This window comes from Impatiens glandulifera, chromosome 2 (genome assembly GCF_907164915.1).
Source record: "Impatiens glandulifera chromosome 2, dImpGla2.1, whole genome shotgun sequence".
In the NCBI taxonomy this organism is placed as follows: Eukaryota; Viridiplantae; Streptophyta; class Magnoliopsida; order Ericales; family Balsaminaceae; genus Impatiens; species Impatiens glandulifera.
The window spans coordinates 62,554,521-62,619,253 of record NC_061863.1 but is presented as its reverse complement, the minus strand read 5'-3'; the positions used below and the strand labels follow the sequence as shown (position 1 = coordinate 62,619,253).

The following is a 64,733-nucleotide window of genomic DNA, read 5'->3' as shown; positions in this document are numbered from 1 at the left end:
CCGACTCTGTCTCCTCCGATTTTTCAGAAGAAGAAGCAGCAGCACATTCGGCTGATTTCAAGTATTCCGGATTGCTTTCGAGTTAATCTGAACCATGTATATATGCAGATCGCGACAGTGGCGGCCCAGTAGCTTTATATTTCTGATAAGCACGCAAACTTCCCTACGGCTCCCCCACATTCCCTGCCTTATACCGAAATTTGCAATCTCCCATGGAATTCCCATGTCTTCATGATGGAAAAGCACCACTTCGCATGCATGCCGGTAAGTTCTCCATTCCCTTTCTTCGATGCAGCTGATTTTCACAACATTTCAGCCATCAAGCCATCCTAATGGAAAACCATAAGTTGTTTGTTTCTTTCTTTCTTTTTCTAACCAGGCTTACAAGTTACAACATCACACTGCCATCACCCCCACTTAAACCAACGTTTTCTCTTTATTGAGAATTGATCATGAGGACCTCCCTCTTAGGTCAATATCTATTCCATGAACCTATAGTTGTGCCTAACAGACATTCAAGCCTCGTAAACTAGTCAGTCAATAACAACAAGAACAGTTTGAACAAGGAGAACTTCAAACGTCATAAACCGTCTATTCACTTATTGAAGTTTATTCTGCTTTATTAATTATAGCTCCCTCCACTCCAGAAATTACATTTTTATTAAGATTTTATTATTAAATCTAATAAATTTATATTTAATTGATTTGAAATAGAAATAAATTTGAGATTTGAGATAAAAATGAGAATACAATTTAATTTTTCAAGTGTTAACCGACTATATAATAACAAAAAAAAATAACAAAAAATAATAAATAAAACATTTAAAAATATTAAAACTAAATTTTAGATAATCATTTGTTTATAATGATTTTTGAAAATATAAATAAAATTTATAAAGGTTGGCAAAAACTTGTTTTTTTTATGATACCAAGATACAATACGGCAGGTAATTTAGTATGTGTAAATTTGTTTTCAATTTTAGAAATAAATCCAATCTAATTTAATTCGATTGATTTCAATATAAATTAAATTTGATTGATTAAAATGAATAAATTAAATTAAATTAGGTTTGATTTCTTTTCAAAATTAAAAACAAAAAATACACTATATATTGCATAATATTAGAGAATATTACTAAAGCAAAAATTTTGTTATTAAGGTTAAAGGTCGCAACACTAAAATCAAATTAAAATTGTTAGGGTGAAATTTTTCTAAACTTACATATTAATATATAGTGTTAGGTAAACCTCTCAATCTACAAATTTATAATTTAATATTTACAATCTTTTTATTTACAATAAAACTACAATTCAATTGTAATGAAAAATTAATTAAGGAGAAGTGAGTTGTGATTGAAAAAATCATAACTAGTGAAGTAAGGAGGTAAGGAAAAGAAACATATCAAATTGAATCAAAGGAAAAAAAAATATAACCTAACATCTAAATTATCCATTCAGGTCGGTTCTCCATTTCTCTAATTTGAGGCTTTCAGTTTTGGCATGCCATTTTTTTTTATAAAGCAATTAGTTAAGAAAATATTTCAGGGTGATGGAACATAAAATAAAAGAAAAAGATAGCAAAACAAAAAAAATTATACAGAGTTTTGCTACCCAATTTGTGGGTTCATTAATTAACAGTACTATTGAACTGAAGTTTAAATCTCTGACAAAACATAGTTTGTTTAATATCTCTCATATTCTTTGGAAAAGGTGGGCAGACAAACTTAAGAGAGCGCGTTACACTTTCTTATTTTCAGTTGATAAAATTAATTACTTTTCGGGTAGAATGAGGAGTCAAAAATAAGCTCTCCTAGGTGCGGTGATTAACCTACAAACAAGAACCCATCATGGGAGTATTAGACTTTGAGACTTGGGGGATGATGATGCTTTATGCCCGATCGGATGAAATGCGAGAAAAGTCAGTCCAAAACAGGAGCAATTGCGAAAGCGGATAGCAGGACGTCGTGTCATTGATTTTTCACACCACACGATGAATGAATTGATATGTAACAAATCTATTAATGAAAAAATCAGCATTTTATTGTTTGCTTTTATAATGACTCATTAGTCGAAATTATTTTAAATCAATGAATTTAAAATGAACTCTAATTGAATTACATTTTATTTATCATCCCACACGAGATTCGAGAATAATCTAAGTGATGAGATTTATATTACTGAGTTCAACCTAATTTGATTTAAACTTAATTTTTCAAAATCACGTCAAGTTGAATGACATATAAATAATAAATAAAAATGAAAAATTCAATGATCACATATCTTTTATTCTTATTCCCATTATAAAAAATTATTTCAAACTCAAACAATAATTATTATTGGCTCGACAGAATCTCACACTTTCAACCTTCAGCATACATGTTGTCTTGTTTGCCTAAACATTGAATTACTTTTCAATTGGATTAAGTGAAGATACACTAGAGCTATAGTCCAATTTGTGAAACTTATGTTGTACTTTGCATAAACAAGATCCACCTAGACAATATGCAAATAAATCTTGACAAAAACTCCAACAAAACCTATCACTTGTACATTGGTTGGGAATTCGATTCGGTAAGTTTACGGTGGATGCTTCTAATGCGGAAATACCTAACATATGTTAATATAAAAATAAATATTCAGAATATTTAAGATGTAATAAAAATTAAATAAATAATTTTTAAAAATTATATAGTAACTATTTATAGGGTGCGAAAGTTACCTAATATTATGATATAAAACATCAATGTAATAGTATAAACACCTTCTCCATTTGTCTTTTTTTTTTCCTTCTAAAGTACCTTTCAACTCAATAGCACAATAAACAATGAAGATTTATTTTCTCTATTCTTATACAATAAATATAGTGTCAATTTGTTTTTATTATTGGAAAGAAATATAATTAAATAAATAGGTAATTTGCTTTCATTATTAAAAAGAAATAAAATATAATTTATTTATTGATTTTAATTATTTCAATTTAATTAAAGTGAAAAGTAACCGATTAAAGATTAAGTCAATTTATTTTTATTATTGAAAAGAAATCAAATCTAATTTATTTATTTATTTTAATTACTCCAACTTAATTAAAGTGAAAAATAATCAATTAAATAATTAAATAATCAATTTGTTTTTATTATTAAAAAAGAAAAGAAATAAAATCTAATTTTTTATTGATTTTAATTACTCCAAGTTAGTTAAAGTGAAAAGTAACAAATTAATTATTAAAATAAAAATACAACAGACAAATAAAATAAATAAAAACCCTAAAAAACTTACTCTATTAGTTTATTTTTTCAAGTAGTTCGAGCCAATCAAAGATGAAGACCTAGCCTAATGTAAATTTGGTTTTCAAATTAAAATAAAACTAAGATTGGACTATTTATTGGTTTAGATCTAAAAGCACACGTATTTCATGACACAAACAAAAAGCACTAATTAAAATAAAGAGGTGAACCTTTTCATTTCTTCTCCTTTTTAGATAAATGAAAGGATTATCTTTCCTAGCCCACAAAGATAAATGTATATGAACAAGTTCAAGGTTTGATTGATGAGTGAAGTTTAGTTTATGTTAGGTTTCTTGACTATTATTTTGTCAATTATGTACTATTATTCTTGTATAATATGTCGATTAGTTTTGATTCATCCAACTGCAATGTTCTGACCAAACTTAGAGGAAACAATGCAAATGATTTTCAATGATTCTAAGATTATAATTATTTTTATTATTTTTTAAAGATGCAAAAATTTCATTTATTGGTTCATGTAGTATGGTTATTCTTATAATATTATTCAAAACATTTTACCAATATTTAATCAATCAATAAAAATAACCTAATATAAATAAACACGAACATTAATGTGGAAACTCTTTCAACAAGAGTAAAAATCACAACAGTTTAAATCATAATATATCACTTATAATGTGTTACACAATACTCTTACAAGTTGAGTTGTAAGCCTAATTTGTCCAACGAATTGCAAACCATTTTCGTTGATTCTATTATGGTTTGTATGTATGAGTGGAATTGGAATTAACATTAAAATTTTATTTCCAATTCTACAATAATTGATATTGAATTATAATTGAATTCTTATACTTTAAAACAATTTCTATGTTTGAAAACATAATGTTTGTGAATATATATTATTTATATTATTAAGATATTTGTTTGACACAACCTATTAGGATAGCTCAAATATCAAGAGTTTTTGTTTAAATGTTGATTCTCATAAAAAAGAAAATATTTGTTCAACGTGTTAATTTACTAAATTAAAAAAAAATATTGATTAAAAAAAACATTGGTTCAATATGTTAGTTTCCTAAATTACAAAAACAAAATATTGTTCGACATTTAACTTGTTAAATTCAAAAGAAAATATTAGATCGAAATACTTATAATTTAATATTTACAATCTTTTTATTTACAATAAAACTACAATTTAATTGTAATGGAAAATTAAGGAGAAGTGAGTTGTGATTGAAAAATCATAACTAGTGAAGTAGGGAGGTAAGGAAAAGAAACATATCAAATTGAAACAAAGGAAAAAAAATCTAACATAACATATAAATTATCCATTCAGGTTGGTTCTCCATTTCTCTAATTTGAGACTTTCAGTTTTGGCATGCCATTTTTTTATAAATCAATTAGTTAAGAAAATATATCAGGGTGATGGAACATAAAATAAAAGAAAAAGGATAGAAAAAAAATTATACACAGAGTTTTGCTACCCAATTTGCGGGTTCATTAATGAACCGTATGAATGTTGAATTGAAGTTTAAAGTGACGGTGACAAAACATAATTTGTTTAATGTCTCTCATATCCTTTGGGAAAGTAGGCAGACAAACTTAAGAGATCGCGTCACACTTCCTTCATTTCAGTTGATAAGATTAATTAGACGTATACGAGATACTTTTCAGATAGAATGAGGAGTCAAAATAAGCTCTCCTAGGTGCAGTGATTAACCTACAAACAAGAACCCATCATGGGGATGAGAATGCTTTATGCCCGATCAGATGAGATGCGAGAAAAGTCAGTCCGAAACAGGAGCAATTGCGAAAGCGGATAGCAGGACGTCGTGTCATTGATTTTTCACACCACACGCTTAATGAATTGATATGTAATAAATCTATTAATGAAAAAATCAGCCTTTTATTGTTTGCTTTTATAATGACGATTCATTAGTCGAAATTATTTTAAATCAATGAATTTAAAATGGGCTCTCATCGAATTACATTTTATTTATCATCCCACACGAGATTCGAGAGTAACGAGATTCGAGAGTAATGTAAATGATGAGATTTATATTACTAATTTAACTTAATTTTCCAAAACAACGTCAAGTTAAACGGTATATAAATAATAAATAAAAATGAAAAATTCAATGATTACATGTCTTTTATTCTTATTCCCATAATAAAAAATTATTTTAAACTCAAACAATAATTATTATTGGCATGACAGAATCTCACACTTTCAACCTTCAGCATACATGTTGTCTCGTTTGCCTAAATATTGAATTACTTTTCAATTGGATTAAGTGAAGATACACTAGAACTATAGTCCAATTTGTGAAACTTATGTTGTACTTTGCATAAACAAGATCCACCTAGACAATATGCAAATAAATCTTGACAAAAACTCCAACAAAACCTATCACTTGTACATTGGTTGGGAATTCGATTCGGTAAATTTACAGTGGATGCTTCTAATGCGGTAACACCTAACATATGTTAATATAAAAATAAATATTCAGAATATTTAAGATGTAATAAAAATTAAATAAATAATATTTAAAGATTATATAATAACTATTTATAGGGTGCAAAAATTACCTAACATCATGATATAAAACATCAATGTAATACGTATAAATACCTTCTCCATTTGTTTTTTTTTTCTTTTTAAAGTATCTTTCAACTCAATAGCACAATAAACAATGAAGATTTATTTATCTCTATTCTCATACAATATATATAGTGTCAATTTGTTTTTATTATTGGAAAGAAATCTAATTAAATAAATAGGTAATTTTCTTTCATTATTGAAAAGAAATAAAATATAATTTATTTATTGATTTTAATTATTTTAATTTAATTAAAGTGAAAAGTAACCAATTAAAAATTAAGTTAATTTGTTTTTATTATTGAAAAAAAATCAAATCAATCAAATCTATTTATTTATTTTAATTACTCCAACTTAATTAAAAGTAAAAAGTAATCAATTAAATAATCAATTTGTTTTTATTATTAAAAAGAAAAAGAAATAAAATCTAATTTTTTATTAATTTTAATTACTCCAAGTTAGTTAAATTGAAAAGTAACAAATTAATTATTAAAATAAAAATACAACAGACAAATTAAATAAAATTAATTTTTATAATAAAATAAATAAATAAAAACATTAAAAAACTTACTCTATTAGTTTATTTTTTCAAGTGGTCGAGCCAATCAAAGATGAAGACCTAGCCCAATGCAAGTTTGGTTTCCAAATTAAAATAAAACTAAGATTGGACTGTTTATTGGTTTAGATCTAAAAGTAAAAAAAAAATATTCTTTCATTCTCACCACACGTATTTCATGACACACACAAAAAGCACTAATTAAAATAAAGAGGTGAACCTCTTTATTTCTTCTCCTTTAGATAAATGAAAGGATCATCTTTCCTGTCCCACAAAGATAAATGAATACGAACAAGTTCAAGGTTTGATTGATGAGTGAAGTTTAGTTTAGGTTAGGTTTCTTGACTATTATTATTGTATAATCTGTCATATATGTACTATTATTCTTGTATAATATGTCGATTAGTTTTGATTCATCCAACTGCAATGTTCTAACCAAACTTAGAGTGAACATTACAAATGATTTTCAATGATTCCAAGATTATAATTATTTTTATTATTTTTTAAAGATGCAAAAATTTCATTTATTGGTTCATGAATAGTTATTATTATAATACTGTTCAAAACATTTTACCAATATTTAATTAATCAATGAAAATAAAATAATCTAATATAATAAACACGAACATTAGTGTGGAAACTCTTTCAACAAGAGTAAAAATCACGACAGTTTAAATCATAATATATCACTTATAATGTGTTACACAATATTCTTGTAACGAATTGCAAATCATTTCCGTTAATTCTATTATGGTGTGTATGTATGAGTGAAAATATAGAAAAAAGAAAACAAAATATGAAAATAAAAAAAAAAAATCAAAATCATAGTAAAAGCAAATTATTAAGATAGACACTCATCGAGAAGAGAGAAGAGAATGATAGAATATTAATGACTGTAATTGTTTTGGAAGGATAATAATATATCAATTTATTTAATTAAATATCGAACCAAATTAATATATCTGTTTTAATTTGTTTTGAATATTAATTTATATTTTTGCATAAAATTTTGAAATAATTTAAAATTTAAAAATATAAAAATAATTATTTTATCCTTATATTTATATAAAAGAAAGGTCCCAATCTAATTTAACTAGAAAGACAATTAGAAAAAACTATATTGGTTAAATATATATATAAATAAATAAAGTGTTTTAAAAATTTTACCCTCGGCTAGGATCACCCGACAAACACGAAAGGGCGCAAAGAGGAAAGTTTCAAATTGATTTTTTTGTTTTTGTTTTTAGAGGTTGGCTGCCTTAGGTGTTTAGGTTTGTTTGTCTTAGAAGACATTATCAAAATCCTTTTCATTTTCATTAATATATATAGTTGGTGAACTATCATTTTATAAAAGGAATCTGCAATGTCGCGATTTATTCATTCGTATTGATTATGATTGTTGTTAATTAATTCCTAGACTGTTTTGTGGGCTGTTAAGACAGGTTTCATCGTTTCGGGAAGAGTTCCTAAAACGGACAGATTTAGTTTGTTCTTGGTTTGCTGGACGACTAGCTTGAGTGAGTGTGCTCTAAACACCTCTTTTAGAGGTTGATGATACCACAGCCCATTTGAAGCTTCTTAGCAGTACCAATAAAAAAAATAGCTGTGAGGGCCTTGGTTGGGCAAAAACTCATTTTAATACCTTAAACTAATTTTAAAAATAAAATAAAATTTCTAAAAAAATCAAAAAAAATATGTGTAAATAAATATTTTTCAACCAAAAAAAAATAAAATTAACCTGTTTACCTCATACCCTTGTTTGAGTTTATTTTTTTTTTAATTTCTAACTTTGGTTTTTTTTAACCTTATTCGGGTATTTTTTCGAATTTATTTGGCACTTATCTCACCCTCGTTTATTCGTTTATAGATCTAAGAACAATAACCAAACATTCAAATTAAGCGATTACATTCTCAACAATTTCAAACTCTATACCTACACTAACCCGTAGTGGAGTCTACCGAAGAACTTGGTAAATCTCTGTTATTACATGTAGCTAGTCTAGAAAGAAAATGAAATACTTCTTGAGGATCTCTAAGGGAGTACAAAGCGAGGGTCTCCTTAGCCTTTGAAGTAACTACTATGGGAAACCCACAGTTCATGCTTATTAAAACCTGCGTACAAAACAAACTCATATATTAACAAATTATTTTTTATTTATTTAGACAAAAAATATTAATAATTACCTTGAAAGCATCTTCATCGGTTCGGTCATCTCCGATGTATATTGGGACAAGTTCTTCGTCGGAGTTGGAGATGACCTTAAAAGTCTCCAATAAGTATTTAAGGGCGTCGCCCTTATCCCACTTTATGGAGGGCCTAATCTCGGTTACTTTTTTTCCCTCCGTCTTCTGAAACTTTGGCCAATTTTTTAATATTAGTTGCACTCTTTCTTGTAGAGTGCTAAGGTCCTATGATATTAATTTAATTTTCAACCAAATTTTAGTTTTGAGTAATATTATTACACAAATATGTTTTAAAAAAAAACATAAATTTTACCTGTTCCTGCACGTGTCGATAGTGGATAGAAAGACAATATCTATTGTCTTCTATCAATGAACCGGGGATATCACTGATCCCCTCCTCCATTTCAGCTTTTATCTGAAAGTTTAAGTATTTTAAGTTTACTCAAAATCATTTGTAAAATTTAAATTTTTACATACAGCTTTAATGTCCGGAAGAAATTCTTCTGCTGGTCGAAAAATTATATATTGATTTCCCTACACAATTAAATAATGAAAAAAATAATAATTAAAAACATATTTATTCAAAATATTCATAAGCATATATTAAGCAATATTTAACGGAGGAAAAAACCTTATCATCAGCTATATCCGATATATATTTTTCATTGTAAGAATTATTACTCATGGGTGGACCTATAATGTCCATGCCATGACTTCCCGCATAATATATGCTATCTATCTTAACAAAGTTAGACACCTGCGTAATATATATAAATAACAAAATGTTAAAAATTACACAACTATATATTAAATTGTTAAATGAAAATGTCCTCACTTTATGTCGACTCCTCCCACTAATAATGGCAGTTGGGAACCGTTTAGCAACTTCTCTCACAGCCAAACGCATCTGAATTTGTATATAATAAAAGATGATATCAATATTATTTGTAAATAAGCAACAATTATTAAATATTTAGACTATATAAAATAAAAATAACTTACTTCCTCGGACATGAATGCCCGGTCAGGGTCATTTACAATAGGTGAAAGTGTTCTGTCGTAATCAAGAAATATAACAAATCGTTTCCCTTTTGACGACCTCAAGATATCAGGAAAATACTCTAGCGCTGAAGGGTGCTTATTCAGCCAAAACTCCATCTTGTGACTCCTCCTTAACAACTGGACTCTCAGAGATCGTGGCGTATTCATTAAACTTCTTCATCGATTATCTATTTAAAATAACTTTAATAAGAAAAACAAAAATATATATATATCCGAATTTGAACAAAGCAAAAGCAAGAGAAAAAAAAATTAGTCTAAATTTTGAATAAAAATGTTATTATCAACACAAAAATTGAAGATTAATCATAACTAATAATATATTATCAAAATATATATATATATATATATATATATATATATATAATTACACACTATTAATTATCTAATAACATTTATTTTAAATAATTTAGAGTCATATTTAAAATATATAATTATTATTATTATATAAAATTATATATTAGAAAGGTTTTGTGTTATATTTATTAATATAAAAATGTATAATATATAATTACATATTATATTAGGAATGATTTTTATATGATATTTATAATTATAAATCTAATAGATTTATGTAAATATATAATTAAAATTTTATTTTATATATAATAATAATTCAACTTTCTTACTTTAATATTCTATATACAGTGATATTATTAATTTATTATAAATTTAATTATTTAAAAGTGATTCTAATATTAAATAATTTAAAACAAAATTTAATACAGAGTGTATTAATTATTAATTTTTTTAACAAAATTTAATTAATTAATTATTGAATATTACAAGTTTAAAATAAAAATAAAAGTATATAATTATTTTTTTATTTGTAGAATCATATATTAGTATTGCAGCTTTTTATATTTATTTGAGTTCTCTATTGTGCTCACGGATTAGAATTTGTATATTTATGCATGGTTTGTTTTTTAGAGGGTAAGATGATATATTAATTAGAATTCAAATTTCTATAGAGTTCAAGCATATACATTTTCTTTCAAGTTCCATCTCTTTACCATTCTTCATTTAATTTGTAAAATTTGTTTGGTAGAAAGAACTTACTAACAAAAATGTGTGTTTGCTGAATCCCGAAAGTAAGAAAGATGTTGAGATCCGAGAGCGCGCCCGAGAGTCGAGATCGAGCCCTAGAGTTAGAGAAATGGAGAGACCGAGGGTGAGAAAGACCCCCGAGTGTGAGAGAGCTGCAATAAGTAATCAGGAGAGTATGTGTGTGAGGAGAGATGAGAGTATTGAGGAAGAGAGGGCTATTTATAGATGATGATTCATTCATCACCAAACCAATATCCAAAAGCCAATTTCTAAATAGAAACTTCCTTTTTCAAATTATTTAAACAAAAAAATATGATATATTATTTTTTAGTAAGAAAAATACTAAATCAAACCACCTCACATATATATAAATTTTTCAAATTTTGTTATTTCATAAAAAAAAAATTAAACTAAATTGGTTCCAAAAATTTATTAAATCAAATTATAAGAAGAGGAATGAAGTTAAATATAATTTATAAATTAGAGATAAGTTTGTAAATAAGGAATAATGGTTTTTATTTAGAAAGCAAGTTGTCTTTCATTTCATTGAATCAAAGATAAAAAGAGTTTGAAATTATTAAAATCGAATAACATTCTGTACATTATTAAGGAAATATCACTAATGAAATGAAAGACAACTTGCTTTCTAAATAAAAACCATTATTCCTCCTACTTTTTCTTTTCATAAATCAAAAACAGGTTAACTATATATATTTTATATATATATATATATGATGATAAGTAACAACAACACAATACACGCTCTGATTGATGATAGTCCGGTTAGAGACTAAAACTGTTCTCAACACTACGCAAACTGTTACAGACTCTTGAACCGGGTTAAAGGGCGGAAATGTTTGTTTCAACTTGAAGCAACACACACGACTTGAATGATGTTTATGAGGAATCGGTTTAAGGAGTATGAATAGACCGGTTTTGATTAAGGAGTAGAGTTATGTTTCGGTTAGTGTAATTCGGTTTTAGAGTAAATAAGTAGGAAATAAGTAAAAGACACAAGACAAGATTTTTTATGGATGCTCGGAGCAAACCCTCTTACGTCACCCCTTCTTCTCAGATTATGAGAAGGATCTCCACTAACTTTGAAAGTTACAACACTCACAATGTCGGTCAAGCCTATCTCTCTACTCGCCGGTTACACCAATTCACTCTTGATATAGTACAATAACACAATACAATAATACTTTCGGTAAATGAAACAATAGTTTAGGATCGCGCGTGAAATTTCTTTCTCTCTCTTAAGATATTTCAGAAAACCGTCATAAATGAAGTTGCTTCGTCTTCCTTTTATAGTAAATGAGATCCCAACGGTCATCTTCTTCTCTCACCGTGGGATTGGTCAGTTTGAAACCACGCCGGTTCAGAGATGTTGCGTGCACGTTTCATTTTTCTGACACTTGGCAAGCATGCATATACCGGTCAGGTATTGATGACGTAGTCGGCTTGCAGTTCTGGACACGTGTCAAACATGCACCTTCCGGCTGTCTGATTCGGATTTTCGGATAAGCAGATCATCATTGTTTTTATCGCATATTTCTGATCCGGATCTTATCTTCTTGCATTTTCCCAAGAAACATCTATTTCGTCATATTACGTCATCTTTGTAATTCTGAGTTTCCGGTTGATCCTTTCGTAATATGGTCCGGCTGGAGTATGAACTTTTCTTTGCTAGCCGGTCTGTTTGAAATGTTGAACCCGGTTCCTCTTGATCATGAATTGATCATCTGGAGCCGGGTTACTTTGATGTATTCTCTAACCGGTTTATGCGGTTTCCAGCCGGTTTATGCGACTTGGTCTATTCCTGCACATGAGAGTTAATAGTGGTTTAGTTTTCTGGCCGGTAAAAATTAACTTACTTAATTTTTCTATCAATTTCTCCCTTTTTGATTATTTAGAATAAATATTCAAAAAATTTAATGTGTGGCCGGTTAAAAATTAACTTACTTAATTTTTCTATCATAAATAGTATGAGCGACGTTCATGAAAGTTGCACCTTATAAAGACAAGTGTAAACATGAAAGAACACGGAAAAGAGAACCGAAGGAGCACCGACGTTAAAAGTCAGAGAAACTTTACTTACTCAACTCAAGAAGACAAGTGACTACATAAATTTGGGAATTCCTCCTATATTTTATTGAGCACTGTGTCAAGTGAGTTGATCAATGACAACATTTCTATCAACACTTCATCCAACAAGTTAATATGTATGATAACTGGTATTATGATGGTGCGATTGATGAATGGTTAAATTGATTAGATTTTATTCAAATTAAAGTTTGGCTAAAATTAGTAATTCAACCTAAATTAAAAAAAAAAATTAAATTAACTACCCAGTTTTAATTTGACAAGATCATGTTTTGAGCTCTTGTTCGATGACAAGGGCTTAAGAAAATATGTATGGTTGTATATTAAATAAATGAGGAGTTTACGGACCCTAAAAACATCATTTATATCTAATTAAAAAAAAATTATTTAAGTAAAATACATGATTTTATTTTATTTTAATTAATGATTGATGTTATGAATATGATTTTGATGATGGATTGTTGTTTACGTAATATAAACTAACATTAAAGTCTAAAAACATTTTGATTTTGGATTGTTTTGGGGCATTGTATGTTTTTGGTGTAGTGTGTTTTTGGCTTAAGTTGTCCGATTGGTCGTGACATAGTTTCTGACCGAGGGTTGGAACCTTTGGCATGATTTCCTATCGAGAAAATGATTAAGGAACACCCAAGGCCAGAAAAACAAGACAACGACCACTACAACAAAATTGACTTACGGCGACGCTTAAAAAGACTTCTGCCAACCCGTAAAAGCGTCGCCAAAAATATTACCGACGCTTATTCTTGCGTTGCCAGAAGCAGGGTGGGCGTAAGTTATAGCAAGGCTAAATTAAGCGTCGGTAAACTTAATTTAAGCGTTGCTAAAAGTATGTTTAATTTTTAACAACTTAATTTAAGCGTTGCTAAAAGTATGTTTAATTTTTAACAATTCTTTTATATTATAATATTGATTTTTTTTATAATTTTACCTGAACATTTTTATTTTTAAATTAAATAATTATTAAGAAAAATTATTTCATACAAAATTTTTAATTATAACAAAATTAACATAAATTCTCCCAACAAAATTATCTTATAAAATTATTTAATAAAATCATATCATAGTCACAAAAATCTCAAACAAACAAAGTAGTTTTGAACAACAAAAATGAAATAAAAATTTGGAATGGATGATTTTTATCTACTTGATCTTCTCTTCGGCCTCCACTGCAAATTATGTAAATGGATATTATTTTTAAGATAAGAAATAAAAAAAAGGTATATCGATGTGAATTAATTATAGATATGTAACTAGAACAAAAAGTGGAAACTATGATTCCGAAATGAAAAAACCCAGAAACTTTTAGAGTTTCGAAAAGCTAGGTTTAATCTTTGTATTTGTTTTAAATAAGCCTTGTAATGTAAAGATCCATTGCAGTCTTACCTTTGAACTCTGACAAATCTGAACAACGTCCTATGGAGCCTGGAAGATCTTTTAGTTGATTATTTGAGCATTTAAACCTACAAACCACAAAATTAAAATTCATGCAAACAAGAAATGATATGCACCTGTCTATATAGATGCATAACTAATATTTTTTCTCGTGACACTGTCCATATTTTATTCGAAGCTAATATCCTAACCGCATTGACACAAAGATGGATAAATCATTAAATTTTTAAGAAAATGAATCATATGATTGTTCATTGTACAATGAAAATATAATCTTATCCAGGTAAAGCAATTGGAGTATCATGTGTCCAACCTCAAATAATCAGGAAAAAAAATATGCACACATGGAGTTCCAACTACACCTCTTAACAAATGAAATAAAAGTCAAGGTAAAGAGCCTACTTGACCAAAGCAGTTGCCGATCCAATTTCTTCAGGTATGCTGGATATCATGTTAAATGAAACATCTAATGATTTTAGCATGTGAAGCCTGTGAAACAATGATACAGATCATCAATTGGACGATGCCATTTCCAAAGCACAAAATGATTAAGCAAAAAGAGGGACAATTAAAATACAAGACCTCTAAAAAAAACAAATACAAATTAAATAAATCTAAAGAAACCAGTTACTAGAAAGAAATGAACAATACATACTCGCCTATGGCAGCCGGCAGGAGGGATAGCTTGTTGTGTCTAACATTAAGTACAGACAATAAAGGCAAGTTTCTGAGATCTTCCCTCAACGATTCAATGTTATTATGCGCTAAAATAAGCTTCTGTAGCTCCACGGTCTACAAACATTAACTTTCTTTAGTAACATCTTATGTCAATTTATCTTAGCTGATTCAGAATGTTAAAAATGAAGGAATGCGAATATTACCTCCCACCATTTCTCACTGCCTCCAATAGCATCCATGCTTTTGTATACTTCATTTGGCACTTCACCGATACAAAATAAGAACAACTAAGACATAAAAAACATCTTTAACAAATTTCTCATCTAGGAACATATCTTTAACAACGAATGATTTCTCTTAGGCATACTAAGTGTTGTAAGGATATAGTAAGAAGGTAAGCATAAGTTGTAAGTACTTAAAGCAGAAGATTATTTCCTTCTGCAGATGGAAGAATACACATCTCTTTCCAAAAAATCTCAAAAAAACAGACAAATGCATCTGACTTTAAAAACATAAACAGTTTAGATCACCAGTGATCACTGTCACGGGCTCAGTCTTTCCACTGACGATCCGTGCGGCACTAGTTATGATCTTCGCAAGAACGAGTAACTAGTCAGCCTTTCTCGACGCAACACTCGACGTTTAATAGAATTGACACAAGAATTCTAGAGAGAGAGTAAACTCTTACAAAGAATATTAATATTATCTCACTTGAATACTTGGTACTTTACAAAGGAATACCTCAAAGGTATTTATAGGGCTATCCCCAACTATTGTATTAATTACATAACACCCAACTACCCCATTAATTGTGTGCTAACCAACTACTACATTGATGGCTTACTACCCAACCACCACCTTAATAGTTTACTAACCAACCACTACATTAAATGGCCCATTAATGTAGAGAATGACATATTTTCTTACAAGGCTTCTAGAAGGTTCCTTGGTTGGGCCTCCATGAATGATTAAGACTCTTGGGTTAGGAAGACAAGTGGGCCGTGACATTCTCCCCCACTCATTCCGGCGACGTCCTCGTCGCATCCTCTTTGTAGGTCTCAATGATGTCTCCAAATGCGACAAAAGTTTTGAGCGATATGTTAGCTTTCCAACCTGTTTCTTCTCTAAGAAAGGGCCTTCGTATTGCCTCACAGACCCCTTATGAACTTTGGAAAATCGTCTCTCTTGATAGAGGAGAAGTTTTACTACCACTCGGTTTCCTCCGAACTCCAAGTGTCTTCTCTTCTTGTTCTCCCATTTCTTCATTCTCTTGGCGGTCTTGTCAATTTCGCACTTCCCTTTCTTGAAGAGCAACTCCTCCGATTGTCTCTTCAATCCCTCCAATTTGGGAGATTCAATGCGATAAATGATTGTCGCCGATGGTTTAGTACCATTGACTAACTCTTCTCTATGGTCCACCTCTCTCTCATGGTGGAGTTTCTTTGGAAAATCGGCGGGCATTACATCCTAAACTTTCTCTAGGACAGTTGTAATTTTCGGAGGTGTCTTCTCTTGGACCACAGTTTTCTCATCTTCTTTCAAAGTAACAAAAGATGATGAATAGTCCTCATTTACACCTTTTGAGAGTTGCATGGCAGAGAGGTGCCTAGTTTCTCTCTTGCCTTCTCGTGTTAAATATATTGTGCAAGTATTGCCTTGCTCTAGAATGTACATAGCATTAGCAGAAGGGAGTATAAATGCATTTACCTTGTCTAGGAACTCTATTCCAAGAACCATTTTATAGTCGTCCATGTCAATAATGGAGAAATCCAGAAGGTCAGTCCACTCCCCCAAGTTGACTTTTACATTACGAGCAACTCCATAAGTTGCACTTGGTGCCGAGTTGACTGCTTTAAGCCACCCCTTTTCTTTGGTGTACCTAATCCCTAGTCTTTCTGCCTCTTTTACCTCTAGAAAGTTGTTGTTGGCTCCCGTATCCAACAAAGCTTTAACCATATGGCTTTTTACTTTTGTTTCCACGAATAATCGTCCTTTCTTCGCGGTCTTTGGCCCTTCAAACTTTGCTTTAACGGCACTAAGGAGATTTAACGACCCCAATCGAGCTTCATCGTGAAGGCCTTCTTGCTCCTCCATCAAAGCGGATAGTTTGTTCTTCATAGGGCACTCTCTTGCTTTATGCGGCCCTTCACAAAAGAAACACTTTATCCGGGGTCTCTCTCCACGTTTCTCGTCCCGATCTCCTCTACCATTGGGCTTCGTCCTCTTAGTTGGGTCTTCATTGCTGTAAAAATGGTCTCCACCATTTTCCCCCTCGTCATTCCTCTCATAAGTCGACTTTGGTTTCTCTTGTCTTCTCATTTCGACAAGAGATTCAGCAACAGCGATCGCGGTGTTTAGATCTTGGACACCACGCCGTTCCAACTCAAGCTTTGCCCACATTTGTAGACCATATGTGAAAGCAAACAAGGCTTCGTCGTCTGAGTAGTTAGGAATCTCAAGGAGAGTAGCGATGAACTCCTTGACATACTCCTTGATACTCCCCCTTTGTGAGAGTCGCCGCAACTTGGCTATTGCCTCTCGAATAGCATTTTCAGGGTAAAACTGCCTCTTGAGCTCTTCCTTGAATTCGGTCCAAGTGTTAATAGAACACGTACCTCTTTCTATGTCGCCACTCCTTCGCCTCCACCACAACATTGCGGTGTCTTCTAAGTATGTCGTGGCAGTATCTATCTTCCTCGCCTCTTCTACCAGGCCGAGTGCTTTGAAGTACTGGTCCAGACCCCATAAGAAGTTATCAATCTCCTTCGCATTCCTCTCGCTTAAATACGCTTTAGGCCTTGGAACATCTATCCTTGACGGATTTGGGATTCCTACAGGCGCACGTCCGCACTCTTGCGCAACCGCCTTCTTGAGTAACACCACATTCTCTTCAGTGGCTTGTAATTTAGATGACATTACCTCGAGTTTCTCGGTCAAGGTACTGATTTCGCCAAGTAGGGTCTGTTCCATGATCTGAGTTTGCTCTTGACATTTGGACAAGACCTCGTTCAAGGCACCTTGCATTCCTTCTCGGAGCTCGTCTCTCTCTCGAGCTCGGCAATGCGTTCCTCTAGGTCCCCGGCATTATCTTGTCTGTACGCCATAGTGAGTTCTACCTTCTCCAGTCTGGCGAGAATGTCAACGATAGCATCCCTTGATCTCTCTCTTTCTTTGGTAGCTTTGGATCCTCCCGTTTGAACTTTGCGAGAGATCCTACCATCTTCTCCGGTCTCGTGGGGAAGATTCTCTACTTCATCCACGACCTTTGAACTTTCATCCGATCTCTTCGTCATTTCAGCTCTGATACCAATTGTCACGGGCTCAGTCTTTCCACTGACGATCCGTGCGGCACTAGTTATGATCTTCGCAAGAACGAGTAACTAGTCAGTCTTTCTCGACGCAACACTCGACGTTTAATAGAATTGACACAAGAATTCTAGAGAGAGAGTAAACTCTTACAAAGAATATTAATATTATCTCACTTGAATACTTGGTACTTTACAAAGGAATACCTCAAAGGTATTTATAGGGCTATCCCCAACTACTGTATTAATTACATAACACCCAATTACCCCATTAATTGTGTGCTAACCAACTACTACATTGATGGCTTACTACCCAACCACCACCTTAATAGTTTACTAACCAACCACTACATTAAATGGCCCATTAATGTAGAGAATGGCATATTTTCTTACAAGGCTTCTAGAAGGTTCCTTGGTTGGGCCTCCATGAATGATTAAGACTCTTGGGTTAGGAAGACAAGTGGGTCGTGACATCACGCATAGAAGAATACAAGCTACAGTCTAGACATTAACAGTATATGAACAAACAAACAAACTACAGTCTAGACAATAGAACCAACAAATACACGCTAAGATAGTCCATCCGATTAGTCGCTTAATTAGGATTACAAGTGAAGAAAATGAGATAAAGCTTGAGTAATCATGAACTGTAAAGAGAGATGAATCACCTTAGTGAACGGTTGGAGAGGTTGAGGGAACCGAAAGCTCTTGCATCTTTCAAGAAACGATCCATAGACGGAAATCGGAAGGTCTTGCTCTTATTTAAAAACAAGTCAACCACACATAGCCAGAAAAGTTGCCAATGTTTTTCTTTCCTGTCATAAAAAAATAGAAAGGACTATTATAATGCTCATAAATGAATACACTATACCAAAGTCAACCTTCAACCCTGTTAACAGCAACCACATTCATTATTCTAACTCCCCGTTAATTTACTCTATTAACCTCGCTCCATTAATCATACTTGTGACCCTATTTGATTAGCCATCAAAATAATACTAATAGATGTCAGAAATGGGCATTTCTGCCATTTCAGCATAAATAAAACCTGACCCATTGATGAACAAACCAATTGATGCCATTTAATAATGAATGATAAATAATGAATAATAAAAAAAAAGGGATTTCCAGACCTGATTTCTCCCATTAAACACAGCTCCTCTTCTTATACCATTTTCCAGTCACCATTGCTCACTACTTAACCAACCAACCAGATCCATTCAAGAATCAGGAAACAGACAACAACTTCTTCTTCTCCTTCTCTCTTATTATTATTATTATTCAAAAATTAATAAGAAGAAGAAGAAGAAAAATTACAGATTTTTATGATTGCTTTCACTTTCAGCCTCCTCTCTTCTCTTTAGTAGTATTATCTTCTATTTCAAGAGCTGCACAACACTAAAGCTTAATTATCAATATATTAGAAAAAATGGGAATCCACCTGATTATAAATAAAAACAAGCTAACCTCATCAGGTAATAAATGAAGAAACAGCAACCCCATGACAGGCATATATCTATATGAGAATGTTATATTACACATCTGACCAATGATCTGAACAGCTTAGAATAGAATAGAAACTAACCTTTATACATAATTTCTTTACCCACATGATCCAAAAAAATGAACAGAAAGAACTCTTTGGATGATGGGTTGCAGTTTAGAACTCCAAATCTGTTTTTTTGCTCTTCTTCACAGTAACTCTGCTGACACCAGGAATGAACTTCATTCCAAGCTTAAGCATTGCCTTCCTGCTCTTTTTCTCGCTTCTGCTTTGCTTTAATCTGCTAGTTGCATCAACTTGACCTGCCATCTTCTCAAAATGTTCTCACATTTAGTCAAACATAATCTTCTTCATTACATGTACTTGAAAAACAAATTAGTTAATTGAGTATTCTTTAAATTTTGTGAGGAAATCATTTCTTTTGAATGTCTGACATCTCTCAAACACAGTTCACAGAATATGATAGCATGAAAGCTAATTAACATCAATATTGATTTCATATAGAACCCTAGAGAGCTCAGTCTTAAACAAATGTGTATTTGAACAATAGAGACCGGAATTTGAATCAATCTGTACAATTTATCTTCAACGTCATCTTCATCTTTGTCATCAACATCCTCATCATCGTCATCCTTGTCATCATCATCTTCAATAATAAGTTTCCCAGACTGCATATTACAGAACCATAAGTTCAACACAATGATTATTTTAGCTTGAAATGTGTGACCGAGTTAAGAAATCAAACAACTAGAGTTATGCAGGTACAAGTTTAAAAGGAACTGCAAACATTTGAAAAAAAAAGGTTAAAAACATTAAACTCTGTTTCAATCAAGCAATAATAGATTAAGAAATCAAAAAGATGATGATATTGATACGTACCTGAATTTAAAGGAATTCAACAGTAACATTATCAGAAATCAGAATTAACAATTTCATTAACAGATTCAATACTAACCCCAAATCTAATTGCTAAAGATTCAATACTATCACTCTCTCCCATCACGTAACCCATCGGGTAGTTCCGCAACTCACTCGAACATCCACAAAACAGATTTAACGAAACAATTGATCCAGCTCTAGCCGCCCTAGTATAATTAGGAAGAAAAGCTAAACCCTTGTATGCATCGATCTTAATATCGTGAAGAGATCCTCTGTTTTCCCTAATTGTAAACGTCATATTCGTCAAATAATTATTTAATAACGGAGAACAGGAACAATTCTTACGGATGAAGACGCAATCTCGACCGTTTCATTCGACTGTGATATCGTGTGGAAGCACGTCAAACATGGATTGGAGCAGTTGAAGTGTCTCGTTTGCGTTTGGCTTGAAGGCGAGGAAGAATGAGGCAATGAGCATACTCGAGATGAATCGGAACACAGATAACACAAATCTAGAATTGTAGAATTTGATTGAGATGAATATTTTACATACATAGAAATAGAGATGAGATGAATGGAGAGACTACTCACGAATTGGCTGCTGCAGAGAAGAAAGAACTGATTAGGTTAAAAAATAACAAAAATGAATTTGGGATTGAATTTGGGCTTTTCTACGTATAGAATAATTCTTAATTTTAAAAAATATATAAGTTAATTTTTTTTTAAATATATATAATGTTTAATTATTTTATTTTTAGTTTATATTATTTTTTTACTTTTTATTTAATTAAATTTAAATAATTATTAAATAAAAAATCGATTTTAATAAAAAAAAATTAATAATACTATAAAAATTAAAAAACTATGTTATATAAAAAATAATAATAAAATTTTATGGTTAATAAAATTTTAAGTCAATTTTAATTTAAAAAAAAATAAATTAATAAAATAAAATATTTTTAAAGTTTAAAAGTAAAACATAAAAATATAAAAAATTAGAATACTTAAATTATAAAGTTATTATGAAAGTTTATAAATATATATTAAAAAATAAAGGTGGTTGTATAGGTACAAAGGTTGGGAAAAGTTTTTTTATCTTTTAGTTTTTACCCACGCTTAATATGCGTTGGCATATAAGCGTCGGCAAAAGTCTTTTTTGTTGTAGTGGACCAAGTATTTTTTTTTATGGCCTAGTTTTCGACCAAAAAATTTGACCATAACCTAGTTTATGATCAAGTTTTTTAGCTAGACAATCATCCTACCTATAATTTTGATCATGGCCTAGTTTAGGCTTTTGGATATAATCCAATAAACTGTCCAATCTTAAGTTCTATTTTAATTACAAAACATAAATTGGATGGGGCTTCATCTTTTATTGGATCATATGAAAAAAATTAAGTTTGATGATATTTATTTATTTATTTTATTTCAAAAATTAATTTTATTTAATTTGTATATGTTGCTTTTATTTTTAATTTTAATAATTAATTCTACCGATTATAAGAGATTAATTTAAATTAATTATTCATTTTGATTTCATGCCCATAATTTGTATTCTGATATAATTTGTTGTACACTATATGCATGAATGAAGTTATTGGCCACAATAGTGAACCAATTATTAGTTTGAATCAAAAAGATTTGACACATTAGTGACAGATTTATTAATTATTTGAAAAAAAGAAATATAATTTAATTGGTTAGTTTTCATTCTAATTATATTAATTGAAGTTTTAATTAAAATATCACTTTAATTAAATTGGAGTAAATAAAATCATAAATAAACTAGTTTTGATTAGATTTCTTTTCAATATTCAAAACAAATTGACTAAATATTTGATTTGATTTCTTTCCAATAATAAAAACAAATTGACTTTTAATTATTTAATTGGTTGGTTTTCACTTTAATTAAATTAGATTTGATTGGATTTCTTTTTAAAAATGAAAACAATTTGACTAATTATTTTATATGATTTCTTTCCAATAATAAAAACAAAATTACACTATATATTGTATTGTATGATAATAAATAAAATATATTTTCTTTGTATTTTTTTTGTGTGTTATTGAGTTTAAAGATACATCTTTAAAAAAAAAGAATATGGAGAAGGTTTGTATACATATTACAATCATGTTGTTTTATATTATGATGTCAGGTAACTTTCTCATCCTATATAAATAATTGCTATTTAATATTTATAAATGATTTATATATTATATTATTAGTTATTTATTTATTTTTTATTATGAATCTAGTATTCTAAATATTTATTTTTATTTTAATATGTATTAGGTATTATCACGTTAGAAGCCTCCACTATAATCTTACCACACCGAATTCCCAACAAATGTACAGATGATAGTCATTGTTGGGGTTATTGTGATGATCCATTTGCATATTGTCTCGGTAGATATTGTATATGTAAAGTAATCAAAGATATCTCTCATGAATCTTTACTTAGTCCAATGAGAAGGATTATATCAAAAAATAAGCCAATTGAAAAGTAATCCAATGTTTAGTCAAATAAGACAACATATGTGTGCTGGATGTTGAAGGTGTGAGATTGTGTGAAGGAAGTAATAATGATAGTAAATTATATGAAATCATAGAATTACAACTATAAATATTTCATTTTTATTTACTATTTGTACTCGTTATAAAAATACCCATAATTTACTTTAAGTTTAAATGAGAAGATAAATAAAAGGTAATTGAAATAAAATTCATTGATTTAAAATAATTTCGATTAAAAAAAGCTTATTAGGGATGATAATAGAAATAATAACTTAGAGTAGTTTAATAACTTTAGTTCATACTATTTTTAATATTAATTTGATATATTTTGATTGATTTTATAAGTTTGTGTAATTAATTGATTATATTTTAAAGTTTGAGAGCTTAGATTGATTTTAGAATTATAAATTGGGATAAATATTAAACATTACAAATAAATAAAAACATTTAAAGAATAAACAAATTCTTGATTAATTTAAATAAGGCATATAAATTTAAGACAAAAAATACTTTTATTTTATTTTAATTACCTTTATATCCATGATAAACTCGTTAAAAACTAACAATATTTAAATTTAGAACTTAATTGTATATAAACCAATGATTTATAAACATATTATTTTTGTTATTAAAATGTCAAAATATATACATATGCAGTAGATTTAAACAATCATCAAAAAAACGAATCCGAAAGTCTCCAATATTTAGACTCTAATCCAATAAACGGTTGGCCAATATGCAGTTGTATTTTAATTTGGAAATGAAACTTGCATTAGGCAGGGGCTTCATCTTTTATTGAGCTTTGACAACTTAAAATAAATAAATTAAGTTTTGAGAATTTTTATTTATTAAATTTCAAAAATTAATTTTATTTAATTTGTCCGTTAAATCGTATATATATATAATTGGATATAATTTGTTATATGTTGGGTCTAGTTTTAAGAAAATAATCTGTTAAACCTAAACAAATAATTTTTAATACAACTTTTAATGGATTTAAAAACATTTGGGCTGCCATTTAGCCTCAAATGTCTCGTAACCCACACTCGTTCAGATGGACGGACTATTTCGAAACAGTTTTTTTTAAATGAAAAAATGTTATATTTAATCTGAATATCAAAACCATACATCTCTATGTCAAACAACCCGTCTAATATATTCCCACACTTATATCAATCAAATTCATTCTATTGAATAAAGGGAATATCTATGTTGTTTTGATAATTAAATTATTTTTATTATATATTCATTTTGACCTTGTTATCTTTGGATTTATAAAAAAAAGAGCAATTTTTTAATTAGACTATCATTTTACCGAGAATTTTGATCATGGCCTATAATTCAATAAATTGTCTAATCTTATGTTCTATTTTAATTTGAAATCGAAACCTAAATTGTGCCGGGCTTCATCTTTTATTAGGCTCGGACCATATGAAAAAAATTAAATTTTGATGACTTTTAATTATTTATTTATTTTATTTCAGAAATTTATTTTATTTAATTTGTCTATGTTAATTTTATTTTTAATTTTAATAATTAATTTGATATTTGATTATAACAGATTAATTCAAATTATTTACTTACTTTGATTTGGTTCCCATAATCTGTATTCTAATGACAACTTATCATTAGCTTTTTATTTGATTCTTAGTTACATTAATTTGCTGTCTTAACAAATTGAGTAGTATTCGCATAATAATGCCATCTCTTTAATTACCTTCCTTTCTTTTCTTTTGAAAACACTTTCTCTTTATCTGAAAGCATGCATTGATTCCAGTAAATACTTTTCTTAACCCAATGACCAAATAATATATATACGATATCAACCCAGTTTTACTTGTCTTCCATGTATCAACTCATCCATTTTACTTGTCTCATTTTTCTGGCCATCTTTTAATTCATTACAATTTTTTTATTTTTTTTTAACTTTGTACGTACGTGGGCAGTTAAAGTGTTTAAATTATTAATAAAAATATGGCAATCACACACAATAATGAGTTATCAAATTAGTTATCATCATATATATATATATATATATATATATATAAAATATATATAGTTAACATGTTTTTGATTTATGAAAAAAAAAAGTAAGAGGAATAATGGTTTTTATTTAGAGAGCAAGTTGTCTTTCATTTCATTAGTGATATTTCCTTAATAATGTACACAGAATGTTATTCGATTTTAATAATTTCAAACTCTTTTTATCTTTGATTTGAGATAATCTCAAATCAAAGATAAAAAGAGTTTGAAATTATTAAAATCGAATAACATTCTGTGCATTATTAAGGAAATATCACTAATGAAATGAAAGACTACTTGCTTTCTAAATAAAAACCATTATTCCTTATTTACAAACTTATCTCTAATTTATAAATTATATTTTAACTTCATTCCTCTTCTTATAATTTGATTTAATAAATTTTTGGAACCAATTTAGTTTAATTTTTTTTTTTTTATGAAATAACAAAATTTGAAAAATTTATATATATGTGAGGTGGTTTGATTTAGTATTTTTCTTACTAAAAAATAATATATCATATTTTTTTGTTTAAATAATTTGAAAAAGGAAGTTTCTATTTAGAAATTGGCTTTTGGATATTGGTTTGGTGATGAATGAATCATCATCTATAAATAGCCCTCTCTTCCTCAATACTCTCATCTCTCCTCACACACATACTCTCCTGATTACTTATTGCAGCTCTCGCACCCTCGGTCTCTCCATTTCTCTAACTCTAGGGCTCGATCTCGACTCTCGGGCGCGCTCTCGGATCTCAACATCTTTCTCAGCAAACACACATTTTTGTTAGTAAGTTCTTTCTAATCCGTGAGCACAATAGAGAACTCAAATAAATATAAAAAGCTACAATACTAATATATGATTCTACAAATAAAAAAAATAATTATATACTTTTATTTTTATTTTAAACTTGTAATATTCAATAATTAATTAATTAAATTTTGTTAAAAAAATTAATAATTAATACACTCTGTATTAAATTTTGTTTTAAATTATTTAATATTAGAATCACTTTTAAATAATTAAATTTATAATAAATTAATAATATCACTGTATATAGAATATTAAAGTAAGAAAGTTGAATTATTATTATATATAAAATAAAATTTTAATTATATATTTACATAAATCTATTAGATTTATAATTATAAATATCATATAAAAATCATTCCTAATATAATATAATATGTAATTATATATTATACATTTTTATATTAATAAATATAACACAAAACCTTTCTAATATATAATTTTATATAATAATAATAATTATATATTTTAAATATGACTCTGAATTATTTAAAATAAATGTTATTAGATAATTAATAGTGTGTAATTATATATATATATATATATATATATATATATATATTGATAATATATTATTAGTTATGATTAATCTTCAATTTTTTGTGTTGATAATAACATTTTTATTCAAACTTTAGACTAATTTTTTTTCTCTTGCTTTGTTCAAATTCGGATATATATATTTTTGTTTTTCTTATTAAAGTTATTTTAAATAGATAATCGATGAAGAAGTTTAATGAATACGCCACGATCTCTGAGAGTCCAGTTGTATAATTTTAAACATATAATTATATAATTTTAAACATATAATTATATAGTTCTCTATTGTGCTCACGGATTAGAATTTGTATATTTATGCATGGTTTGTTTTAGAGGGTAAGATGATATATATATTAATTAGAATTCAAATTTCTATAGAGTTCAAGCATATACATTTTCTTTCAAGTTCCATCTCTTTACCATTCTTCATTTAATTTGTAAATTTTGTTTGGTAGAAAGAACTTACTAACAAAAATGTGTGTTTGCTGAATCCCGAAAGTAAGAAAGATGTTGAGATCCGAGAGCGCGCCCGAGAGTCGAGATCGAGCCCTAGAGTTAGAGAAATGGAGAGACCGAGGGTGAGAAAGACCCCCGAGTGTGAGAGAGCTGCAATAAGTAATCAGGAGAGTATGTGTGTGAGGAGAGATGAGAGTATTGAGGAAGAGAGGGCTATTTATAGACGATGATTCATTCATCACCAAACCAATATTCAAAAGCCAATTTCTAAATAGAAACTTCCTTTTTCAAATTATTTAAACAAAAAAATATGATATATTATTTTTTAGTAAGAAAAATACTAAATCAAACCACCTCACATATATATAAATTTTTCAAATTTTGTTATTTCATAAAATAAAAAAATTAAACTAAATTGGTTTCAAAAATTTATTAAATCAAATTATAAGAAGAGGAATGAAGTTAAATATAATTTATAAATTAGAGATAAGTTTGTAAATAAGGAATAATGGTTTTTATTTAGAAAGCAAGTTGTCTTTCATTTCATTAGTGATATTTCCTTAATAATGTACAGAATGTTATTCGATTTTAATAATTTCAAACTCTTTTTATCTTTGAAATATTAAAAGAGTTTGAAATTATTAAAATCGAATAACATTCTGTACATTATTAAGGAAATATCACTAATGAAATGAAAGACAACTTGCTTTCTAAATAAAAACCATTATTTCTCTTACTTTTTCTTTTCATAAATCAAAAACATGTTAACTATATATATTTTATATATATATATATATATATATATATATATATATATGATGATAACTAATTTGATAACTCATTATTGTGTGTGATTGTCATATTTTTATTAATAATTTAAACACTTTAACTGCCCACGTACCTACAAAGTTAAAAAAAAAAACAAAGAAATTTGTAATGAATTAAAAGATGGCCAGAAAAATGAGACAAGTAAAATGGATGAGTTGATACATGGAAGACAAGTAAAACTGGGTTGATATCGTATATATATTATTTGGTCATTGGGTTAAGAAAAGTATTTACTGGAATCAATGCATGCTTTCAGATAAAGAGAAAGTGTTTTCAAAAGAAAAGAAAGGAAGGTAATTAAAGAGATGGCATTATTATGCGAATACTACTCAATTTGTTAAGACAGCAAATTAATGTAACTAAGAATCAAATAAAAAGCTAATGATAAGTTGTCACAGAGGAATGAATGGTTCTTGAAGAGATGGGGCCACCACCAGGGCACGATGGCTTCCGGTAGTAGAGGGGCTGCACCGATGGAAAAAACCGGCAGGTCGGAGGAGGGTAATTGTAAAAAACCGGTGGTCTGGATTGGCAGTGTCTCCATTAATATTCTGGATATATAATCTGTCTCTGTTGTTTCGAGGATTCATTTGCTTTGCTTTGCTTTGCTTTGCTGGACGAAGAAGAATTTGTGACACTCTCAGTATTTTAATTTTAGCTTTCATATCTGCATGCTCTTTCTATTTAATTAAAAGCACATATGGAAATATATAAACTATTGCAATTCATCTATCAGTAAGTAGACAATGTTATGAATATTTCAATTTTGAGTTTGTTGAGTGAGGGGTTTACCCATTTTGAAGTTCAATTTGAATGTGGATCTGTTGAATTGATCATGAGTAAAGTTCATTCAGTCTTTGTTAAGAGGTCTATAAGTAGTAGCAAATGGAACATTTTTTTTTATCAAAGTCACCGAGAAATAGATCGATCATCATTATCATCCAGTTAGGAAGCATGTATATGTGGTTGTCACGATCTTGATCTTGGTCATGATCAGGATCTCAGCACACTGCGTGTTCATAGTGTAGGCCATTTCTACTGCATCTTCTTCCCTTTCTTAGAACTTTGTGAAAAATCTTATATAAAAGTACTTTTGCGAGTTTTAAGTATATAGGAACACATTAAAGAAGACCACAACTAAAAAAAAAAAAAAGTAATGAATCATGTTGTGAGTTGAGACACTTCATTCTTTACAATCTCCTTCCAATGTTTGCAAACCTTCTAGCCACTCCGAATATCACTGCCTTGGTCAAGAGCCCTCGATCAAGACTACAAGCAAGAGCAATGGCCCCACCAAACACCACTAGCTTGGGTATGTTCAAGCTGCTCTCCCCTTTCTTCATATTCTTCTCATCACCACCACCAGAGCCAAAGCCCATCATTTCCAACTCTGTCTCCTCCGATCTTTCAGAAGCAGCAGCACATTCGGCTGATTTCAAGTATTCCGGATTCGCTTTCGAGTTAATCTGAGCCATGAATGCAGATCGCGACAGTGGCGGCCCAGTAGCTTTATACTTCTGATAAGCACGCAAACCTCGTTCAATCTTCCCTACGGCTCCCCACATTCCCTGCCTTATACCGAATTTTGCAATCTCCCATGGAATTCCCATGTCTTCATGATGGAAAAGCACCACTTCGCATGCCGTAAGTTCTCCATTCCCTTTCTTCGATGCAGCTGATTTTCACAACATTTCAGCCATCAAGTTTCATCACAATGGAAAAAACAAAACATGGAGATTTATTTATTTACCTACCTGGTTTTATTGACCAACTCGAGTAATAGAGGTCCACACGTCTTGGCTTGTCCCTCCTTGGGATTGAGGAGCACGGAACGCTCTAAGATACACATTTATTTATAACGGTCAACCTCAGAAACAAACGATTGTTCATTTATAGAAAATAAATAGATTTGTAACAAGAAACAACCTTTGTCACGCAAAAATATGATCTTCCAGATTCCCAAATCCGGCGGCCAATGATGTATTCTCTGTTGCTACAAAAAAAGGGGAACTGGTGGTACCAAAAGAAGAATGTTAAAGGAAAAGACGAACCACCTCCCCTCTCAATTAAAAGTGAAACCATAGCTGCTGCTCACCTTGCGAACCCAATGTACCACCATGGTTCCTGTAGTTGGGCATTCTTCGATGGTAGAAGCGTGTAAAAGCATGTCATCCCATTCCAAACGGAACTCATCATCCCAGAAGAAGTCTCTAAGCAACTCGGGGGTAGCGTCCTCGTACACAGTTCGACTACAATATTGAGGAGGTCCAACCTATTGAAAACCAAACAACAGTCAGACCAAGTCTAGAAAAAATTCTGAAACGACTAATAAGGAGAAGAACAAGACCTCCCGATCTCTTTGCCATGCTTGATAGGTCATATTAGGCGTAGAACGATCCATCATGTGTTTCCACGACGGTCCTCCGTCACTCCTCTCCACAAGACGGCACAAGTGCTCTAAATCTTCATCTGTCACAGGAAGGGGCTCTTCTTCCTTCTTCTCTTGCGATGAACTAGTCAAGAAAACATTACAAAATTATCCTCATAAAGTTATCAAAAAAAACCATAAGTTGTTTCTTTCTTTCTTTCTTTTTCTAACCAGGCTTATATTCCCTTGAGCACCCAAACACAACATCAGCCCACTTAAACCAATGTTTTCTCTTTATTGAGAATTGATCATGAGGACCTCCCTCTTAGGTCAATATCTATTCCATGAACCTAAAGTTGTGCCTAACAGACATTCAAGCCTCATAAGCTAGCCAGTCAATAACAACAAGAAGAATAGTATGTGCTTACTACACTAGTAAAGGGCTAATGAGTTATATAACCTATCTCTATCTATAACACAGAGGTGTGGACTTGCAGGTTAAAGGGATTATTACATTACAATTGATATCATGAACAAAGTGATAGATAGGATTGGGGGAAAGTGTGGCAACTAGAAAAGAAATAGGATTACCTTCTTCAAACTCCTTTAGAAAGGGAAATTTAATGCAATAATCATCTATTCTCCATGAATTCTTTCAATATATCCATTATAATAAACATTTAACAGTTTCAATCTGCTCGAAATATTAATTGTAAGTATCAAAACAGAGATATTCCCTTTATTCAATAGAAATTGATGCATATACATAAATAATAGTTTTTCAAATGACAAAAGGGAAGGTTCATTTTCATGTTGAATGAATTAAGTCAAGTTATCTAAATTAACTATAAAGAATCCGATGGGGGTGAATGAACAATAATCATCTATGTTGAAGCAAAAAAGGTGTACCTGCACACTTCGTTTTCGATAGACAAGCAAGAAGCACGATCCTTCTTCGATAAATCATCGGAAGGAGGTAAGGGAGTGAGTTTGTCGTCGACGTTGTTGTTGTTGTTGTTGTCGGACGTGGAATCTAACGTTGCCCATCTGGGTTTCCAAACCCATCCGAGCAAAAGTCCGATAAGGAATGCAATCGAAACGGGAAGGAAAAAGAAAAGTATCTCTAAAAGTGATGGTCCTGCCATGGCAGGTGCTTGAAGAGGACTCTCAGCAGCAGCGCGATAAGGAATAGATAAGATAGAAAGAGGGAGAATTGAATTCAACTGAAGGTAAGGTAGAAGAAGGAAAAGGAAAAGGAAAGGTCCGTCCGTCCTTCCCCTAAGCTAAATAGAGCGGAGATTTAGAAGAAAGAGAAGACGACAAAGGAGTGAGCACCTTGAGATAAGGATGATGTGGATACGAAGGGGGCGAATTCTGATCCTTATTTCAAAACAATCCTTTCACTCTATCAATATATCTATCGTCTACATTTGTCACCACTAGGAGAAATATAGATGCCCTAGTAAACTTATCACCGCCATTCTCGTGGATGATTGGGTGCCTTCAGATTCAACTAGCCTAATACGGTCTCATCAACACTGTTTATCATCATCCATCCCACCGTTTAAATAAGCCCCTCAAACTATTCTTATTTTAATATCTGCCCCTCATACCAAACCAAACCAAATGTATTTTATTAGTTTCAATAGAAATCCAACATTCAATCATCATAGTCATAGTCGTCCTATGTAATCATAGTTTAATGGTAGATTAATAATAATTATTTATTAATATTTATAAAAAAAAACACTAAACATTAGTTAAAAATAAACCTTTTTTTATTTTTTTAATGAGTGTCCTAGTCCATGAATTTGTTCCGAAACTCTGGTGAGAACTCCGGTGGAGACCGTCGGAGAGTTAATGGTTTTTCGAATACATACAAGCTCTAAATAATACGAGCTCTAAATAATTTATTGAATAATCGGTTTTGAAATAAATAAGTTTGTCCAATTTTGTAGACATTTTTTTTTTGAAAAATGTCATTTATATTATAAAAAAAATCTTTTAAATATAACAGGATGTTTGACATGAACAAAATAAAAAATAATAATAATAAAACAATTATAATAAAATAATTTCTCTAAAAATATAATTTTAATATAATATAATATAATATAATAGTGTGATTAAGACAAATCAATACTAATTATTATTAACCCTAATTAAACTACAGTTTTGACCATTGAATAAATGTTTCCAATTATTTTATTATTACCAACCAACTAACCTTCTTTAAATGTGTCCCGTCTGGTCCGGTCCATCCGGTCCGATTCGGTGAGACCTCTATTCTTATTTGCCACTCAGCAATGCGCACTCCCTGCGTACATTAGCATTCGTAATATTATTAATAAAATTTTCTGTGTCTGAATAGGGCGCCGTCTTCTACCTCTGTCCAAGTCCCAGCCACCAGTAGTAGTTCGTTCTCTCTCTCTCTCTCTTTCTCTCCGACGACTCAATCAACGATCCTTTCCTCTTCTCTACTGCCCTGTTCATCTCTTCATTCACTTCACCTCATCATCTGAAAACACAATGCTCTGTTCTGTACCCGCCGGTAAATCCAGTTCTAAATGGCTCGATCGTCTCCGATCAGCCAAAGGATTCCCTGTCGGCAATGAGCTCGATCTCGAGCAATTCCTTGCTCGCCGCGTCGATGAACCCTCCAAATCTTCCGATATTAAACCCTCCTCCGATGCTAGCATTGCCTCCAAATTGAATTCCAACACTGGGACAGAGGAAACTCGTCGAGGAGACGGGGAGTGGATGGGACTAATTACTAATGTTCTATCTGAGTTCTTTTACATGGGAGATCCTGTCAATTTCTCTAGAATTGGAGGCAAAAAGGGTTCGCGTAAACAACAAAACCCTAAATTCTGCGTTGTTTCTGCTCCCCTCAATGTTCAAAATGCGAATTTCTATAACCGTAGAGATGCACTGGCTTCACCGTTGATTCCTTCCAGTGGAGGAGACAACAGTTGTACGGAAGCCAAGGAGGAATTGAGAGCTCCGTCAAAAATGGCCAAAGCAAAGAAACCTGCTGCCACATGTTTAGCGGATGATGTCGAAGATGACAAGCATCAATTCAATCCCTCCGGATTCTCTCGTACTGATGTGACTGTAATTGACACCAGCATCCCATCTTGGAAGTTTGAAAAATTGTTGTTCAAAAGGAAGAATGTGTGGAAGGTTAGAGACAAAAAAGGTAAATCAGCAAGCGTTATAGGAAAGAAGAGGGAAGCAAAATCATCGGATGAACCTCATCATGTTAGTGAAAAGAAGCTGAAGCTATGCAGTTCACCCAAAGTATGTTTTGCATCCTCCTCCTCTTCTTGTGTATAATTTTCAAATTGAATACATTTGGGTATTTTCGTCTTGTTGTTGGTTTACAAGTAAAGCTCCAACATTTTCAATTTATCCCATATCATGTTTATGAAAGCTGATAAATCTATGTCATTTGGTAGGGTATAGAGATGATAGTGTGTTGTAAGATTGTTACCAAGAAAATCATTTGTGAGCCCCATTTGGAAACACTTTGAACTCTAGATCCAGATATGGTAGAGAAACTGCATGTGTAAGCTTAGAAGCATTATTATGTTTCCAAGTTTGATCCAATCTGAATTAGAAATTGTGTTTTTAATGAACTGAATAATGTGATTTAGATAGTCTTTGCAGTTTAGGGTTTGTTGGTTATCTATGCAACCTATTGTGGGGATGTTCTCTTCAATCCTAAGCCTTCTTATTGTGTGATCTACTACCATACATACATATATATTAGGTGCATCATCCTGGGACTAGTAAAGTTGACAAAGATTATGGAGAGACTTCACCTGCTTGTCAAGGATCTAAAAAGAGGCAAGCCAACTTGTCTCATGTCATTCAATGTTTGCCTGAGTTTTTTTGCTTTGTTTGGTTTTTCAATCCTTGGTTATGTGTGGGTGGTTTGCAGATTAGTGGGGAAAGCAAAGGAAGGCGGATCATCATCTGTTGTCCTGATAAAAGAAATTCCTCCTTGCAACAGAAAGGGACAAACATCATCCATAAGAGTAGTATGAATGAATGTTGTTCATTGTCCCTGACCATAAGCAAGCAGTTAATTTTGTTGGATAATAACATGCTCCTGCTGCTGACCTGTGGAACTGTCCATACATGCTTTGTATCCCTTATGTCTTCAAGATCTCAGAATTAGATTGTCTTTAAATTGATTAATGATTTATTTTTATTATTATTCAGAATCTTTTTGTATGAATTGTTCTTCAAGTAAATAGTATCTGGCAAATCCATGGTTTATTTGACTCTGATGAACTGGCCTTTATCTTTATCCGTTGTCCTAAGTGAATTGGCTTTGGTGGGTTCATGTTCATCCCTATTTGAAAACACTTGCTAATTTCTTTAGATGATGAGCAATCTGACATAAATGGTAATTTCAAATGAGATGGGTCACCATGAACCAACCCCTTTTGAGCTTCAATTCACACAATGAGAGATAAAGATAGAGAAGAGAATAAGCTGAAATAACTGGTGCTTGTCATTATCAGAGGATTAGTAAGCAACAAACAAAAGAGGATTGGCCATCTATATATGGCTAACATGTGATGTTACAATATAATTTGGTACAGGTTGGAGGAGGAGAGGTCTACAAAAAACAGAACCAGAAGCAGGAAGAAGACCTGTCTCTATCTATATGTTCTTTAATGGTCAAGTAGAACGGCTGGCATCCTGTTGGCCATTTTTAGGTATGATGAGTCCATAACCTCCAGCTTTCCTTTTGTATATGATATTGATTTCACCACTTCCTTCATTTTTGTATACATAAAAATCATGATTAACGTTTTCCAGCTGCTCCATTGCTTCACTCACACTCAATGGTGTCATTTCAAAGTATTTGGTTCGAACAATCTGCAGGATCACCACAAATCAATCGTCTTTCAACCCAATCAATCAAATCAAACAAGCAAACAAACAAACAAACCTGATTGATGAAATATTCCTCTCCTTCTGCTTCTAGTACTTGTTCATCTTCGTCAGTACTCGTAGTAGATACAACAGTTGAATCATCCTCCACCATTAACAATAACGATGCTTCAGGATCCCTTGTTTTCAATCTATCATAACCCTTCATATGACGACCATGATCAGAATCCTTCTCCTTAATCTTCCTCAGTTTCCTTTGAATGATGGAAGAAACCAAATCAATACTTCCATAGAGCGACTCTGCATCTTCCTCTGCTCGAACAACTCCATGTTTCTTACTGAACAGAGTCACCTAATTAAATCATCATCATCATCATCCATATTATCATTGTAAATTCAAAATAATGATAAGAGCAATAGTAATTTCATTCTGAGGGTACATGCATACTACAACATACCTCGCATCTACTCAATTTAGGACCTTTTCCGAATTCCCCACCTCTAAGAGACAATCTAACATCAACTTCTCTAACTAGATGGCTATGTTTCTGAACTGCTTTTCCAATCTTGTCTTCAACATGTTTCTTCACACCGTCTGTGACCTGCCATTCACAAAACAATATATATTAAATTCCATGGATGAACTATGAAGTCCAGTCTAATCCTGATAATAATAATCAAGACCTCTAAGTTTTTGCCTTGGAGTATTAGTTTGACAGAGGAAAGAGGTCCATCCCAAGACATCATCCTGATAACAAACAAATGATTGTTTTTCTTCTTCCTCATAGGAGATGCTGTCGCTGCAGCGGCGGCTCGAAGGGTCGAGAAAGATGGAGAGAGGAAATCTGCCCGTTGAGACAATAGTGCTGGTAGTTGATGTCTCTGCTGACTGTGACAGTGGAAAGGTGTCCGGACTGTTGTCGGAGATATCAAAGACGCCATTTTTGTTTTTGCTTTGTTTTGATTCTTGAGATAAGGCAACAGGAGATGATCGATTTGGAGGTTTGATTGAAGGAAGAGAGTGGTTCAGTGAAAAGAAGATGGTAGAATGTTGTGATGACAGGTCACAAGTATGATGAAGGAAGTGAAGAAGGGAGAGAGGATGAAGAAAGAAATGGGTCGTGGTCAGTTTTTGGTCCCCCACCCCCACAAAGGGAAAAGATAGGGATCCACGTTGAAATGGATAAGGGTTACAATTAATCTCATGACTCATAACAAATATTTGGACCATCCCTAAAATCTATTATATCAATCTGTCTGTGTCTGTACTCTGTAAGGTCGGTTGACTTGAATGGTCAAGTTTGTATGGCCTGCACTTGAAATTTGGGTAGGGTGGTCGGTTGAACATAACATAGCATAGATGATTAGTTTGTAAAATCTTTGGGTTATGGGCAATGTTAATCCAAAAGTGAACTTAGTAGAAGAAGAATATAGATTCATTTCAGGACAAAATGAAGAGATCAGGACATCTTAGTGCCCCCAAAAGGAGGAAAAATAAATTATTTATTTGTCATGGCAAAATGAGAATTGGACACTGCTCAATGGGTTTCTCCCAAAAGTAAATAAAAGAGGGTCATCTATAGGATAAACAACTAAGCCCATGGGCTAGGGGGAAATCCATAAGACAGCCCAAACAAAATCTAAAACCCACTAAAAAACAACTATTAGTTTTTTTTTTAGTAAAGTATTATATATATAATAGATCTGGGGGCCCAAAATTCAGGGACGCTCCTACTTGATGTAATATAGAACGAAGACTATTGAATCTGTTAAATTTTGAATTTATTTATTTTTATCGTTTTAAGTTACTATTATTGTAAGATTTATGAACAGTTATTTTGTATTTTGGAGGACCTTTAAAAAGCAAACATAATGATAGCAAGAGCAAGACTAGTAGTCTGAATTTACATTTTTTTAAACAATGATTGCAACAAGTTGTGCTTATCTACCACTCATTTTGAGATTAACACACTTCCTCAATTAAATAAAAATAAAATAAGAGAGAACTTAATTCATAACTATACAAACCTTATTTTATATAAATAAATTACTCTTATTATTATTTTATAATAATGTTTAGCACACTAACCCCTATTATATAATGAGTAATACATATGTTGGGGAAATTAGGTAAAAAATTATTTTTTGTTAGAATTTTTGTTATGACATATCAATTTTACAAAACCTTCGTATCTTCACTCTATCAATGAAAATGAATGGAAGGCTATAATTATTTTTAAGTACAAATTAATCTTTTTCTAAAAAAAGTAAATAAAATTTAAACCAAAGAACATGCTGCCAACTGTTTTTTTTTTTAAAAGTACTATGCTTGTTTGATATAAATTGTTTTAATTAAATTAAATTATTTGAATAATACAAAATTTATTAAAATAATATACTAAAAATACCTTTAATTTTGTTTTAATAACTTTAAATATATTAGGAGATGAGTGAGATTGATTATATACTTTCAAACGGGAAATTCAATGAAATGATCTTAAAGATCAGATTATTTGGACAATGCATAAAATAAATGTGACGGTGACACTTTTTTTTTTTTTGGGACGAAAATATTCTCGTTACGAAACGCAACCTCCGGTTGCGTCACGCAAACGCAACCGAATACCGTGTAAAAAGTCTACAATCGCTAGACGAAAAAAAACTCCGTCTCGCGATTGTCGGTTGAGTCTCGCAAATGCAGGTTGCGTTTCGCGAATGCCGGTTGCGTCTCGCAAATTCTGGTTGCGTCTCGCGATTGAGGACGTCTCGCGACAGGAACAAAATCGTCAAAAAAAAAAAATAAAAATAAATAAATAAATATCACCAGCAACTTTTTATTTCAAGTTGAAGTTAAAAACTCAAATAAGTGAATTATAAGTGTCATTTAGTCAAATTTCACTTCAAACTTCAATCAAATAATTTACTTTATAATAAAATAATTAAATAAAACATTAATCTATTATTAAATCCAAAAATATCTCAAGTGGCCACCATATAAGATCTAAAGAAAATATCTTGGGCCCACCCCCAATGAGGAGAAGCCACACAAATAAATATCTAGAGAAAGAAAAAAGAAGTGCTTTTTCAACACATAAAATCTATGACGTGGATTTATTTATTTCGTGAATTATTTAAATAAATATCTTTAAAATTATAATTTATTGATAATAGCTCAACTAACCCGTAAATCATCACCGTCTATTATTTTCATCTGAATCGTTAAAGTTGTTAAGTGACGCATTCAGATATTTCTAGAGAGAGAAGACGAGACAAGTGGCGATTCTTCTATATTCTCTTTCTTCATTCAGGAAGGTGTAAATTTACAGAAGAAAGAGAAAACGGAAGAGATGACAATTGAGGCGGAGGAAGAAGATACAGGGAATAAAGTTGATGCTTCCACTTCTATGATGCGTTGGGAAAGGTTTCTTCCTCGTATGGTTCTTAGAGTATTGCTGGTTGAAGCCGATGATTCGACTAGGCATATTATCGCGGCTCTTCTCAGGAAATGCAGTTACAAAGGTTACATGAACTTTACATTTCGTCTTTCAAATTGTCTAGTAAGCTTTAGTCGACGCTGATCATATTTGACCTAGTTGTTGTCAAATTGTTCCTGATTTACGTTTAGTTTCATAGTACTGTTGTAGGCCAAGTGTTTATTTGCTTTACTTGTCTGTTAACCACGAACAGAGGATACTAGGCATATTAGTATGGACTAAAATGCTTTGATGATTCAGTTTGGATTAAAATGCTAATTTGTACAGCTTGTGTATATCTAATATGGATTGAAATGCTAAATTTATATTTGTCAAGTTCATAGTGATCTCTCATTTCATTTATAGAACTTTGGATCAAAATGCTTAAGAATCATCATCATTTTGGAATGGAAGTGGTGCATTTTCATATTCAAGTTTTGCTTGTTCTTTTATGGATTGATTGGATGATAATCCTGAAGTTAGAATGTAAACTACCTAATTGCTTGTCCTGATGATTTTTTTTTTTTTCTAGCCTTGTTATAGCTCATTTAGACTTGTTAGTTGTTACTAACTCTGTGTTCTTCACCTGTGGCATTCTCTCATTTCTTACACGTTATTCCGAACTAGTTGAATTAAACAGTGATGTCCTTTCTTTTGAGCAGTTGCTGCAGTTGCTGATGGACTTAAGGCATGGGAGTTACTGAAGGGAAAACCTAAGAACATAGACCTTATATTGACAGAAGTTGATTTGCCGTCTATATCTGGATTTGCCCTCCTTACTCTCATTACAGAGCATGAAATATGCAAAAAAATTCCTGTCATAAGTAAGAACCCCAACTTCTTTGACTCAAATTCCTTTTCCTGTGAAATGAAATGCACATCTATCTAACCTACATTTCCTATGATCGGTCTAGTGATGTCATCGCAAGATTCAGTCACCATGGTTTACAAGTGCATGTTGAGAGGTTCTGCTGACTTTCTTGTCAAACCTGTACGGAAGAATGAGCTGAAGAACTTGTGGCAACATGTTTGGAGGAGACAGTCAGTATGTCATTATTATTATTATTGCACATATCTGTGACTTGTTGCATTTTTTAATTTTCCAGTATCTGACTTTCTTTTGTTTTATGGCATCAGTCAATTGGCATTGGACGCAGTCCTCTCAATGAGAGTGTGACGCAACAAAAGCTAGAAGCTACAGCTGAAAATGACTATGCTACCAATCCTTCAAGTGGATTTATTGCTTCCATTCAGAGAAATAGAGAGCGGATTGATAAAGGAAGTGATGCCCAGGTAGCTTTCATTTTTTTATGGAAACCGAATTGTAACCTTTTCATCCATGTTTGGTTGGTTGGTAACAACTGAAGATCGTTTCATTTGAATAGAGCTCATGTAGAAAACCAGAAATGGAAGGCGACGGTGATGCCTGCCATGAAGAAAGTCTTGATGAACCACCCTTAAAGTCTCTCATGCCAAAAAAGAAGTTACAAACTGACATTGATCATGAAGAAGCCAAATTAGTGGCATTGGAAAAAGATGATGAAGGGGATGAGAAAAGCCTAAGTGGGGTTCCAAACATGAATAGTGAATTAGCCTGTGCTGTTACCACGAATCCCATGGTTATCAATGCTTCTTCAACAGAAGCCATTGGTTTAATTGGAGCATTTGACCATATTTCAAACAGCGGTTACAGAAACTGCTCTTCAAATAGTTACACAAATAAAGTAGAACTGAATCTTTCCTTGCGAAGTAGATCATCATATCCTGATGAAAACTACATACTAAAGCAGTCGACTGTCTCGGCCTTCTCAAGGTTAGTGATGATTATATCGGGTCTATTTGAAAACCCCTTTCATCCATTTGGAATCAGAACGATCCAGATCTAGAGTTGAAGTTTGAGCATGCCAAATGTAATGATTTGATCCTATATATATATAATATACAGGTATGTCAGCAGCAAGACACTTGAGCCTTCTTCACAGTCAGTGTTAGCTAATAATCAGAGTCGATCACCACCATCACCACCCAAGGATCATGGAACTGCTGATGATTCTGAGAAACAAACCTCAAATCACATTCAAGACTGCAATAATAATATTACAACTGCATTGGGCAGTGGTCTATCTAGACAAGTTGAGATATCCTTTCCGAGGCCTCAACAGTTGAGATATCTTTCTGTTCCAGTTCCGGTGAGAGGTATGGGGCTTCCAGTCATGCCTCCAATATACTATGCACAATCTGGCAGCAATTCAATGCTGCAGAGTCTAGGCTCAGTTTGTAGTAGTCAAGAGGCATCATTCTTTATGCAACGATCCAACATTAACATTGATTCAAGAAACTGTAGAGACTTTTCCCTTCTTATGAACCAACAACGACAACAAGCAGCAAACAACAATTCGGGAAATAAAAGTGGGAGTTTTGGTAATAATGGCACAATGAGCAGTATTAACTATATGAGTAAAAATGTTGAAGGTGGTGGTCATACTCATACTCATAGCCATAGCCATAGCCACAGGCTAGTGTTAGTAAGTGCTGGTCAGAGTGAGAATGAAGAAAGTTTTCTGATTCAAAACAGAGACAACAACCAATATGGATCTGGATCTGGTGCTGGTTCTGATAAGAGAGAAGCAGCATTAAAAAAAATTTCGTTTAAAACGAAAAGAAAGATGCTTTGAGAAGAAGGTAAAGAATTGATTATTATTATTGTTTGCCCCTTTGTAAATTCATGGTTTAATAATGTGTGTACCTAATATACAGAGGTACGCTATGAAAGTAGGAAAAAACTGGCAGAGGAACGTCCTAGGGTGAAAGGACAATTTGTTCGTCAAGCAAGTGGCTAATGATATATAATTCCAAATGGTTAGTCCGCATTGTTATTAACTTGATCCTCCTCCTTGCACAAGAATACAAGAAGAAATGAAACAAACAGATGCAAACGAACAAGTAGTAGAAGTTGGACACAAAAGAACAAAACAGAACATGGGCCTAAAGCAACCTCCAAAAGCTTCATTTCAAATTTACAACACACAATTTCACAGGCTATGGGCGAGAAGAGAGAGTTCTCGCTATCATCATTATTGGTGGGGTCGTCTTCTTTCTTCAGCTCCAATAAGATTCGATGCCAATGGAATCGAATTCGAATCGAAATTCTCGAGGAGATTCAGGTAATTATATTTACATGTTCAGTATCTGTTCTGAACACACACAATGTAAATAATGTATTTGTCATTTTAACTCATGTTTTTACAATCTTTCATATTATTAATATAAGTATGGTTTTCCTTAGATAAATAAAAAGCCTAAGGTTCAACATAAATTTTAAAAAGTGAAATGATTGACCATCGGGTACTATTAACATGATTTTTCATTCAATTTCGGCCCTTTATTGATCATCTACATTTACTTGTTATTTATCTAATTTTCAAATTTACTTTGTTGTAGTTAATTAATTTATAAAATAGAGTTTTGAAAATGATTATTGAAAGAAACTAAAAGGCTAGAAGTTTTAATTGTGATTTATTTCATTTGAATGAATTAAATAAGTTAAAGGTGAGCAAATAAATAGAGTTAACTCATTTTCATACGCAACCAATGATACATGAATTAAAGTCATCACCATTATTTGGTCAAAAAATAAAGCATTTAAAGTCACCATTTCTTATAATTGATTTCTTTCTTAGGATTTTATTGATATATACTAGTTTTAAACACTTGGTTTCTGAATACATATTTGGAATATTTCTCTCAATAAGTTTATTTTTGAAAACAGAAATAACATTATTATAAATATATTTTCAAATAAAAAGAAAGCTTTTTTCCCTTAACTCCAAAGTAACAGCAGATGACTTATGAGAAATTCACTTTAAAAAAAAAAAAAAATCAATTTTTCTTTCTCTCTGGTACTAATTTTCAAGATTCTCCATGTCGGCTACTAGTTGGTCGCTTTTTTGTTTTTGCTACAAAAAAACATAAAGGATCGACCGTTTGGCCTTGTTTGGAATCCACTAATTACATTATTTTTACTCAAATCTTATTTGTATGATAATGAATTACTTTAGGTTTAGTACAAGATAGATAATAAATTTGATTTTATTCTTATATTATAAAACAAAATTCTATAATACATCCTGTAAAAAAGTGTAAAAATGACCAAATATATATATATATATATATATAAACAAAAAATAATAATTAATATCCTCTAAAATTTAAGTAACAAAATGTTATTCCTATAATTTTTTTGTTTAAATATATGTATATATATATTGTCTTTTTGAAATAAAAATAAATTTAATATGAAATATAAAAAATTAAAATTTAAAAATATTTAGTTTAAAATTTAAATATTAACAAAAAAAAGAAATATATTTTAAAATGGACATAAGTAATTAATTAAAAAATAAACCAACATTTAAAATAAAGTTATTAAATTTTAAAGTTAAAGAAGAATAAATTTCACACTTTTTTTTAATAAGTATAAAAATAAAATCAGACACTAAATATTTAAATTTAAAAAAGGGAGAATTAAAACAAAATTTAATAAAAAAAAACTATAACTATAAAATATGTTTTGACAAACAAAATAAAAGAGTGTTAAATTAAATTTACATATAAATGTATAATATATATATATATATATTCTATTTTTCTTCTTCTAAAAACTTTTGTAATTATTACTATTATTACAATGTTGTAAAAATCAATTTAATCATATATAATATAATAGTTCAAGGTGGATACGTTTAACCTTTATTTAAGGTGCGAGAATTAGTAAGAATTTAAAAGAAATAAGAAACTAAATTATAAATATATATACTTGGAACTCCTTTTGTGGTACTAGACTAGACATTTGCTTTTCAATAATTCGAAAAGTACTTTCTGAAATGATACACCTTTTAATCAGATACCACCAATTATAATATATATATATATATTCATATAAGTTGCTCCATTGAAAGTAAGGATGGAGATAATTAGATAGACTCCCTTGCTAGGGATATTCATATCCTCCACAAAGATTCAGATTTCAGCCCAAACAAATCACCACCTTTCACAATAATATTCATCACTACAAATTAATTTAGAATATTTGTATCCCTCCCAATTTATGAGTACAACCAACCAAGAGAACATAAAAAAATCATCCATCACCCTCTATATATGCTTTTGAGTTGTGGGTCATTTGTTTGAAAACAAGAAACTGATTTCCTAGAATGGTAATGAGTTCTATCTTTATGATTTTTTTTTATCTATGTTCTGCCTGAGATCTCTGTTTTTATGTGCAAATTGTATAGTTAGTGGACCTTTTTAGAAGTTGATTGCCTTCATGGATGTCTAGACCTTCTTTATTTAGCTTCTTTTCCTAATGATATTTAAGAGAATAGTTAACTAAGAGTCAACATCAAGTTCAAAGTGAAGGTGTAAGAAGAAAGTATGATAAGAAATTATTGATACTTGCCTTTTTCTTTATTTATTTTATCTTTTATTTGAAAAATGAGTTATAGTCATTTCATTTAAAAAAAAGATCAGTAAAATAATATTTTCAAGAGTAATGATAGGGAACGGAAAAACATTTACAAGAATTTGTAGAGAATGATGTGTCACATTTTAAATGAACTGAAAATTTAATATGAGAATTTTCAGATTTTTAATCTAGTTAGAAAGTGACACATCATTTCCTATACATTTTGTTAAAAAATTTCCCACTCTTTATCATTTCTCTATTTTTAAATAGGTAAGACATATTTTTAAATGGGTAAGACAAACATTTTACTTCTAACATATTTAAAAATTCAAATAAAGGATAAATACATTTGAGTATATTGTGTTTTAGAAAATAAACATTTTATATCTCTGTTTAAAAAATACCAAAAAAAATATTTGTGTTTATCTTCGATCAAATTTTCGGAAACTAATGCTGACGTGACAACTTTAAATCATCAACCGTAACTAAAAAAAATATTTCAAAAACGTTTAACAATTTTTATTCTCGCTTCTCATATTTTATGAATGTTTTAACCATAACTACGAGACAATACTACGAGATAAAATAAATAAAAAATATATATCATTCTCTTAACTTAATTATCTTGATCAACGTTGGCTAAATTTTAGTAGAGATAAAACACAAATATTTTTTTCTAATATTTTTTAAAACCTGGGATAAAAATTGTATATTATCTTATACATATAAAAGTAAATATTTTATTAAAACTCTCTCTCAACATTGCAACTAATTTTCCTAGGAGTAGTTATTAAGAGTCCAAAAAGCAATTTCAAGGTGAAGGCTATTTGCTTTTTCCCCTTATTTATATTAAACCCTTCTTTACTAGCTCCTCCATTCTTTCTCATAAGCCTTTCACTCTTTCCAAATGTCTATAATCGACGAGAAATCCCCCAAACACTGTGGATCAAAACAGCAACAACAAAATGGTAATCATCATTTGAAGAAAATCAAAAACAATTTCTCATCATCAAAAAAGCTAATCTGCACCTTCTCCACCTTCTTCACTTCAATCCTATTCATCATCATCCTTATCTGGTTTCTCCTACGCCCCACAAAACCTCAATTCTCACTCAAAGACACTCAAATCACCCAACTCTCCTCCGGCGCCGGCCTTCTCAATTCCTCCCTTCAACTAACTCTCCTCTCCCAAAACCCAAACAACAAAATCGGCATCTATTACGATGATTTCCTTCTCTACGCCACTTACAAAACCCAACAGATTACTGTTCAAACTCCACTGCCTCCTTTCTATCAGGAACATGAAGAAAAAAACCTATTGTCGGCGACCCTTATCGGAGTTGGGGTTCCGGTGGCGCCGTCTCTTGGTTATGAAGTTGGCAGGGACCGGAGTTCGGGGAAATTGGTGGTGAATGTGAAGGGGATTGGAAGGTTGCGATGGAAAGTGGGGACTTGGGTTTCTGGAAGCTATAGGTTTGTTGTCAATTGCGTTTCTGTAATGGATTTTGGTCCTGTTGTTCCTTCTGGTCCACTCATGTCTAAACAGGGGAGTCACTGTTCAACTACCATTTGATCATTATATGTTAACAAGCTTATGTGAAATAAAAAGTATATATATATATGTATAAATGAGAAGATTATATATATATATATGGATTGAGATGTGGGTTTTGATTTGTGAAGAAGATGGTGTTTATATTATTATGAATTTGTCTACTCTGTTTTGCTCTGTTTCTGCTCTGTTCTGTATGATGATGAACAGAGTCTTGATTTTATTAATGAAAAAGAAGAAGAAGAAAGGGACAAGACATGAACATAGGCCCATTTATGCTAATTGCCAAAATAAGCTTTATTATTCATGGAGAAAAGCTATAGCATTATCTATCAATCAAACCAACCTTTTCTTAAGCTAAAAAAAAATAAAATAAAGTGAAATCATTTCTTTGAACATGATCTATGGGTTGGGTGGTCTGGCCTGGTTGGCTTGGCCTGAGGTTGTTTCTTGTTATTGAAGATAACAATAATAATGGCAGTCCTTATCAACTCTCTCCTAATAATGCAACCCACTCAACCTCACTCTCCACTATGGTTGGAAATTTCAAAAACCATAACTGCTCAAAAACGACACAAAACAGTTTAGATTCTAACCCACGCAGGTTGGAGGTTCGGATGGTGGTTAATGGCCGCGTTAGTGAATAATTAACTGGTATAGCGCAGAAATTCGTGTCCTTCGTAGTCATTGACAACGTGACCATTTAAGAAACGAAAATTACTAACAATTATCTATTTATTTTTATGTGTATATTACATGGGAATAGAAATTATGAAATTAAAATTTTAGACAATAGTGAATGCATCTATATATATATAGATCAAGTATTCTTAATGAGCTCCATGATATAGGTATTGTAGGCGCAACACACGACCTTAAACCCTTGGAATCCGGCTCCATTAGCGAGTGCCTCGAATTCACTCTGAATCCTCTCTTTACCACCCGGGTTGTGAGCTAACATGATCACATCGATATGGACCACGTTCTTAGTGGCCAGGCTTGTGTCTGGGGCCACGGGTAGAATGCATTCGGCCAATATCACCTTTCCATTGACCGGAAGTGCATCGTAGCAATTTTTCAACAACTTCAGACAGTGTTCATCGCTCCAATCATGACATATCCACTACCATCCAAAAATAAATAAAACATTAGTCATTAGATATGCATGCACAAATATCATTCATATACACACCTTCATGAAAATTGCATCTCCTTTAGGCACACTCACAAACATGTCACCTCCCACGTGCTCTATCCCTATAATTCGTATCAACAAAAATATCAAATGAGATTTTGGTTTCTTAGCCGGAATTGAATCCGAGACTTTTGGTTTTTAAGCAACAATTGCTTACCAGAGCATGGTGGAGCATCATGAACAACATGAGGCAAGTCGAAGTTGATGGCTTTGATGGAAGGGTATTTGGAAATGATCATGTTGAGAGTGGCGCCGATACCTCCACCGACATCGACTAGAGAAGAGAGACCTCGAAAACCGGTGTAGGTAAGGAGAATGTTCTTCATGGTAATGGTAGAATGGTTTGACATGCCATTGTTGAAGACCTTGTTGAACCTTGGATCTGTACCATGATAGTCAAAGGCTGTCATCCCATAAGCTTTGTTGAATGGAATTCCTCCATCAATCACAGCATCTTTCAAGTGGTACCTATAAATTAATTAATAAGTCAAATTATTGGCAATTTTTTATTTCAGGCTACAAAAGAAACATCACTTTTCAGTGTTTTTTCTTATAGATTTGGTAAAAGTTTATAAGTGGACCTAGGACTATAATTTTTAAATAGAAATAATGCCATGTATCAATTTTTATTTATATATCAGGGTTTTTTTTTTTTTAGTTAGAATAAACTATATTTTACTTATAATTAGTAATTTACTAATTAATTTCATAAAAATTAATTATTATCATTAGTTCAATTATATATGCACATTTCTCGATTCCAATAAGACAGTGACACATGTATATAAAGAGAAGATGACTCTACTCATTTTGAACATGTGGTGGAATCAGACAATACTTTTAAAGGTATAATTGAATTATTCCATCACATCTACTCTAATTTAAAGTGTTTAAAATGAAAATCAAAATTTGATATCCTAAGGATAACTATTAACAATTGAACTAACTTTGTGGGTTTAATTTCATTCAAAACAATATAAAATATGAATTATTTACATACCAGCTTTCCATGAGCACTTTATCTTGATTCATGAGTAAAAGAGGGGCCATAGAGACACCATCTTCATTCTTAGTAAGGAATTTAGAAACAGGGGCAAGACCATATAACCTCTCTACCACCGATGATTCGTCACCCGGAATAATCTCCCTCAGCTTGCAATCAAGGACGGAATAAGTTGCCAACAACCGCAAAATCCGGTCCAGCATAACCGGTGTTGTGTTCGACTTGGGACTAATGATCATGAGCCGAGATGCGAGGTCGGAAGGGGAGAGATATGCACCCGGACCGGCGTTCTTGATGGTCTCTAAAAGGTCAAGCTCTATAGCCGATTTCAAAACCATGGGAAGAACGCTGGCGCTCGCCAATTGCATGGCGAACAAGAAAGCTTCTTCATCTGAATCTTCATGTGCTATTCTTTGGGTGTTTGATTCTCCCATATTAAATTAATTAATCACTTAGTTAGATTAGAGATAATTGTATATGTGAGTTCGATTGAAATAAGAAGACATGTATATATACTAGACACAGACAGAAGGTCCGAAATTTAATGTCTTTTTCCTTCAACAAATACTAATTAATTCGATTCAAACCATTTGAAAATTGAAAACACATGTTTTAAAATGTTCCACACCATTTAATATTATTTATTTGAATGTTGAAAATAATAATAAATAATATTTTACAGTTTAATAAATATCTCATTAAAATAAATAAAGAGGGGCCTTGGTGAGCTCTTAAAATCTTACCATCATGCAATTATTTATTTATATAATTTAATTTAAAACTATCTAAAATACACACTTTTTCTAATCAAATATGATATTTTTTTTAAAATCATAAAATTCTAAAAAAAAATAACAATCTAGATCCTTGTGAGATTGAGAAGCATTCAATTGTTTTTGCCGGCCAATAATGATGAGAAGTGAGAAGCATAACTTTTAATTTTGATTTTTTTTTTAATAGCTATAAACATTTTATTTTTATTACCTACCTATCTCTTTCTTGTGGACTAAAATTGTTATCACTTAGAAAGTTTTGTTTCTCTCCTTCTAGATTTGTGGCTCGGGATCCATAAATAAATAAATAAATAAATATATATATATATATATACTAGTCTCGTTTAAATAGAAAGTTATGTTGGTATGTTAGTAATAGAAATAATTTATTTCTATTGGTTAGTCTTCTTTAAAGATTAATCTTGCTATGAAAAAATGATATTATACATTTATTACAAAAGTCAACTCAAACAAACTCTAGTTAACAAAAATCAATTATAATTCCTTTCAAATAGTGGGGGAAATAAATTTACAATATAGAAAATTGTAAAAAATAAATTTACAATATATACATGACATCTCAACTTCATTTTTCCTAATAATGGGTTATTTCATTCATGATATGTTTTCCAATCATAGTAACATGCCACGTGTCTTCCTCTGATTTGACTGTTGACAAAGAGTGGCACACCACACAAAACACATCAAACCAATTAGGTGAAACTAGACTTTTAAATGAGAAAACATTATTAAATTTTGTGAAGATATATTTTATAACAAAATTTTACTTAAATCAATAATCTTGAATAAAATATTTGATTTTTTTTTTTTTGGTTAAACATAGATTTAGTTCCGGGATATTGGAGATTAAAAACAAGGACATATGTCTGGTTCTTTTGGTTTTTTTTTTTATAAAAAATTATTTAAAATTAATTTTTTAATCAATTTAATAATTATATCACTTACTTCATTAACCAAAATATTAAAATACTCTATATTTTAAATTATTATTTTTTATTTTATTCATATATATCAATACATTTTAAATATTTTTATCAAAAAATAATCATCTTCTCCTTAAAATCATCGTCGATCTTTACATTTTTCTCTCTCTAGAATTTTTAAAAAATCTCATTTTGAACTAGGCCTAGTCTTTATTTATTTATTTATATTTTATTAAAATAAAGTAATTTGATGGTATTTTAGCAAATCAGGCACCTTACAAATAAATGGTCAACATATTATATCCAATTAAACATTTTACACTAACCAACAACAACCAAACATGACTTTTTAGCCTCTTCATTTCCTTAGTGTCTTTTCTAGTAGCTAGGTAGGGCTTGTTTGATAATGGTTTATAATTAGGAAATCATTAATCCTATTTGGCTAAATGTGTTTTAATCTTTTATCCAATTATATATATACCATTTCTTTCATTAAGCAAACATATTATTTCGAATTCACTACCAAGTTATCTCAAATAGAAGTTAGTCATTTAGTCTCATCTAAACAATAAAATTTGATCACTCAAAAAAAGGAACCCAGATTAAACAACATACTGCTAATCTAATTAGAAGCATCACTGACCAAATATTCAATAAATATCCAATACTATTAAATAGAAGAAGTTAGAGGAGGTGTATAATTTAAAATCAGATATTGAACCCATTCATTAGACTAAAGTCTGGTTGGTTATAGGTTTTTGTTTTAATTTTTCCAAAATCAATTTTTAAATTAATTACTTCACCAATCCATCACTCATTTCATTAACCAAAATATTAAAATACTTTTTATTTTAAATTATTATTTTATATTTTATTTATATATATTAATACCCTTTAAGTCTTTTTATCAAAAATAATTATTAATTCCTCAAAATCATCACCCATCATTTAATTTTTCTCTCTTAGTTTTTTAAAAAAACCCATAAAAGGCCTAAGTTAATATTATAGAAGTTCAATGTAACTCATCATTAAAAATCAAAATAGTCAATAAAATTAAGGACATAGCTATTCCATCATCATCATCAATATCAAGCCAAGATGTGGATGGCAAAGAATGGCATCCATATTTGTTTTGTCAACTTATTTTACAACCAATCAATTAACCAACAACCCCCCAGTCAACATCCTCTTTTTTAATTTTTTTTTAATACTTTTTCCATTTTCAAACCTCACATTAATTTCATTGGTGATTATTTGGCTAAAAGCCATTATTTCTTTATTACATTATCTCTTTCTTGTGGACTAAAATTTTATAACATTCAACTATAAATATATATATATATATACTATTGTCAGTTCAAAACATTAAATTGAAGTTAAATGTATGAAGAGTGAAATACAAGAATTGGCAATTTGGACAAAGTTTATTTTCAGTAAGAATGAAAAGGTCAAACAGGATAGCAAATCAAATTGTTAGAACAATACAGTAATCATCAATGATCATGGGTACATACAACATGTTTAAATCTCAAAAAACTTAAACAACAACAACAACACTTCTTCTTCTCAGTCTGTAATCGAGTCAATTCATCAATTCATCCCCTGCCCGCCTCAGGAATCATAACCTCTATATTATTATAGCACAGCAAAATGAAGAACAACAACAATAACAAGAAGAAGAAAAGAAAGGAAGGAACGAAGGATGACCATATAGGGGTGGGGTGTTTTTTTTTAAGTTTCTTGGCCTCCTCCGATCCATAAAAGCTTGACAAATCTCCTGTACATATAACACTTACTATATGTCTATTTATAGATAAAAACTTCCACCCCTTCTTCTCACAAGTCAAACCCCAATCCAAAATTTTGATTCTCCTTTCTCACCTTTTCTTTTTTTTATATTAACTTTTCAAAACTCCCCCAAGCAAATAAGGGATTCATCTTTTTGGTCAATTCCTTCACAATTCTTCGAACCATTCAAGAACCAGCAAAAAAGTAACTCTTTTTCTTTTTTTTCTTGTTAGCCATGCCTAAATTCAAATAGAAGTTAGAACCCTGGAACTGGAACTGGTGGCTCATTGTTGACATAAGATTCTTGTTCTTGATGGTTTTCCTCGCTTGTTCCAGCTCGGCTTTTGCTGGGCCTAGCTCGAATGTTAACTCCCATTGGAAAGGGAACCTGCATATAAATGATGAGGAATGTTTTGGTTTAAGCAAGGCCAGACTAATTAAGTTTTTCTCAAGTATAATATTTGATAATCATCATTCAAGTTTTACCTGATCGCCAGCATTGGGGCCCTCGGTATTGAAGAGAATGGGGCGACAGCGTTTGTCCTCATTCATCAAACTTGAGTTCTGGAAATGAGCTATAAGAGCTGGCTTCCCCTGTATACGACCATAGGCAAGTGATGCCACCTTTTCGCTATTGAATTTTTCCCATTTCTTACCATTAAATGCCTAGAATAAAACAAAAAGGTTAATTTTACTTCATTAGCTTTGTACGTAAAAATCAATAGAAAAAAATTATTGTTAGCGAGTCGCTGAACCTGATAAAAGGGAATAATCATAGAAGGATCAATCATGTTGATAAATGCATATCCCACGTTACATTTATTCTGTAGTCAACAGAAATAAACTTAAAAATCAGTAATAGACTTATAAAAAAATCCTCTCTAGGGTAGTACAAACAAATTTCCCTTACCTTGAAATCGATGGGTAAGTAAAGGAAGTCGTATGTTCCTCGATGACGGTCGTCAATTGCTGCTAATAGCATCTTGGAAGTGTACCTGAAGAAACCATATCATTTTTAGACTTGTGGGAAATAGAATATTTTTAACTTTTATGTTTTGACATACTTGTTAGGAATGTTCTTTATCATAAGAGTAGTCCTGATGTCTTCTCCTCCGAGAATGCGATCAATGTCAAGTTCAAATTGTTTCTTGTTGTCAATTTGATTAGAAGAGCCTTCACTTCTGCGGCTTCTAGTCCTTTCATTAAGACATTCAAAAGAACTAGCCATGGGCACCATTTGCCCTCTACCAGGAAACATAAAACATCTCTGAGGATGCCCGACATTCTGGGAGGGAAGGGGTAGGTCTACGTAATTTCCACCAACATGAGAAAACATGTTTTGAGGAACCGACATTCTCGAGTTCCCAAGAGAACCTGGATGGAAACCCGAAGCATCTGGGGAATCTCCTGCATAAGTAGTTTGCCTTTCCCAAATCGAATGGTTGGAAGATGGTGCTGATCCAACATGATGATGATGGTGGTTTGGAGGCAGAATTGAACTCATCATATGTGCTCTCGGAAGTGCATGAGGATGAGTGGCACGGGACCCACTGACGAATGATGATGAGTTAGGCCACATCATTCCTTGAGTTTGCGGGGAATTATTACTCCACATATAAGGAGATCCTCGAGGTGCTGATGATCCACCATTTGCAGAAGAACTGAACACTGAGAAGGCCAGGCAGAAAAAGAAGACAACATTCAGATCAGAAGATATGCAAAATAAATAAATAGTGGGCAACTAAAATACCCTTACAAATATTTTAAATATAAAGGATATTTTAATCATTTAACTCAAATAATCCACTTTTTCATCAAACAAGCTTGGGGTTTTCAATCATAAAAAGAACACGGATGTATGAAGCTAGCTACATACCAGTGTCATTCATTTCGATGGAATGTGGATTTGAGCTTAATCTAGAAAAATGCAGGTTTTCAATCCTTTCAGCTGGTCTAATGATATTAACATTTGCCGCTATGCTTGGAGAGTTGCAGGAAGCGTTGGTGGTGAAACCGTCATGATACTCGGGCAGGGAGTGTGGATGAAGATTTTGAGAGCTCAAATTTGGGGAACCTTGGAAATCAAATTTCATATGTCCCAATGTTGGGCTGTTGTTTGGAAGACTCTGACGAATAGAATCAAGTTTCATTAAGGAGTTAGGAACACTAGATGAGATCCCATGGCGGAATGCATTATCCAGGAATTGGTTGTAAGGGGATTGAATAGATGAGTGTGTTCCTGAGAGAGCTCCGTTATCCATGGAAGATGATGTCATTCCCCGATGTAAAAATGATCCTGCAAAACACTAGTTAATTAGAAAAAAATATTTAACAGTCAATTTTTTCATAATAAGATTCATTGTACCCGGCATTGTTAATGCTGAATTATTTGCAAGGTTACTTAGTTGTAGATAGAAACTAGATTCGTCTTGTTCAACCTGACTGTTGCATTCCGGAAAAAAAAAACTGTTTAGGCAATAAACAATTGAAATCTATAGAATGATGATGATTAAAGATGGACAGACCGTTTAGTTTCAACTTTAATAAGCTTTCCAGCTATGTCAATCTGGTTTAGTGCATGAAGAGCAGCTTCTGCGTCTCTAACATCGTAAAACTCAATAAGTTTGTGTTGGCTTTGGTGTGCACCATCGTAGATCTGTAAGTCAGCATAAGAAAAGAATAAGAAAAAAAATTAGTAAAAGATGTCCAATTAGATGACTTCCAAGGAGGAACTTTGAATAGACACTCGCCTCTTTAATCTCGCCATAGTCGCCGAAAATCTGGCATATCTCCTCATTTGAAACAGAAGAATCTAGATTGGAAATCATGAGGGTCCCTTGATTTACATCTTTCTCCGAAGGATTGTCCTGAGATAATATAAAATTACTCGTAGGAAATAAGTGAAATTATTGAAAAATGTGGTACCACTAGGTTGTTTTGTTATCAACTTCTTTTTCGCATTGATCATGATTTGAAAATTTTACATTTGTGACAAAATTAGAAGATTTAAAAACTAATCTGATCTCTTTACCAAATGTAGCAACAAAAATAACACTACAATCTGATAATCACTCAAAAAAATCTAATACCAGACGATTTTTCAAGAGCATCTGTGTGTTTCCAAATAGTCACTATTCATATCATGAATGACAGGCAAACAATGCAGAATAAAAAGAAAACCTTTGGAAAGGAAAAGTGTATGTCGAGCTTCCTATGCCTCAACGGTTTGTGCTGAAGAGCTTTCATTGCATTTTTGGCCGCCCTTATATCATAATATGATATCATAACAAACCCCCTATTTTTACATGTGGTATATAGAGTGCGAATATCTCCATATTGCTGCCCATAGAAAATGTACCAGATTCTCAGTTATAAGAACACACATATTAACTAAAATGTAGGCACTACTAGAAGAACATGGCTAACCTCAAAAAGGGTATGTAATTCAGAGTCTTCAATGCTACTGTTTATGTTCCGAACAAACAATGTACGAGATGGATTTTCCCTAGAAGAATGCTCCAGATTGAAGTCACTTTTTCCCAGACGGAAGTTATCATCTCCTAGATCCATACCTCCAACGCTGTTAAAGAGGTCTAAATCTTCAGCATCGTCTCCACCATTGTGTTGTGCTGCATAGTCAAGTCCGTCAGTTACACCAGAAAGTAAGTCTTCATCGTCAGGGAGAAGATTTCCAATTGTCTGTGCCTCAATCTCCTCAAGAGATTCAAATGGATCTACTTCATCATAGGGAGACACAGCAGTACCAGCTGAATGACCATAAGAAGCGTTAACTTGAGGAAACCTCACTGTCAAATGAAAGCATAACAAATTGGGGAAGAGGCTGAAATATAAACTTGGGGGGGAATTTTGCAGTTTGTTGACTTACAATGACAGTGTCGGCTAAATAATTCGGACAATGAGCTTGAGAACAGTCCATTCTCATACTGCTGCACACCCATCATATGATTTCCTTCACCTTTCTTTGGGAAAGATGATGGATCTGCCTTCAAGATGGATCTTGCTCCTGAACTCAGATCTAGATGCCTCTTCATAGCTGCTCTCTCTGCTCCCACGGCATGTTTCTCCAAACTATGTCCAAATTTTGGGCTTTGGATTATGCGTGGATCATGATGTCCAAAGGAATGTGCTTGAGACTCCAAAGGTGATGAAACAATTGAACTGTTATGTGCTGCTGCAGAAGCTGCATACATTTTCACACATGGATAAGAATAGCATTAACATGATAACCTCTCTTAGAGGATGTGAATTAAATTAAATTATCCAAATATTCTCAAATCCGTCACAATATGAAGACTCGAACTCATGACCTTTGGAAGGTGAATTCTTGTGATCTACCACTGAGCTAATTAGTCTTCCATTCAAAGCATCGTTTAAATTAACACAATACCATTCTTCTGTTTATTATTTATTCCAATATAAATACAATAAAGGGAAAAATAGTCATATATCCTCAAATAAATATATAATTCACTTATCTACCCAAACAAAATTATTTTACTATTTAATCAAAATTAGACTAATAATAATACAAACAATGCATATACCAATTCTTGAACACTTAACAGTAAATTTTTAAGTTGAGTTATTCATTGAATTGGACCAAACAAGATCATTTATTATAATCTACATTTTCGTAGACCAGGTTTTTCCCTGGAGGCTACTGCAACATCAGACCGCAAAATCCCTACTTTAATCAATCTGCTTAATTGAACTTGAGACATCACATCTTAACTCCATATAAACATTTACATCGGCATTGTACAGGCAGGGAACATTTAGAAAGGATGCATGTGCATTTATGTTAAGTTAATACTGCAAACTACAAGCAACAACCTAAGTTACTATGGGACCAATCATCAAGTAAACAACACAGTTTGGGACATTTATTGCAAACATTTTCTACTTAAGTACATAGTTAGAAGCCAAGAGAAAAAGGAGATCAATAGCCTATTCTTCCATTTAAATACATGGTTCATAAAAATGCACATCTGGAGTACAAGAAAAAAGAATTGAATTACTAAACCAACTGTAACAAACTATTTACAGCATTTAAGGAATTCAGAAATAGTCAAGAGGCTAGTTTAAACCTACCGTAGTCGGCTGGTGAGGTTCCAGACTTCCAAAAGCCCACCTGTCTCTGTCAATTGTAGACAATTAGATGCTTAATAATCGAAAAGGCAAACTAGGACTACTCCAAAGAGAGAAAAAAAAATAAAGTATTTGATCATCGAACAAGCATCAATACCTCATTAGGGAAATGCACGTGCTCTGAGAAGAAAGAAGATGATAAACCATTTGAGTCCATTCTTTCCGATGGCATGGTGGCCCCAAGAGAAACAATTGGATTCCAAGTTTAACAAATTTCAGTGAGTTCCGCTGTTAAAACCATTTACATACATCAGAATTCATGGCATCGTGAATGTCTAACTACAGCATGGTGGCCCCAAAGACAAACTAAAGGGGGTTGATGACGAATTAAGACAGTCTTGATGGCAAAAACGTACATTGATAACAGCAGTTATGTGATAAACTAGAAATCATCTCTCTTTAAGGAAAGATTGTTAGAGAATTAAGGAAGAACAACAGATTATTATAGTTTAGCAAAATTCTGATAAGACAATTGTAATAACAACACATGATTTCAGCTCAAAATTCAGCAAACTCCAAAATTCATCCATCGATCGGACAGAATATATTACCACCAAAATGAATCAAACAATCACCACCTTTACCTCGTCCGACGAATTAAACAAAGGGTAATTGCGAAATTAAATAACAAAGAGAATAGGTAAAGAAAGAAGCACCTTTTTATTTTCGGTTGAAAGTAGAGAGCGGTGTTAGGAAACGTGATTTGACAAGAACATGCGAGAGAATTTAAACGAAATGGTGAATGAAGGTTAAGGATCTGGAGAGAGATTGAGAAATAGAATGGATTACGCCATAAGGCAAGGAAGAGTGAATAAGGGATCTAGGTATCTGTGCCGTGTTAGAGCTTCAAACGCTTGGTAGCTTACATCTCCTGTTCCTCTCATTGCACGTTAACCTCGTGTAATAATCTATCTACCTTTTACATTAAAAATGTTTCCATAATTATGCCCAAACAAGGAATCTATGTTTTCAGTGCCTTCTCCTCCTAACCTCGCCGGACGATTCACAGCCTCCCTCCGGAATTCATGAAGTTTCCGGCGAGGGAGGAAGATCCTCCCGGCGGGATTGGGATCGGTAGATGAGAGAATTCCAAGAGGGAGAGAAATAAATGGATCGCGTAATTTGGGAAAAGTAGATTAAAAAAATAATTAATACAAAATAGAAAAAAAGGATCAGAGAAACCAAACCCGTTCCTATAAACACGAGGCCTGCAATGGAGTTTCAGATCGGGAGAAGAAGAGAAGAAGAAGATGAAGAGAGAGAAAAGAAGAGAGAGAAGATGATAGATGCCGGTGGTGGTTGCCGTTAAAGAGTTAATAAACGCCGGTTGTCATAAAATTATAATTAATAATTAAATTCTGTTTTCTTTTTTTTTCCTCGGGAAATAAAAGTGTTTTCATGTTAAAAACAAAATAAAAAATATTAAATAAAGTTTTTTCATACCTATTTTACTCTTGTTACTTGTTAGTGCTTCTTGAATGATTATTTGTGTTGGAAAATGTTGAGTAAGTTAATATATATATATATATAATAAGATTTGATATTAATAAAATGAAATATTAATGAGCATGCATGATTTACAAGAATATAAAAAAAATATTGCATTAATTAATTGTAAACAAATGCAATAATATGGGATACAACAAATTTTAATCCTTACTCTATTAATCACAATATAAAAATATTATATACTTATTATTTTTATTAAATATTAATACATTTTAATTTCTAACTAAAACAAAATTATTTAAATAATATAAATCCAAACAAGATTTGAAATACTGCTATCCAACTAATGAATAATAGTTGGCCTTTCAACTTTCAAATTGATAGAGGCAGTAAATTGACAACCTTTAAGTTTATTAAGCAGTTTTTTTTTTCTATTTTTATTCATTATATTGATCTTACAAGCCTATATTGCTTATTTGGTGCATTATTCTCTTTTATTTGGTTAAAAAAATTCTTTTAAAAAAAATGATTAATTTTTTTTTATCTAGCATGTATCAAAACAAATATTTATGTATTCACTTTTAATCACATTTGTCATATAAAATAAAAACAAAATTAATTTCACTTTTTATTTTAAAATTTTAAAATATAATTATTAAAAATATAGCTCATATTAAATGTAATCATTTATCAAATTTTATGGTATTATGAAAAATGAATTTGTGTATATAAATATTAATCTAATTTATCATCTTGTTTTTCAAATAAAATTATAATTTTACAGCTTGAATTTCAAAAATATATTATAAAAAATTATATTTTATATTAATTTTAAATAATATATTTATGAAAATTCAAATCAAACTAGAAACACTTCATTCATTTGTTAATAAACAAAAGGTATTTAGTTTCAAAATAAATAATTTTATCCTCATATAAGTAATTCAAACCAACTACTACAAAGTTATTAATACTTTTTTCACAATTAAGAATTAAGATTTTTTTTAAATGATAAAATCATTTTATTAATTTATATTTGTGACAATTTATTGTGAAAATAATCAAAATATATATGCCTAAAATTGGGTGGAGCCAAATTCAACTTTTTTTCAATTCAAAATGTACATTTAAAATAATTAAAATAATATTGATAGATGTGAATGGTTCATTTAAATTTAATATAAAAAATATCATGTTAATTTGAAAACTATATACTTTAAAATATTTTTATCATTTACTTTCCCATATTTTAATTAAGCTATACAATATTATTACAAGCTTATCCTTACAAGATTGTAGTTGTGAGATAACATTGTTGCTGAATTATTATCCAATTTTTGTAAAAACATATATCTATGTTTAAATTATTTAGTAATTGGATCACAATATATTCTTTATTTGTTAAATTAATGAGAAAATAATAATAACTGTGTATGTATCTCCTCCATTAAAATGAACTTTTTAACCAACTAAATTTTTTTTTTATAAATGTTAATGGGATTATAATATTTAATTTTATTTAAATTGAATATAAAATGTTAAATATTTTAAATATTTTTTTTTTTAACATTTGAACAATGATAATAAATTTATACTAATAATGCAATGTGTTAAAATAAGTAGACATGACTATGAGATAAAAAAAAAATTAAAAATAGTCAATATAATTATGTTAAAATTTCTTTTACGTGAAAATTAATTAAAAATGTAAACTATCATGTGGCATGAGTTATTAATGATAGGATATTTATATATTATATGTTATTCATAATTATATAAAATGATGATATTTATATTATTGGGTAATTTATTTTGACAATCTTATCTAAATGCTATAATATTATATATTATTTATATAGAAGATACATCCGAACTATGAAATTCGATTCGAGGTGGATTAAATGAGTCAGAAAAAAGAAAAAGAAAATAATTAAAAAGAAGAAGATATATTAGTTTTTATAATCATATCCCATCACTGTTTTGTGGACCCTCTCATCTCAATCATTCAATTTTGGACTTCGACTGCTAATTTATGAAGAAAGGATCACATATACTAATATATATTTTTTTAAACTATTATTATATTCCCTCTTTTAATATTATACCGTATTTTATCTTCAATAAATTAGTTCATATAAACATATATTACAAAATTAGAGTTTCCCTCTGTCTGAAAAAAATAAATTATTTTATGTTAAATAACTGAATATAAGTCTATAAATTCAAAAATTAACTAATTAATATCTTTATTTTTTTATTTTAATGTTAAAAGTTAGCATAATTTTTATAAACTTTCACTTTTAACTTAAAAGTATTTTTTGAGTAAAAATCAAACTTATAACATTTTATATACTTTTATAAATTATTAATAAAATACTTTTTATTTTAATTATAAATTTATTCATTATTTTTTTTATATACTTAGTTAGTGTCTTTCCAAGTTAAACATTTTTTTTTTTGTATAACTTTAAATAATATTATTTAAAATTAGCACTGTTATTCAAATTAATAATTTCGAATAAAATAAGTAGAAAAACTTGTTTAGTGGAGAATAATAAATAGATAAATTTTACTTGGGATTAAGTCCACTAAATCATAGATATCCAAATGAGAAACTTTTGTTTTTCAATTTGTTATGCTTAATACAGAGCAATATAAGATTATACTGGTCTAATTATTCAAATAATTGACCATCTATTTCTAGCATCATTACTTAGTTATCAATAAATATATGTACTTACATTAAGCTCAAAACAAAAACTCTAAATTCAATTGTTTAGACATGGGAGATTTGTATCTATTAACAACACTTCATATTATGGAAAGAAATATAAGTATATGAAAAACATGTTAAAAATATTATAGAAGAAAATCATTTATTCCAAATAATAGTTGGCATTTTAAAAATAGTAAAAAAACCCAAAATGTTTATTTCCACCACCACATAAAATGCCTTAATTCGACTAAGAGACAAAGATACATGTCTCATTTACAAATAGAAAACATAATTTAGGGAATTAGATGTTTAATATATTTAAATTAAAATAAAATATATTTAGAACTTTCACTATTAGACCATTTTTAACCCACAAATTCATTCTAAAATAAAAAATGTAATAAACGTCACATCAAATAATAATTCATCTTCAACCCAAAAACTCATTTTCAAACTCAAACTCTTTATTAATATTTTTGGAGAAAAAATGGGAGAATGACACTTAATTATTTAACCAGGCTAGAAGAGGAGATAACTTTATTAATATTATTTATATATATTTATCAACATTATATATTTAACTTTAATCTTTTCTCATTCATTTAATAAAATTAAAATAATTAATTATATATCAATAATTCATACACAACAAAATAAACATTACTAAAAATAAATTATATAAACAATATTAATATATATATAAATATATATATAAAAATTAAACCTATAATTTTAAACAACTCAGTTTGTAAATATTAAATATAAATTACCTTCTGGTGAATGAATAGTAAAAATTCATACATGCGATTTATGCGTTTCTAAGAGAGAGAAATGGATAAAAACTTATGTGTGAGTTTGATGGTGGATTAAAGTTTCGAAACCCAATATGGGGTATGCCCTTGATTAAAGACGGCCTTAGGTGTTCTCTACCCTCTATTTAATTTTCAATGCAACAAAAATTACATTTTACATTTCAACTAAAAAATGAATTGTCACATTGAATTTTGTTTTATAGAATCGCTTTGATGTTCTTGTTATGTTGTTAAATTTTGGGGTTATGTGAATGTATTGACAAAAAAATGGATTGGTCACATAAATGTATTGACAATAACAACCTAGAATCAAGCTAAATATAAATTTTGTCCATTAAATCCTTATCTTTATGATGTTACTTAAAAAAAATGAAATTTGAGGAATGATATAAGAAATATAGAATTTAAAGTTTATTTATACTTGAGTTTAGAATTAGTACTAAGTCTACATATGTTAATTAGATGTTTCGTTTTATTTTTTAATTTTAGCATTAAAAATATTATATGTCATAAGTGAATCCATCATTTTCATTCAAATTAAATGACAAATTAATGAAACTCTAATCATAACTAAGTCATACTTTTAAACTAATTAAATTTATATATTCTTAAAATAAAATTTTGAATTCTAAGTGAGAAACATTTTTTTAAATTACAAGTAATCTAATAATTCCAAATTAGTATTTGAAAAATGAATGTCACATGTGCATGTGATGGAGCTAAATAATGAAATTATGAGGAGAAAGTATTTAATTAGACTAGTATATTATTAATATAATTAAGATCATTATTGATCAATCAGAGTCTTCGTCAGAGTTGTCATGCATCATTGATTCTCATTTCTGATCCCCAACTATGTACTACTCTGAACATTATTTATTTATTTATTGATTCTCATTTCATTGCTGCCTGAAAAGTTTATTTGTCCTTAAACCAATTCAGGTATACATTCTTTTTTTTTTCTAATATTTGAGCTGGAAAATTAATTATAAATACTTTTTTCTTTTATTTTAATATATTATTTCAATATACAAGATAATGTTATCTATTATATCTTAATTATATATATATATATATATATATATAATTTAATAATTGTTTTGGACTCGACTCATTCAAGTACCTAAGAGGCAAATGAACAGATTTATTCGCGAGTTATTCAAATTTTGGCTAAATAAAATGACTCTAAGATCATCTCCAACCCACCTGCAAACTCATCTCCATAATAGGTTTTAGCCCTCCAACCCACCTGCAAACTCAACTGCATTTTGAGTTTTCCTGCAAATTCTCTCTCCTTCGTACCCAAATTTGCAGGGACACTGTTCACATACTCAAAAGTTTTCAAAACTTTTATTTTAGTCCTTTTAGTTTGTTTTTAATTAATTTACATAATTTATTTATATTTTAATTTGTTTACCTATTTTATTTATTTATATAATTTATTTATATTTTACTTTATTTATATGTTTAATTAATGATAATTTTAATTTGTTTATATGATTAACTTATATTTAAATTTGTTTATATTTATATTTTATATATTTTTTAAGTATTATAAATTTATAATAATAAACAATATTGATAAAAAAAATAATAAATAATAAAAACAATTTTATTAAAATAAAACACGTAGAAAAACCGAAAAAGTACAATAATCCAAAAGGTTTGTTTTGTTGTATTTTTTTTTGTTTGTGAAATATAATTTGTGTTTATTTAATAATGTTTAATTTGTTTTATGCAGTTGTATATATAATTGATTTATAATTAAAATTTAAAAGTAATTAATAAGTTGTTGTAAAGTTTTGGGTTCAATTTGTAATTTTGGATAAATATATAAATAATATTGAAAAAGTTAAAAATTATTATAAAAAAGAATATTCTGAGAATATTTTTTTGAGTTTGAGTTTGGGTTTTTGGGTTGGAGTTGAATTACTGTTTGATGAGATGTTTACTGTATTTTGGATTTGAGAATAGATATTTGGGTTGAAGATGGCTTAAATTAATAGAGTTGTTGACGAACATGCTCATTTATGAAATATGATTCTCTGTGAGCAAAAGAGTCTTTGCGCCTCCTATGCTCTCTCACAAGAAAAATGTGATTGTTTTTTTAGTCACATAATCTCCCCGGTATAGGGCACAAAATCAAACGAGGACTCGTTTAAAATTTTGTTAAATATTTATTAATAAATCACAAACTCTAAACGATCTGAGCTCGAATAGCTCGTGAGCCCATCTAAATATATGAGTTCGAGCTCTAATATAAAAGCTCAAAAAGAGTTCGAACTTGAAAATCTTAATTTGACTCGTTTATACCTTACACTTCTTAGATAGTTTAAGTGGTAATAGTAATTCCTAAGACACACTTAAAACATGTTAAGTATATGTCACAAGTTTCATTCACATTTAAAACGTATTAGGTTAGAATGAGGTATTGTTATAAGGAATAATCCCAACATTTTAAAAAATATATAATTATTATTATTTTGGACTCAAACCTAGTTTCACACTAATTACAATTCTTTCAAAAAAATCAATTAACCAATCATATTATTTTTTAATACTGATCTATACTATTCAAGAAAATTAATTTTATCTCAAATATAACCAGAAAAAACTGCCCAAAACTTATTATCTTATTAAAAGCAGTACTCATTGTAGCTATATAAGTGTCTTTAATTAGCATTTTATTTCTCTAAACTTATTTATATTGGCATGATATTTGGTCCTTACAAGCAAATGTTTGGTTAATTATAAGTCTAATTACGGCTAAAAAGATTTCTTTGCTGGACCTTTTAGGCGTTGGTCATATTTGGGTTTTTCAAATAATTCAATAAAATAAATTTTCATGTCATTCTCGTTATCATCCATTAAATCAATAAAATTATTAATTAAAATACTAAAATATTATTTATTTTAAATTATTATTTATTTTTTATATATATATATGAATATCTTTTAAATCTTTTTATAAAAAAAGAAATATCATTATCTCCTGAAAATTATCATAATCATTGTTTTCTCTTTCCGATAAATAACTTGGAACGAACAAGACTTCACAATAAGTTTTTCTTATTTTTATTTATACAGAGTTTATTCTCATATATTATAGCACTTTCATATATTTTTTTAGTAAAAATTAAATCAAAATAATTATCTCTTTTTTAATTTGAGATATCTCAATGATTACAAAAAAATATTTTTAATTTACAAAGTTAAACAATTCTATAATAATGACCTTTACTTTAATTTAAAATATAAAAAAAACAATAATGTAATTTTTAGTTTCTTAAACACGATTATTATCACTTAAGTTGTCCTAAAGAACCTATCCTTTTGAATATGTCACGCCCATGATAATTATTGTAGTTGCAATAATATTTA

At 30.5% G+C, this 64,733-nt stretch overlaps 10 protein-coding genes across 11 annotated transcripts; 3 read left to right on the top strand and 7 right to left on the bottom strand.

The window, feature by feature from the left end:
* Nucleotides 1-8,330: 8,330 nt before the first annotated feature.
* On the bottom strand, nucleotides 8,331-10,864 carry LOC124925739 (probable trehalose-phosphate phosphatase E). Its single transcript, XM_047465818.1, has 8 exons — nucleotides 10,703-10,864; nucleotides 9,587-9,813; nucleotides 9,420-9,491; nucleotides 9,216-9,341; nucleotides 9,062-9,118; nucleotides 8,898-8,999; nucleotides 8,585-8,809; nucleotides 8,331-8,512 (listed from the first exon to the last, which is right to left on the bottom strand). The coding sequence occupies exons 2-8, from the start codon at nucleotides 9,791-9,793 to the stop codon at nucleotides 8,339-8,341; spliced, it is 963 nt and encodes a 320-aa protein (XP_047321774.1). The 5' UTR covers nucleotides 9,794-9,813; nucleotides 10,703-10,864; the 3' UTR covers nucleotides 8,331-8,338.
* Nucleotides 10,865-13,835: 2,971 nt separating this feature from the next.
* LOC124925740 (plant intracellular Ras-group-related LRR protein 6-like) lies at nucleotides 13,836-18,884 on the bottom strand. Its single transcript, XM_047465819.1, has 6 exons — nucleotides 18,858-18,884; nucleotides 15,088-15,151; nucleotides 14,862-14,998; nucleotides 14,609-14,695; nucleotides 14,198-14,274; nucleotides 13,836-13,980 (listed from the first exon to the last, which is right to left on the bottom strand). The coding sequence occupies exons 2-6, from the start codon at nucleotides 15,121-15,123 to the stop codon at nucleotides 13,955-13,957; spliced, it is 363 nt and encodes a 120-aa protein (XP_047321775.1). The 5' UTR covers nucleotides 15,124-15,151; nucleotides 18,858-18,884; the 3' UTR covers nucleotides 13,836-13,954.
* Nucleotides 18,885-19,849: 965 nt separating this feature from the next.
* On the bottom strand, nucleotides 19,850-21,183 carry LOC124925157 (nascent polypeptide-associated complex subunit alpha-like protein 5). Its single transcript, XM_047465128.1, has 4 exons — nucleotides 20,918-21,183; nucleotides 20,649-20,853; nucleotides 20,248-20,361; nucleotides 19,850-20,002 (listed from the first exon to the last, which is right to left on the bottom strand). The coding sequence occupies exons 1-4, from the start codon at nucleotides 20,944-20,946 to the stop codon at nucleotides 19,850-19,852; spliced, it is 501 nt and encodes a 166-aa protein (XP_047321084.1). The 5' UTR covers nucleotides 20,947-21,183.
* Nucleotides 21,184-28,799: 7,616 nt separating this feature from the next.
* LOC124925156 lies at nucleotides 28,800-31,251 on the bottom strand. Its single transcript, XM_047465127.1, has 6 exons — nucleotides 31,016-31,251; nucleotides 30,086-30,269; nucleotides 29,834-30,010; nucleotides 29,665-29,748; nucleotides 29,493-29,574; nucleotides 28,800-29,413 (listed from the first exon to the last, which is right to left on the bottom strand). Exons 1-6 carry the CDS (start codon nucleotides 31,249-31,251, stop codon nucleotides 28,929-28,931), a joined length of 1,248 nt encoding a protein of 415 aa, XP_047321083.1. The 3' UTR covers nucleotides 28,800-28,928.
* A 1,220-nt stretch (nucleotides 31,252-32,471) lies between these two features.
* LOC124925584 lies at nucleotides 32,472-34,395 on the top strand. Its single transcript, XM_047465626.1, has 3 exons — nucleotides 32,472-33,406; nucleotides 33,879-33,955; nucleotides 34,050-34,395. Exons 1-3 carry the CDS (start codon nucleotides 32,636-32,638, stop codon nucleotides 34,153-34,155), a joined length of 954 nt encoding a protein of 317 aa, XP_047321582.1. The 5' UTR covers nucleotides 32,472-32,635; the 3' UTR covers nucleotides 34,156-34,395.
* Nucleotides 34,396-34,610: 215 nt separating this feature from the next.
* On the bottom strand, nucleotides 34,611-36,108 carry LOC124925583 (ribosome-binding factor PSRP1, chloroplastic). Its single transcript, XM_047465625.1, has 4 exons — nucleotides 35,699-36,108; nucleotides 35,473-35,616; nucleotides 35,073-35,366; nucleotides 34,611-34,999 (listed from the first exon to the last, which is right to left on the bottom strand). The coding sequence occupies exons 1-4, from the start codon at nucleotides 35,954-35,956 to the stop codon at nucleotides 34,799-34,801; spliced, it is 897 nt and encodes a 298-aa protein (XP_047321581.1). The 5' UTR covers nucleotides 35,957-36,108; the 3' UTR covers nucleotides 34,611-34,798.
* A 2,199-nt stretch (nucleotides 36,109-38,307) lies between these two features.
* LOC124926035 (two-component response regulator-like APRR3) lies at nucleotides 38,308-41,771 on the top strand. Its single transcript, XM_047466193.1, is given in 8 exon segments — nucleotides 38,308-38,533; nucleotides 39,150-39,311; nucleotides 39,402-39,532; nucleotides 39,625-39,780; nucleotides 39,873-40,300; nucleotides 40,433-41,123; nucleotides 41,125-41,169; nucleotides 41,247-41,771. Coding segments are annotated over 8 exon segments (1,866 nt in total). The 5' UTR covers nucleotides 38,308-38,361; the 3' UTR covers nucleotides 41,328-41,771.
* Nucleotides 41,772-44,821: 3,050 nt separating this feature from the next.
* Nucleotides 44,822-45,684, top strand: LOC124926012 (NDR1/HIN1-like protein 26). The gene has a single exon (XM_047466167.1). It carries the CDS (start codon nucleotides 44,859-44,861, stop codon nucleotides 45,522-45,524), a length of 666 nt encoding a protein of 221 aa, XP_047322123.1. The 5' UTR covers nucleotides 44,822-44,858; the 3' UTR covers nucleotides 45,525-45,684.
* Nucleotides 45,685-46,255: 571 nt separating this feature from the next.
* LOC124925824 (caffeic acid 3-O-methyltransferase-like) lies at nucleotides 46,256-48,174 on the bottom strand. The gene is made up of 4 exons (XM_047465934.1): nucleotides 47,699-48,174; nucleotides 46,856-47,166; nucleotides 46,696-46,760; nucleotides 46,256-46,626 (listed from the first exon to the last, which is right to left on the bottom strand). The coding sequence occupies exons 1-4, from the start codon at nucleotides 48,133-48,135 to the stop codon at nucleotides 46,324-46,326; spliced, it is 1,116 nt and encodes a 371-aa protein (XP_047321890.1). The 5' UTR covers nucleotides 48,136-48,174; the 3' UTR covers nucleotides 46,256-46,323.
* A 2,702-nt stretch (nucleotides 48,175-50,876) lies between these two features.
* Nucleotides 50,877-57,656, bottom strand: LOC124928134 (protein MEI2-like 4). 2 transcript variants are annotated; one of them, XM_047468663.1, is made up of 15 exons: nucleotides 57,032-57,656; nucleotides 56,473-56,603; nucleotides 56,319-56,364; nucleotides 55,093-55,407; nucleotides 54,633-55,012; nucleotides 54,387-54,545; nucleotides 53,957-54,073; nucleotides 53,732-53,862; nucleotides 53,572-53,648; nucleotides 53,083-53,502; nucleotides 52,271-52,874; nucleotides 52,117-52,201; nucleotides 51,962-52,030; nucleotides 51,693-51,872; nucleotides 50,877-51,594 (listed from the first exon to the last, which is right to left on the bottom strand). In XM_047468663.1, the coding sequence occupies exons 2-15, from the start codon at nucleotides 56,545-56,547 to the stop codon at nucleotides 51,463-51,465; spliced, it is 2,790 nt and encodes a 929-aa protein (XP_047324619.1). In that variant the 5' UTR covers nucleotides 56,548-56,603; nucleotides 57,032-57,656; the 3' UTR covers nucleotides 50,877-51,462. The 2 variants fall into 2 exon arrangements, with proteins under 2 accessions (XP_047324619.1, XP_047324620.1); XM_047468664.1 differs by having other exon boundaries at nucleotides 54,633-54,973.
* Between the last annotated feature and the right edge of the window lie 7,077 nt (nucleotides 57,657-64,733).

Bases quoted from the DNA above. Each gene is read 5' to 3' on its own strand.
- LOC124925739 (XM_047465818.1), bottom strand. From the start codon at position 9,793: ATGAATACGCCACGATCTCTGAGAGTCCAGTTGTTAAGGAGGAGTCAC. The intron at 9,000-9,061 runs GTATGTAAAAAT...TTAAACTTTCAG, and splicing joins TTCTTCCGGACATTAAAGCT to ATAAAAGCTGAAATGGAGGA. The intron at 8,810-8,897 runs GTAAAATTTATG...TTAATATCATAG, and splicing joins ATCGACACGTGCAGGAACAG to GACCTTAGCACTCTACAAGA.
- LOC124925740 (XM_047465819.1), bottom strand. From the start codon at position 15,123: ATGGATGCTATTGGAGGCAGTGAGAAATGGTGGGAG. The intron at 14,999-15,087 runs GTAATATTCGCA...TAATGTTTGTAG, and splicing joins GCAGTGAGAAATGGTGGGAG to ACCGTGGAGCTACAGAAGCT. The intron at 14,696-14,861 runs GTATGTATTGTT...ATTGTTTCACAG, and splicing joins CTGCCGGCTGCCATAGGCGA to GCTTCACATGCTAAAATCAT.
- LOC124925157 (XM_047465128.1), bottom strand. From the start codon at position 20,946: ATGAAACGGTCGAGATTGCGTCTTCATCC. The intron at 20,854-20,917 runs GTAAGAATTGTT...GTTTACAATTAG, and splicing joins TCGAGATTGCGTCTTCATCC to GGAAAACAGAGGATCTCTTC. The intron at 20,003-20,247 runs GTCTCTATTGTT...CATTTTGAGAAG, and splicing joins ACAGATTGATTCAAATTCCG to ATGGCAGGTCAAGTTGATGC.
- LOC124925156 (XM_047465127.1), bottom strand. From the start codon at position 31,251: ATGGCAGGACCATCACTTTTAGAGATACTTTTCTTTTTCCTTCCCGTT. The intron at 30,011-30,085 runs GTCTTGTTCTTC...GGTTTTCAATAG, and splicing joins CATGGCAAAGAGATCGGGAG to GTTGGACCTCCTCAATATTG. The intron at 29,414-29,492 runs GTAGGTAAATAA...TGTGAAAATCAG, and splicing joins GAGTTGGTCAATAAAACCAG to CTGCATCGAAGAAAGGGAAT.
- LOC124925584 (XM_047465626.1), top strand. From the start codon at position 32,636: ATGCTCTGTTCTGTACCCGCCGGTAAATCCAGTTCTAAATGGCTCGAT. The intron at 33,407-33,878 runs GTATGTTTTGCA...CATATATATTAG, and splicing joins AGCTATGCAGTTCACCCAAA to GTGCATCATCCTGGGACTAG. The intron at 33,956-34,049 runs GCAAGCCAACTT...GGTGGTTTGCAG, and splicing joins TGTCAAGGATCTAAAAAGAG to ATTAGTGGGGAAAGCAAAGG.
- LOC124925583 (XM_047465625.1), bottom strand. From the start codon at position 35,956: ATGGCGTCTTTGATATCTCCGACAACAGTCCGGACACCTTTCCACTGT. The intron at 35,617-35,698 runs GTCTTGATTATT...TGTGAATGGCAG, and splicing joins TCCAAGGCAAAAACTTAGAG to GTCACAGACGGTGTGAAGAA. The intron at 35,367-35,472 runs GTATGTTGTAGT...TGATTTAATTAG, and splicing joins CTAAATTGAGTAGATGCGAG to GTGACTCTGTTCAGTAAGAA.
- LOC124926012 (XM_047466167.1), top strand. From the start codon at position 44,859: ATGTCTATAATCGACGAGAAATCCCCCAAACACTGTGGATCAAAACAG.
- LOC124925824 (XM_047465934.1), bottom strand. From the start codon at position 48,135: ATGGGAGAATCAAACACCCAAAGAATAGCACATGAAGATTCAGATGAA. The intron at 47,167-47,698 runs GTATGTAAATAA...ATTAATTTATAG, and splicing joins AAAGTGCTCATGGAAAGCTG to GTACCACTTGAAAGATGCTG. The intron at 46,627-46,695 runs GTGTGTATATGA...TTTGGATGGTAG, and splicing joins GAGATGCAATTTTCATGAAG to TGGATATGTCATGATTGGAG.
- LOC124928134 (XM_047468663.1), bottom strand. From the start codon at position 56,547: ATGCCATCGGAAAGAATGGACTCAAATGGTTTATCATCTTCTTTCTTC. The intron at 55,013-55,092 runs GTAAGTCAACAA...TTCATTTGACAG, and splicing joins ATTTAGCCGACACTGTCATT to TGAGGTTTCCTCAAGTTAAC. The intron at 53,503-53,571 runs GTACAATGAATC...AGTGTTTTGCAG, and splicing joins TTCAGCATTAACAATGCCGG to GATCATTTTTACATCGGGGA.